The sequence below is a fragment of the Parasteatoda tepidariorum genome, chromosome 4 (assembly GCF_982258835.1).
Source record: "Parasteatoda tepidariorum strain Cologne lab strain chromosome 4, Ptep-v5.0, whole genome shotgun sequence".
Classification (NCBI taxonomy): Eukaryota; Metazoa; Arthropoda; class Arachnida; order Araneae; family Theridiidae; genus Parasteatoda; species Parasteatoda tepidariorum.
The window spans coordinates 116967780-117039868 of NC_141758.1; the positions used below are offsets into that span (position 1 = coordinate 116967780).

A 72089-nucleotide genomic window follows, 5' to 3' on the forward strand; every position below is an offset into this window, starting at 1 on the left:
CACGATACAGAAAAAAAGACGTAAAAACATATGGAATTAATCTTTAATTCATGGAAACTATGGGGAAAAAAAAAAAAAGCTGATTTAAGGCAACAATTGGTTTGCATGTAAACGATAAAAAAGTAATGTTTGGAAGTGATGCAGTACTGTTAATAAGGCATGTGGTCTCCTCGAACAGCTAAGACTGTTGCACACCTGTTTCCCATGGATGCGATGATGGTATCGATGAGAGATCGGGGAATACAGTTCCACTCCTAAAGAAGGGCAATCTCCAAGTCACGGAGAGTTAATGGAGGGCTTGGTCTCGCAGCAATGCGTCGCCCGAGCACGTCCCAAACATGCTCGATTGGATTCAGATCAGGAGAGGGTGTAGGGTATTCCATACGTTATATTGTTTCAGCTTCCAGCATGCTCTTCACAAGACGAGCTGTATGTGGTCTCGCATTATCATCTTGTAAAACAAAGGAATCACCAATGGCTGCTGCGTAGGGTATGGCATGAGGTCTCAATATCTCGTCTGCATATCTGCGGGCCGTCAAAGTACCGTTCCGAATGATATGCTGGTCCGTACGTCCACCTATGCTTATTCCACCCCACACCATCCAACCAGCTCGTCTGTAGTGTGACCTTTCACGAATGAAAGTGGGGTTATTTCGAGTTCCCCTTTCCCTCCACACCAAAACACGTCGGGTGTCACTCTCCAGACTGAATTGAGACTCGTCTGTAAACAATACATGGCTCCAATCACGTTGCTCCTAATCTTGATGTTCAGCAGCCCATCTTCTGCTAGCCGCACGGTGGCTCGAGGTCAATGGAATGCAGACCATGGGCTTACGAGCATAGAGACCTCCCTGATGGAGCCTATTCCGTATTGTTTAAGTGGAAACTCTTCGTCCTGTTGCCACGAGAAACTGTCTTTGCAGCTGAGTAGCATTGTTTGTTCTGTTACGACGAGCTGTTAACTGTATATACCGGTCATCAGCTGCAGTTGTTGCACGTGGCCGACCTTGCCCTGGCCGACAACTCACATTTCCAGTCTCCTGGAATCGATTCCATAGCCTTGCAATGACACTTCTGCTGATTCCAACAGCGTCCGCCAAGCTGCGTTGTGTTTGCCCGGATTCCAGTCTGCTGATGATGCGCCATGCAATGGATTCAGGTAAATCACGTTGTTGAGACATTTTCAAGTCACCCTTTCTCAAAAACAATAACTGAGAAATTAACTTTCTGAATTACGGCAGTGAAACAGACGTCTCTGCTACATCCCAATTTCTGCTCTTATCTTCTTTTCTGGTTTGTGACGTCATGAACTTTTATTTGCATATGAAGTTTTCTTCTTCTTTTTCCTGCTCGATCTTACATTATAAATGATTACTTTTTTGTTACTTATCGGTGTAAATATTTGCGTAATTTCACTAAAACCATGTGCTCCCCTAATTTTTTTGAGCAGTGTATAAGTGACATATTTTCTTAAAACATCCTATCATGCCTCTATAAATGTTTAAAAATTCTTTTTTTGTCCAAAGTACTCTAAGTCAAACGCCCATATCTTGTAAACGTAAAATTAGCCATTTTGGACTTTTTTTAAAAATAATTTTTTGCCGTGTATTATTTATTTAAAACAAGTTTCATAAAATACCCATTTATGTCTAGAAATATTAACAGATAATTTCAAAAATTTTCAACCTTACATTAGCATCTATCTTGTTAATGTAAGGATGGGCATTTTTTGATTTTTTTTCCTCATAATTCTTTACTCTGTGAGACTCATTTACAGCTAGTTTCATATTAGGTGGCTGTAATTTTCTTTAAATATCCATTTATGACTAGAAACAAGAATGGAATTCTTTAAAATTTTCTTATTTTGTCCAGAGTACACGAAGCCAAAAGCATATACCCTGCTAATGTAAGGATGAACATTTTGGAATATTTTTATAGTTCTTTGCTGTATGGAATTAATTTAAATTTCATTATATGGGTGTCATATTTTCAAAAATATCCATTTATGTCTAGATATATTTATAAATTTTTTTTTTAAAATTCTTATTTTTTCTAAAATATGCAAAGTCAAAAGCATATATCATGCCATGTAAGGTTGGGCATTTTGAGATTTGTTTAAATTTTTGCTGACTTAGGTAGTAATAACGTAAAGTTAGACATTATGTTGATAATTTTTGCAACATGGGACTTATTTGTTACTTACTTGTCAATATGGGAGTCATATTTTTGAAAATATCCAAATTTGGATTTTTTTTTTATATGAGTTTTTAAATATTATTAAGCCTAAAAAGCATGAGCATATGTAGCACAAATGAAACAATAATCATATTGTGATTTTTTTAATATCTTTTAGCCAAGGGTTATTTGTTTGAAACTTGTTTCATATTAAAATATTGGCTTCATATTTCTGAAAATAGATCAAGAAATTTTCATATTTTTTATCGTTAAATGCCCAAAATGGCTATAAAAGCCAGGATAGCCTGGTTTTCAGGCTGCTGGACGACTCCTTGTGTAGTAAATGGTGACGGGTGCACGTTAAATCTGTCGGATCACAAAGTCCTCCATGTTCTCATAACTTCATTGGAGATTGATCATTCTCTGGTTCATGTCAAAATTACAATTTGTGATGAAGGAATAGATGTATGAATGGGTCCACACTATAAACAGGTGTGATGTATGGGTGTGGCAGAAGTCAAATTCTTGGACATAGATGGCGCAACTGGAAAACAAGAACTCGCGACCCCTCTGCTTTAATGGTCAACAACAACAAAATGGCTACAATAAATCACGAAAGAATGAGTTTAGATAGGTGAACGCAATAACCTTATGTTACCTGACATAAAAAGTTTTGTAAAAAGTGAGAAATAATTTGTATAAATATCTATAAAAATTTTATTTTGTTTTCAAAATCACAACACTACTTTCATAAATATCATTCATGTGATAACAATAAGGGAATAGACATGTAAAAAAGATTAAAAAAAGTAATATTATAACTATAGTACACAGAATAAGTGTAACTGTATAAAAAATATTGCAACAGTAGAAATATGAATATATAGTGGGAAAGTGACATTGCAATAATTATTCAAAAATAGTTCAAACTACGAAAGAGACTAGTATATTCATACAAAGCATGATAAATATTACATTTGAATTTTGATTCAATAAATCTTTATAAAACAAATATGAAAAATATTTTCTAAAATATATATGAAATGCATTGACTAGAAAAATATTTTCTTTCAAGAATGTAATCACTGAGAAATGCATTTAAATGCCTAAAAATTGTATGACATAAAATAAGAGATAATAAAATAAATTAAGTAGATTCGAAAATACAAATATGAAACGAAAATAATACTGATTTACATTTCAATTTATAAGTATATGATCAGCCCAGAAGCTTAAATTGAAAATCGGTCTTCTACATAAAGTTAGAATAATTTATAAGTCTTATTTTTTACACAATCACTTATCAATACAAACTTTTAAACTACTATTAAAATAATGATATAAAATGAAAGCTCTTAATTTTTTAAAATACTACAGAGTTTCAGAATTCCTTTTTATTATTATACGAACAGATTCTAACATTCAAATCAATCTCTTTTTGTAAACATATTTTTTTTATAAAATTGAAATGATAAATGAAATAACGATTTCTTATAATTTTTTTTAAAGTTATGTTTAACCATGTGAAATAATGCATAATAATATAATTGAATTATGACTATTGAGCCAGACTTTTTTGTATGCTTAAGTTACAGTGGATAAAAAATGTGAAAAATGTAATCGTTTTAATTCTTCAGACAAATTATTAAAAAATTAATGCCATGGGAGATTTACTAAGTTCTAAATTGTGCTGATAAGTAAAGGGTGATGTTGATTAAGGTAAGAAAGATTGTGAAGCAGAAAATTAATTTCATTCCTGAAGGAAAAGAACAACACAAATCAACAGAAAAAAAGGCGAATTCTTGTATATTTTTAAATGGGGGTTGATGACTTTGAAGAATATCAAATTTTAAAGCATCTAAGTTATTGTATGTAGTTCCATTACATAATAAATTATGCATAAAATAAGAGAGATAGTTAAATAATTACAAATTATCAATATAATTGTGATCAGAAGAAAGACATACATAATAGTGGCGACAATCGCAGTAAAATGAAAATAAGTGGTATATATATATACATACAGGCACACAATATATCATTTATAGAATTGTATGATTGATTCCCACTAAACATTTACTAAATAGTATATAGGAATTTTGAACTGACAATTACCTTATATTACTGACATTTAACAATTAAAAAAATGATGTAGTTTAAGTTTGATACCCATATTATAAGCCTCCAACCTTTATTTATATCAAAAAATTTCAAGCACTTAATTCTATGTGCCTATTTAAGTTTTAAAATATACACATTTATCTCATTAAAACTATTTATTCAGTTAAAAAAGTTTGAATTAAATAAAACTTAGGAGCGTATGAAAATATATCAGTGGATAAAATCTCATACATAGATTCCAAGTTACATAAGTTCCTGGCAACAGAATTTAGGGCCTCAAACTACAGCACTATCTTGATAAATTCAAATTTATCTGCAACGTCAAAGACAGATTATTGTTAAAATTTAGCTTAATGTGTACAATACAGCAAAATTTGGAAACACGAGGCACTTAAAAATAATTAACAAAAACATTATGTTGTTGTAATTGATAATTCAAAAAAAGGAATAAATACCTATGCTATATGGGGAAAGTCTTTAATCCTGCTAAAAAAATAAGTCCCCCCCCCTATGCGTCAAGTCTTATGTCAATTCAGCTTTATAAATTTGATGAGAAGAAAGTTTAGAAATGCTCTAAAAGGAAGGGTAGTAATTAAAAATAAATAGCTCTGCTCAATATGAGAACAAACAGGTGCATACATTAAGTACAATAAAGAAATCAGAAGAAAAAAATATTTATAAAAAGTACGAACTTGTAGATGATAATATTGTGGGGAAAAAATCTTTTTACTTCAAAGGGAAATTTAATCTGCAGATGTTGTAATATTTTGCAATGCCCTCTGCAGTGCAGTAGGGTTTCTGCTACCAGGCACAAGTTGTTTAGCTTACTCCAAAATTTTGGAAGCTACAATTGTACATTTAATTTACAGCAAACATCTTTTTACATACAAAAACCACTGTTGATTGACCATAGTAAAAAATGCTTATTACAATAAAATTATTTAAACTTGTACCATAACAGAAAAGAGTGGAAATCAAATAACATTTTTAATATAACTGAACATTAATTAATGTGATACAACCTGACAACAAATGTTATATTCAAATAAATGCATAAATATTTTAGGACACAATAGCCATTGAAAAAAAATTTATAATGCCATTGTCTAAAGTAATTTCAATAATGCAATAATAAAAAATTGGCATGTAAGTTAATATTCAAATAATATAAGAAATAAAAATACAATGAGATTTCATAAATGAATTTTAAAATTTGGTCATTTTATTTTAACAATTGTATTGTATTTATAACAATTGTATATTTGGTCTTAGCAAAACACTTTTTAAACTTAAAATTCAGATAATACATAAAATGATGGAATATTTAAGTAATTATATAATAAAGAAATACTGGAAGTTTATATGCACACATGGAATTAATTGCTTACTACTTATTATGAATAAAAGATATACAGCACATAGTATATATAAAAGATGGTATATATATCATATAAATAAAAGATGGTATAGATAAAAGATGGTATATAGCACAATACACTTTTATACAAAGTATAAAAAAATAAGGCAATTTTTTTTTAGCTCTAAGTAGGTTTCAATGTAGATGCAACAAAAGTAGTGAAATAATGTATGGGTTAAGAAGGTTTTTTTTTAGAGGTTGAAACTTCTGGGAAAAATGATATTAAAAAATACTGTCAACAAATACATATATAATAAAAGCAACTGGTAAACATTTAAAAAAAAAAGTGTAGAGACCAATCAAGTAATGAAAGCACTTAATATATATGGGCATTTTCAAATATAGTGTCGTTATTGTATCAGTGACAACAAAAAATAATTTTTTTTCTTTAAAAAAAAAAAGACAATTTGTAAATTATAAAATTATTCATTAAAATTTATAGAATAAGTAAATTGAAATAAAAATTACATGTTTTAATTGCATAATTTTACTTCAAAAATCAAGTAAAATTACATGAAAATATAATTTTCTTGGGTCACTAACACTAAATTCTCCCTTTTGAGCCCTTACCTTTTTGTGGGACATGGCTATTTTCTTTTGAAAAAAGAAAAAAAAAACTGTGTACATATAAAACGAAGTAAAGGCTATAAATTCTGTTTAAATATCACATTGTGAAAATGGTTTTTAAAACTGAAAAAAATTCAAACTTCTCTCACTAGTTTAGGATTTTAAATGTCTGGTCCGAACTTTTGATGTGCAAGTGGAGCATTATGTCCAAGTGCTTTACTTTTTTAAAAAGTAATTATGCCTACAATTTAGAGGTAATTTTATGAGGACTGTGCATCCCCATTATGCACCTCAATCCTTTCAAAAATGTTGCATAATTTTATTTATACTTTTTGTCTGATTGAAAGAAAATTTTTTCTCTTGCATTTTTATAAAACTAAGGTGAGTTGGATAAGAAACTACAAGCCTTGTTTTCCTGTAAACTATAATTAGGAGGTCAACTTCAACAACATATACATAGCTGCCAACATGAATAGGAAAAAATCCAGCAGATTTTATAAAATAATATAAACTTCATGATAATCGTTGCATAATTTACTAAATATTTTACACGTAGGGAATTTTAGGGATTTTTAAAATCATCAAAATAGAAATACTGCAATATTTTCCAACTATAATTGACATTAAACATACTTGAAATGTTATGCATTATGTTTACTCATAATTTTGAATATTATTAGGCATTTAATTCATCAAAGATAGTTAAAAGATTTTTTTAAAATTATTTAAAAGAAAGAGATTTTACTATTAAAATAAACTGTATATTTAAAAACAACAAAAGTTTTGAACTGATTTCTATAAATGAGGTTTACTTCATTACATATTAGTAATACTTATTTAAATATTTAAGCAATAATCTGTTTAAAAATTCTATTTCAATAGGGATTTTTTAGATAACTTACTCAATTTAAGGGAATTTTCTAAAATGCACAAAAATCAGAAGAAATTCGATTAAACCAGTAGATCAGGAGAAACTGGAAAAATACAGTAGTCTACTGGGAAATCCAGTAGAGTTGGCAGCTATGCATATATCATTTTGCTTGTAGATAACATAAAAACTTGAAGACAATTAATTGACACTATTTCTAAAAATGCTCATATGATTAAAATTAAAAAAAATATATATTAAAATCAGGGGGTGAAAATCTATATTTAATTGAGGAAAAACAAGAAATTACTAAAGCTGTAATTAATCACAATATAGTAAAGGACGGATTAAAATAATTTAACACTAGTTTATTTAAAGATGAAGCTTTAAGGCTGATTTAATTCTTAATGGTTATGATGATTCCTAATGAAAAATAAGTGAAGTTTTATGATTTCATATTTTTACTAGTATTAAAAATACATATCAAAAGCAAATATTGTTAAATATAATTACATTAATATCCATAAATAAGTAGTTTTTATTGGTTTAAAATATTGTAAAAAAAATACTGTACAAGAACAAAACTAAAAATATTGTGCGAAATTAATAACTAAGTTCACCTTACTACTAATAAAAAAAATACATAAATAATGCATAGAAAGAAATGTATTTATTAAGTAGGATAAATGAATTTTTTTAAAATGAAACCCGTAACTCTCGCAACAAAATAAAAGCAATTCAAGAGGTAACTGTTCTCCCTCTGCAAGTCAAGAGCCGCAACCTGACACACATCTTCCTTTCTTTTTCTTCGGACTTGCTTTGCTGATCTCTGTAAATAGTAAGACGTTACACAAAATATAAAAAGACAGAAAGTGTTAAAACAGATGAATAATAAATTTTTGTTGCATTTGTTAAAATTTAAGACATTTCTTTTAAAATTGTCAGACATTGTGACACATTCAGATAAAAAATACTGAAGTTTAATCAATTTAAAATGAGATATGTAAGCTGCAGTCAAGCATGGCACCAGACTTTGCCAGACAGGGGATCAAGCCACCCCGATAGGGGAGCTCAAATAAATTAATTCAAAATATTTGAATTAAAATACATTTTATACTTTAGATTTTTTTTCACATACTTTTTTTCAAATGTGTTTCTAAGAAACTAAAATCACTAATTTTGATACCACAATGTGCAGATTCATTTACAACTCTATTTTAATATTTTTATTCATATATGAGCAATTACAATTGAATTTATTAATATACATACACTATTTAAGAGCAAATCAAAAAAATAAAAAGATTGACAGAACAAACTTACTCCTTCACTGCTTCTAAATAATTTAAAGACAGAATTCTTTGAGTTAAATGGTGTGACGTCTAACAAAATACTTTTTGTTACTGAATGCGGAGAAAGTGTGCATTCTCAAAAATTGTGATAAGAGGACAATGGAGTAGGACAGTCTTCTTGTCTCGCCCTATCTCTCAGGGGTGTTAAACAACTTTCCATATGGAGACAAATAAAAGACTTGTCTATCAGAATTTTCTGATGAAAAGTGAGCAGTAAGTGGTAATAAAGTGTCAGTAAAAAGATAACGCATGTTAATGTTTTTAAATTATTCTTATTCACAAAAAATATAAATAAATAAATAGCTTTTATTTTTTTTAAGAATGTAATTATATTTTTTTTCAAAACAGTAGCATTTTCCCTATAATTTTTACATTTGTCCTGATAGGGAGGCAAGCGATGTCCGACAGGAGGCAATTGACTGACGCCCTATTGGTGCCGGCCTTGCTTGCAGTTTTTCTGTTTATTAGGATGTGCAAAGGCACTTAAACTGTGGTTTTATTTATTTTCTTTGACGAAAGAGCTCCGAAAAAAACCTCTTAAATAATGTGATTTCGAAAGTTAAGCATGCACATACATAACCTTAAACCAAGTGGCAGAGTAACTACGAAAAAATAAATACATAATTAAATTCTGTAAATGTTTCTTAATGTTTGAAAATGCTGCTATGCATCTATTCAAATTATTCAAAAGCAATTTAAATAAATTATCTAAAAGAACTAAATCAATATAATAAAGAAAACAATATTTTCATATCGTAATACAGAAATCCTATAATAAATACTACTTATTACTAAAATTTTGAGATTAATTTACTAAAATTAAAATTTTTTTAAATGTTATTAATATTACTTCAGTTAATAATATAAAATCCTTCCACGATTATAGAACTGAAAAATAATGTTTCAGGAGTTGTGATGCCTATATAGGCATCACATATTTTCTAGCATTTAAAGATTTCTTTAATTTCTTAAATTAATTTTTTTTAAATCATTCTTAATCCAATTTTCATTAAATTAAACTAATTATTAGTTTTTATTACATTTTATAAAAAGCGAATATAAATATTTTATTCTTTTCCTAACAATCAATACAACGGTTAATGTTTTTTAAAATTCAAGACAAATGCATAATTCATTAAGTCATGCCACGACTTAATTGAACATCAAAATCTATTTTTAACTCTTTATTCCTTAATTTCTCTAACCACAAAAGTTAATTTAAATTACCAAGCACTCAGAAACTTCTTGTTCCTGTTTAATAAATAGTATAATTACAATTTAAAAATTCAATAGAAAAATTGATAAAATATTAATTAAACTGAGAAACACCATGATAAGAATAGAATAAGACTTACAACTGCATCTTTCTTGGTACCAACTAAAAACAGCAATGGTTTGCTAGTGCATTTTAAAGTTTCATCAAGCCACTTGGGTATGTTATATACAGGGATGAGAGTAGTCAGTAAGTAAAAAAGAGGAAATCCAAGAAAGAAAAAAAAAGAAGAAAAAAAAAAATATATATATATATATATATTTTTTATATATATTTTATATATATATATATATTATATTTTTTATATATATTTTTATATATATATTTTTTATATATATATTTTTTTATATATATATATATATATATATATATATATATATATATATATATATATATATATATATATATATATATATATATATATATATATATATATATATATATATATATATATAAACAAAAATTTGACAAAAAAAGTGCGATTTTTAAACTTGTAAACCATGTGATAATAAATCCCGATATGAGGCTTTCAAATCACGTGAATTTGAAACTCTACATCGAATTTAAAAAATGCGCAAAATACAAATCATGATGCGTATTTTTTAGATCACGATGCATAATTTTTAAATCGCGCGATATTACAACCGCAAAAACGAATCACGACATTGGATTTTAAGCTCGCGTAGCTACATAGGGTTTTAAAAGCTCGTAAATACAAATCGCGATATTGGTTTTTTTAATCTCGTAAATAACAATCGCAATGTACAATATTTAAATCGCCTGAATAAGAATCGCAACGTTCAAATTTTAAATCAGGTAAATACGAAAATCGATGTTTGATAATAAAATCGCAATTTTAAAAATACATAAATACAAAACATTATATTGGATTTTTAAATCTCGTAAATAAGAATCATAATGTACGATATTTAAATAGCGCAAATAAGAATCGCAATGCGCAATTTTTAAATCAGGTAAGTACGAAAATCGATGATTGATATTAAAATCGCGTGAATAAAAATCGAGTTATTTGCAGAGACTGGACTTGAAATTTCTAAAAAGCTTGTTTGTATTGCTTTTGTTTAGACATAATAAATAAAAATTGAATGAGCAAATAAATATTTTCACTGCAAATCCACCTATATTTTTTTTCTATTTTTTTGTTTGTTTTCACGCCAGAATACAAGAAGCAGCGACGTCTGAATTACGAAAATACGAGCTATCCCGCCGACGGATAAAAAATACGGAAAATCTTATTTTCTGTGCGTGAAATTGGAGAAAACAGCTAATATAAGTAAAAATGCGGAAGGGTTAGCAGCTAGGACGTAGTTTGAATTTTCAGTTTATCTTTGAAAATCGTAAATAAATATAATTATTTTACTTCAATGACTGAATTTTAAAAAAAAAGCGGGATATTTATTAAAAAAACGAAACTTTTAGAGAATCGGAGTTTTTGATAAAAAGGTTGAAATTCGAGAGACAAAAAGAATCTCATCCCTGTATAAAGATCAACCATATCCCAAGGAAATGATTTTTAGAGAAACTTCAGAGGGTGGAATAAAGACTTCAGTAATTTCGCTCCGTGGAAAATTAAATTCCTCATAAAATATTTTAACTTGTGCAAAAAAAAAAAAAAAATTCAGCGGAAATCAGCGGGAAAAATGGAAAAATCTGAAAAAAAGCGGAAATCCGCGAATCCGCGGAAGAATCTCATCCCTGTATATAACGATGAGAGGACACAGAAATCAAATACTAAGATCACAACTGCAATAAATACATCAAAATAAGAAAACAAAATATTGTAAAGCATGATTTTAGAATAATAAATAAATACAGCAAACTCTGCAGGGCAAATTCACTCGTAAAGTGTAATTTTCTCTAAATTGGAAAATTTCTTATAAAAGCAAATTTAGCAGCAGTAGCAGGAACATTTATTAAATACACAGAATATTCTTATTTTTACTGAATTGACAAAGGTATATGATGTAAATGAATTTAGGTGAATAAATGTAAATGAATCTAGCCAAACAGAAAAATAAAAATTTAAAATAAAAACAAGCAATGGACCTAAAATATGTTTCTCCTAGATAAATACAGGGCTTGATGTAAGATTTCAAGACATTAAAGTCGTTGCAGTAGACATTTTCTGGAATGTTCATTAGAACCTTGACGAAAGACTTTGTAATGTTCCATCGACCAACAACACCAATCAAGAACGTTATCAGACAAATTCCTAAATTTTGCTTACATTCCTGTTTTTTTTTTTGTTGCTCCCATTTGGGTGAACCCACAGTCTGTCAGCAGGGGTAGAATTATCGGTTTTCTACATCACAACACGTCCTTTTGGTCATGATTTAGAATTAGCATATATTACTCTTTCCTAGGGTCTCTTAATAATTAATAGTATTAAACATTCAGGTTATGTAAATTGAATGGCTTCATTCTATAATGAACGCTTATATATATAGGCCACGCTTTATAATGCAATATAGGATGGCGCGACTCTCCACCAAGGCCGGATTTACGTATAGGCTAAATAAGCTGTAGCCTGGGGCCCCGAGATGTTAAGGGCCCCAAGATCCTACTTTCCCCCCTCTTTTTTTAAAGTTTTATTTGGAGCTGGTTCCCTCCGAAGCCGAAAATACATTTTTTTTTCTTTTTTACATTGTCGGACATAATATAAATAAATGACTGAATAAAACAAAAAACTCCGTTGTCACTAGTAGGGTACATATCATCTTTCAAGCAATTTGAGTATTAACAAATTACTAATAAATAAACAATTTTTTAGTTTAAAAGGTAAAAAAGGTTTTTTTTTTTGCCCCATCATTCGATCATCAGACTATTTAATATCCGTTTCTTAAGATCAGAATTCCCTTTTATTTTACTTTAAAATTGTACAAATGATATATTTAATGCTTTCATGCGATATGCAGCAGTTTTAAACAGCACTTTAATATATCTAAAAAAGGACAGAAATTGTCAGTTAAAAAAATTAACTATTACTTTTGAATAGGAATTTAAATAACTGCACACGTTTGTTTTGCTATTTTATTCTATATAGCATTATTGAGAGTAGACAGTTGCGTGTGGGTGTGATGATGACGTAATAAAAGAGGCATACAAAAAAAGCAAATTTCATTTGTGTTAAAATCCTCAATATTATATTTTTAAACTCCTCGAAAATGTAGTAAAAGAGGTATATAAATTAACTGTCGCAAACGAATTAATATTAAGTAAGAACGAAGCAAAAATGATATCGAAATATGCTGAATCACTAATGAGACCGGGATGAAAGACATCGAAGTCTATTTGATTGAATAGTATAACTAGAAGGTGTTTCTAAAATTCTGAAATCTATCAGACCTTTTATTTTTTTTTCTGTCACAAACTTTATCAGTAATTAAAAATAAAAAATTCGTCAGATTTTAATATTGGTTCTGTTTTTTCGTTAATTAAATGTTAAACATTAACAGATATTTGTCTGTTAAAACATTTCATTCTATAATAAGATAATTATTCCACAATTGTAATTATCTGAAACTAATTGCTAATTGATATAAAGTTTTAGTGTGTTCCATTGATATGTTGAATGCTCGTTTTGGCTGGATGCCCGGGACTGTCACATCCTAGCCACTATACACGATCAAGAGCAGAGCTGATACTTTAAACCCGTATGACATTTATTCTCTCCGATATTTAATAGACCCTTTAATAAATCCTTAAAAATATGAGCCAAAAATATACATAAATAAAGACTATTTCTTTTCTTGCACAAAAATTTAACAAATGTACTTAGAATAATTTTAAAAAAAATAGTGAAGAAATATTTTCAATATAAACATCAATTAAATAATATCAGCTTACGAAATGTTTCTTTTATTCGTACAAACAGCATTAATATAATGGTCCTTACCTGCTCCAGGGACTGCTGGATTGGGTTCAAAATGACAAGGCTACGGAGTTGAACATTAGTAGTCGTAAACTCGAAATAGGGTCCGCTGTGCAATGACTGTTATATAATAAACTAATAAATTTGGCCAGGATAGCCTGGTTGATAGGGCGTTGGACTTGTGTTCGTGAGAATGGGAGTTTGAATCCAGCCGGCAGAAGAATACCCATGTATAAAATGGTGACTGGTGCATGTTAAATCTGTCGGAGTCACAAAGTCCTCCAAATTCTCATAACAAATAAATACCACTGGGTTCTAATCTAGCAGTTACCTTGTCTTCTGGATTGGGTTCAAAATTACAAGGCTACAGAGTTGAATATTACTAGTCGTGAACTTGAAATTGGGTCGGCTGTGCAATGACTGTTATAAAATAAACTAATAAATTTGGCCAGGATAGCCTGGTAGATAGGGCGTAAATCAAAAATTAAGTCGGTTGTTCAACGGTGGTTACAAAAAAAATAAAACTAACAATCAAATTGTATTTTCTTGTTTTCTTTTTAACTCTTCACATATTTTCTACGCACATTCAAAATTTCATGTTTCTAAGTCTTATAGATTTTGTAACGTAAAGAAAAAACAATTGAGAAAAAAATTCGTGAAAAAATCATTAAAAATTGCAAATAAAATATATTCAAAATGAATCTTAAAAAAAAACCTCTGTTAAATATATAGTGGCCCAGCACGCCAACTTTTTACTCTGTGCTTAAAATATGTTTCTTTTGTAACTTTTTCCCCTCGTTCAAAAGATATATGTGCAATAAAAGAAAGTTTCTACATAATAGTCTCATCACAATTAATATATTTAACAGTAAAGTAATAATATCAAATTTTTTAATAATATAATGTTAATACTCAACAATAAAAAATAGTGACAGTTATTTTAGGTGTATAGAAATGGAATTGAACTTATAAGGGCCCCATCATTTTCAGTAGCTTAGGGCCCCACCAAGCTTAAATCCGGCTCTGGAGAAACTCATTACTATATAATAAGTTCCAGTTAAGGGAGAAATAAAAGCATATTATGAACTATGAATATTATTAACTCAATCTAAACTGCCGCTAATCTAGCTGAATGTTTAATTTAAAATAAAGAAAGGAGTGCAAATTGTTTTAGTGTTCCCCGTAATTTCATTTTCGACTTTTTTTTTAGTAATAAAGGCTTTGCTTATTCAGCATCTTTTCCCCTTTAGATGTTTATTTATCGACTTTTAAAATTTATTAATATAATGCACATCTTAAATGTGAAAGCGCAAAATTAAAATTTTGTTTGGGAAAATCGAAAATTAAATTTCCTGACGTGAGTGCGACAAGCATTTTGTTACCAAGCATGTAAATATTCAGCGATATCGTTAAATACAGATTAATCTCCCCTCAAACTTTGAAGAAATTCTAGGAAGATGCGAATGAAGTACATCGAGGGAAATTAAATAATAAAATCTATTATATTTCATAAGACCTAAATATTATTGAATTTAATAATCTAAATTAGAATTCTAATTTAGATTAGAAATTCCAATTAGAAATTTTGACACCTATCCTTTGATTTGGTATTAATATCAGAGTTGTCATTTGAACCCAAAAATTATAAAAAATTATTACAGTGTCCACCAAATAATTCCCTTAAAACGAGCAATTAATAAAAATTCGAAAGCAATGGAGAAGAATGCCTATAAGAGAAGTCGACAATAGTATACATTAAATGTAGGCTACATATAGAAATTTTTAACCCACCTCATTTCGTATTTTGCACCATCATCGATCTTAGCGACACCTGTGCTAACTGCTATATATAGAGTGACAAGGATAAAATAACATATTTTTTTTAAATACTTTATAGATATTTCTTAGTATATTTATATATTTTTTTGAAATTTTGACACCCATCCTTTGATTTGGTATTAATATCAGAGTTGTCATTTGTATCCAAAAATTATAAAAAATTACTAAAGTGTCCACCAAACAATTCCCTTAAAACGAGCTATTAATAAAAATTCGAAAGCAATGGAGAGGAATGCCTATAAGAGAAGTCGACAATAGTATACATTAAATGTAGGCTATATATAGAAATTTTTAACCCACATCATTTCATATTTTGCACCATCATCGATTTTAGCGACACCTGTGCTAATTATTATATATAGAGTGACAAGGATAAAGTAAAATTTTTTTTAAATACTTTATAGATATTTCTTAATATATTTATGTATTTTTTAGAAATTTTGACACCTATGCTTTGATTTGGTATTAATATCAAAGTTGTCATTTGAACCCAAAAGTATTAAAAAGTTATTAAAGTGTCCACCAAATAATTCCCTTAAAACGAGCTGTTAATAATAATTCGAAAGGAATGAAGAGGAATACCTATAAGCGAAGTAGACAATAGTATACATTAAATGTAGGCTATATATAGAAATTTTTAACCCACATCATTTCATATTTTGCACCATCATCGATTTTAGCGACACCTGTGCTAATTATTATATATAGAGTGACAAGGATAAAGTAAAATTTTTTTTAAATACTTTATAGATATTTCTTAATATATTTATGTATTTTTTAGAAATTTTGACACCTATGCTTTGATTTGGTATTAATATCAAAGTTGTCATTTGAACCCAAAAGTATTAAAAAGTTATTAAAGTGTCCACCAAATAATTCCCTTAAAACGAGCTGTTAATAATAATTCGAAAGGAATGAAGAGGAATACCTATAAGCGAAGTAGACAATAGTATACATTAAATGTAGGCTATATATAGAAATTTTTAACCCACATCATTTCATATTTTGCACCATCATCGATTTTAGCGACACCTGTGCTAATTATTATATATAGAGTGACAAGGATAAAGTAAAATTTTTTTTAAATACTTTATAGATATTTCTTAATATATTTATGTATTTTTTAGAAATTTTGACACCTATGCTTTGATTTGGTATTAATATCAAAGTTGTCATTTGAACCCAAAAGTATTAAAAAGTTATTAAAGTGTCCACCAAATAATTCCCTTAAAACGAGCTGTTAATAATAATTCGAAAGGAATGAAGAGGAATACCTATAAGCGAAGTAGACAATAGTATACATTAAATGTAGGCTATATATAGAAATTTTTATCCCGCCTCATTTCGTATTTTACACCATCATAGATCTTAGCGACACCTATGCTAACTATTATATATAGAGTGATAAGGATAAACCCCCTAAATTATATAGTTTTTGAATCCCTATAAAAATTTAGCATAAAATCAAGTACTATTCCCATTAGAGCTTGTAAATTAATATTTAAATTACGTTTCATAATTGAAGGTATTATTTATAACTGTCTTTTAGCTGTTCTCTGTTTATTCGACAATTATGCAGGTTTGGGCGTCTCGTACACCCGCCTGACCCAATTGTGATTTGCAAGATCTGGATAATGTTTCTTTCTTAAATATTAAATTGAGACCCCGAATCTACTCTGGTGTGCAAAATGGTTTAAGTGCAACAAATGGTTTTTCGGCCACATCTGCCCAACAAAGTATAAGTTAGCCATGAAATTGCAGTAATATATGCAGGTAATTCAGTATAAATATTATTTGTATGCAAATTTTAGAAATAAAACGTCGTAGGTGACGTAAGTGTACGTAAACCTTGTGGGTCGGCAGGCGCAGGTCAAAGCTGCGATAAAAGGATGAAGAGCACCGTAGTTAAAGACATTCGCTGCAAGTGTAATTGATTTGTTTCGTGAAACATGTCTTCAAGAAATCATTTAGACGACTTTTTAATCGAGGAAGAATGATTAGGAAGCTTGAGGAGGGGCGTAGTGTGACCAGTGTCGCCAAAGAGTTCGGGATCAACAAAAGTGTTATTTCTCGTGCTTGGAATGCCTTTAAAACTACTGGTACAGCTGATCGGAAGGTTGGTGATGGCCGTCCAAGGAAAACAACACCAAGAGATGACCGTTACATTGCCCTCCAGGCGAAAAGAAACCGTTTTCAGTCAGCGAATGCGCTGCCACAAATAGGAAGTCAACTTTGAGCTTACCATCGAAGTGCGGATGATCATGTGACGTCTACAAATGCCAACCCTCATCTATCAAAAGGTACCTCAAGATGGAATAGAGTTAGCATGCTTTATATACTATTGAATTTACGTTTATGAATTGTAGTGGTAGTTACAAGTTCACTGAAACCCCACGTTAGTGTGAACAATAAAAACTATTCGCAATCATAAACACACAACCAGTGGTCTGAAAAACTACATTTTTGTAGTTTACAACAATTATAACTACTTTTCTACACAAATAGTTATCTACGACCTCTTTTTAAATGCAATGACTACAAACTACTTTCGAATTGTAGTGGCTACACATTTACTTTAATAAGACGAACGGGAGAACTTAATTTACACACATGTTGAAAATGATTTTGAATAAGATATTGGATTACATTAAATATAAGGGAATGTTTATTCGTGTTTACAAAAGCGAGTTTGTTATTCCGAAACACTTTAGAATTTGTTCACTTAACCTTTCTCGACAACGAATGTTTAATTTAAAAATTGCGAAATTATGAAATACTTGCAATTTTTTTTATTGTTTTATGCAATTTTATTTCGTAAAAGTAATAAAGTGCATCGAAAATAAGTCCCTTTCCTTTGAAATAATAATGTTTCACATTAGCATTTGAAAGTGTGAACAAAGTGATAATCTATTTTTCGTAATACCTAGTTTGAATATTAGTTATAAGTGACAGGCAAATTCTGTTAACGCTCAGCCACAGGGTCATTTTCATTGCATTCATGGACAGATCCGGGGAGATTTGTACCCATCAAAAAATTAATTTCGTTAGAAATTTCTAAATTAACCTAAAAAGTAGTTTCCAGGCATCACTGATTACTAAACTACAAAAAGTAGCGACTACGGTAGATTTTCACTATTGCAGTTAGGTGCAAAGCAGTTTGTTCTAAGTGTTGAATTATAGAGGGCAGCAGAAATTTGCATGGCGAACTGCAAAATCTTTGAACATTTTGAACGTCAAAAAAAATAATAATTTTAGAAAAATAAATTGATGCAGATTTTAATTTTTACAAAAGTTAAAGAATCTAAGCCTAGGTAATTGAAGTTTAATTACGGAGTAACTGAGATTTTACTCAAACAACGAATTACAAAATTCTCGCTTTATAATTTCTTAATATGTCTTATTTAAAAGTTCACTTTTAGAGAAAAGTTCAGTTATTTAAGGTTAGGAGGCGGACAAATTTTGCTTGATTTTTATTATATTATTTACCAAATATTTGCTTAAGTACGACCTTAAATCACAAGAATTTATGAAGCGATATATTAATTTAAAACTTTAATTTGTCAATTTTCCTCTGTTTAAACTAAAAGTAAACTTAAGTACTTAAAATATGATCGACTTACAGTACAAGTGACAAGTTTTTTTTATTCAAACAAATTGAAAATTTTTAAACTCATAAAAGGAAACAGTTTAGAAGTTCGTATCTCGTGGAAAAATTCGCCTAACAATGTAGCTAAAGGGCAGAGGTGAGGAACCAACACTTTGTTTGACTTTTAATTATACAAATTTACCTTTTTTTTAAAAATAAACTTAGTTATACCAATTTCGACCGAATCAGAAAAATTCATTTAAGGGAAAAATCTAAACTTTGAGACAGTTTAGAACCACATTAAACAGATAAGCTCTTTCAAAAAAAATTTGTGCTAAATCATTTAAGCTTAAGTCTCAAATCCAGAATTTCGTGTATTTCTTTATATTCATTATTAAAGTTGCCCTCGCAGCTTTTTGCCAATCAGTCTCAAGACATCTACAACATGTTACATTCATTTCAAATTGGCCCAAACTATTTTCATGTGAAAGCTGATTTTTACAGAAACCTCAAAAAATTGTATTCTTAGCGAGAGTGTTAAGTACAAAAATCCTTAATCATAAAATAAAGACAAAATCGAAAATTCATAACCAAAACAATTTTATTTATACTAAATATAAATACATAGACCAGTTAGATTTTTAAATTTGTTTTATTATATTTTAAGAATAATTGTTCCAACGCAAGATTAAATCTATAACCAAAATACATTTATTGAACATAGTATAGATAACATAGTAATATTTCTTTCAATTACAGCATTAGTTTCGAACACTAGTGTGTTACAATTATACATTATAAACATTTGTCACTAATTTGTTTCGTTAAAAAATTTAGTAAACAAAATCAGGATTTATATTTCCTTCATTAAAACATTAAGATAGATGATTAATAAATTCTAAAATTTCTGATATTAAATTTCTGACATTATTGATATCTGATATTAAATTTCTGACATTATTGATATCTGATATTAAATTTCTGACATTATTGATATCTGATATTTAAGCTAAACATTAACTTTATCTATCTTGTTAAACGGTTTGTCTATTTTAAAATCGAGCTCTACTGCATTATGTTCGTCGTATCGTTACGAAATTCTGCGATTAGAATGTTAAACTTTAAAAGTGAGTCAACTGTCATAAATTTAGAACATTTGTTATATTTAGATAGCTAATTATTTAAACTGGCATTTTTATTCAATTCTTTTAAATATTATATGCTTAACTGATTTAGATTAATTTTATAATAGCATATAATTGGAATAGTAGAGCTCTATATTAGAAGTTTTCTATTTAAAGTATGCGAGTTAAAGACAGGATGAAAGAGTTTGAAATAAAAATACAACACATCTTCCCTAATATAGCAGTTTTACAACGACATACATCAACAGCATTGACATTATGAAAAAATATATAAAAATTAATGAATCTTTTCAAGTACTCATATTTGATAGTATTAATTTCATTTTAAAGAATACGCAGAGATTATACATTTTACATTAAAGACGGATTATACATAAAAACTAAAAAACAGCAGAAAACGCTCCTAATATACAGTTCAGGTTGATGTCAATTTAACTGATACAAGATATTTAGAAAAGACTAACGTTTAGGATTTCAGTAAGCCTAAGTTGCGCCTCAGCGCAGAGCCAAAGTTGCGCATAGAAATAAAATATTATTTAATGTGAATTTAATAAAATGTACAAGTTAATGCAAGTAATAGAATTTTCCATGGGCTATAAAATTTAGGTTTTGCAAAAACCTAATTCTAAAAATATGCTGGTCCAAAAATATAAATTTAACTCAAATAAGAAATAATTTAAATATGTAGACATATTTCATAGTTACTTTAAAACATTGTAAAAATTATTAAATGCTAATTCTAAGCTATTAATCGGTCAGTAATGAAATTTGTTTTTATTAGATTTTAATAAAAGTACGAGTTAATTGTTACAGTTAATTTTCACTGAAACTTTGCAAAAATTTTAAAAATTTGCGAAAGTTTTATCATATTTATACAGATTTTAAACTTTTAGAAATCTAACAAGTATGATAGCTGTACTAGTTAAACTTTCGGCATAAAACTTTTAAATATTTGTTTAGCGATATCATCAAAATTGAGATTGTAGACTAAATCAATGATTACCTGTACACTATTCCCTGCTATCCAAAAGTTTCAACATTTTAAGCGCGTGAGATGCTACCTTTGCCCCAAAAGATCCTTCCTAAGGTCTATACAGTCTGATTACAACACTCTGCAATTAGGCTATTTTTCCAAAATTTAACTTGTCTGCTAAAGCTAGTAGCTCCTCTAACGGTTCGAATTGGCGAAGTTGGGAAAGTGTTACTCCTTTATTCACTGTTTTCCAACCTAACTACATAGAAAAACTGGTGTTTGCTAAGCGGAGAAGAATGCAAAACTAGACAAAGTTTTTAACCCAATGATGATCCTGCACTAAGTTAAAAAATAGAAGTTTGAGTAAAAAGTTCTTGATCATTTTACTTTGGAATTTCCTTATAATTAAAATTGCTATCAATTTATTGTATTTTGCAAACTAAATTACAACTCGTACCTTTATTAAAATCAAAACAGCACTGCCTGCCTATTCGAGCAGTACATAATTGCAGCTTAGCACATCAGGCACACAGATTTACACAACAGACAGGGTAGAATTTAAATAATTTAGAAAACTTGTATGAGCTGTCGACAAGTGCTGAGCACCTTAAGAAAACTCAGTTTACGTCAAATATTTATGCTTATAATTTAGACTAAAATATTTTAGTCTGAAACATTTTTAACAAAGCAAACCAGAATCTTTAAATCCAGCTTATCAACACAGATCACGTTACAGTTTGCATTGGTTCGTCCTTAGATCTTTAATTATAAAGTCATTTAAAAATATTCCACAAATTATAAATGCCTATAAATTTATCAGTATTGTTGATCATCTCATAGTCAAAACAGAAAAAAACTACCCGATAACGAATGTAGTTTGCTATAATAAACCCATGAATACTTAGTACTATGACCTGCGTACTTAAAATCTTATCTGTTAATGGATCTCTTTCTGTAGCTGAGCAACTACAAACCAATAAAAGAAAAGAGCAGATATTTCCTAAATATAACGGCATCAGAAGTTCCAAACTGCTTTTTAACTCGCTCAAATTTGTAATGATTAAAAATAAATTTTATATATCAAACTTAACATTATTTTCCCTTACTGATAACAAACACCGAAAATTTGCAAGCATTCCATATGGGACAGTCGAAAAATTTCAAATAAGGGTGAAAAGATTAGAACTAGGAGGGCAAACTGGTAGCATATAACTTTCGTCTAACAACCCTGGCAGCTAATAGACTGGTGTGGAACTTTTATTCTAGTTTAAATTTCATAAGATGCTGCCTTCTAATTGATTTATTCTGCCTCTTATATATTTTGCTTTCGCAAAAACAATTTTTAGAACTCATTAACACTTTAGTTTATTAGGAATCTACACTTTTTCCGCTTAGGAAAGGACACTAAGTTCATTAGAAAAATTAAGAGACCTGCAAAAGTAAGACTTGCATAAATATTTTGATTAATAAATGTGTTGTAGTTTCTACTCGATTGCATCATTGAACACAGCGAAAACTGGTGTATTACAGGATAACATTGCCTTGAATGGGGAAAGTGAGTTAAGAAAAGGTGCACTGACTACTATGTGGTATTGAGGATAACTGCTTGGGCTTTGTAGATATTTGGTTCACATTTTGTTTTGACTATCTCTTAAATGTTAAGATTTTATCAGTAAAATTTTTTAAAGTTATTAAGATAAAACATGATTCTAAGAATAAAGTTTTCCTTTAACTCTATTTCTAGCGCAAAACTAGCTAAAGAAACTAAGAGAAGTTTATTATAAATACTCAAAATATTTAAATTGCAAAGGTCAAGTTTGAAAGTCCCCAGGAACGGTACAAATTATAACGCTCAGCTTTCACAATAAAGTAATAAATTATTTTGTAAGATATTGAGTATTTATTTCTTTATAGAGTGATTTGTTTTACTAAAAATTCCCCGTTTCTAAAAAAAATTTAGATTTTGTAACTTTAAACTAGTAGGTAAGGTATTTGAAAAAATTCATAATGTATTCCTTAAAATAAACAGACTGTTCTACATACTATTTGACTTTCAGTAAGCCTGATGTACTGTAATGGTTAAAATTTTTCAAAAGTGATTATTAAATCTCAAAAACTAAATGCGGCTCCTATTATGAAAAATGTAATTCACCTATTTCTGAATGATTATGTTCTAAACGAAAATAAAGAGCTTATTTCACTACTGAAGCAGCAAGTTAGTGTTAAGGTAATGTTAAAGTAAGTTAAGTGATTAGTAAATTAGGTATTATTTGCTACTTCAGTTGCAAAAATAAGACTAAACTTTCTACAAACTTACGAAAATTTTTGGCAAGATTTAAAAAATTTAAATATCATCAATCTTTAATATAAAATAGCATTTAAGTACTTTGATAAAAAATTTCTTACAATTCGTAAAAATTTAAGAATCTGACAGTTTTTACTTTTAACGCGTATTTTCTAAAGTTGTTTTACATTATGTATCCCAAATTTTACATTAATCTAAAAGCAATATTTTTATTCAAATTTTATTTTTAACGTCAACTTTACCGAGTCTATATACATTGGTTTTAATATTGATATTTTAATTGCCAGTTTCTGTATGTAGAACAGTAAACATGTTTATTTAACTCCCTCTGTTTCCTGAGTATGTTTAATAGTTAGCTTTTAATCTTGTTTCGTAAACTAGATATTTTAAATCTTATATTACAAGTTTAACTATACTAATTCTGTATTTATGAATTGAAAATTTTTAATTTAAATCCTTTAAATTACTAAAACTTATTCACAATAAGTACATTATATTTGGATAAATTTACGTGATGCAAAAGTTTTTGAAAATTATATTTTAAATGGTATTTGTTTTTAAAGACAAATTAAAGATATTTCAATGGGTAATTGTTATTCAAGAGCTTTCGATAATATTTTCCTACTTTATGAAATTTGCACAACATAATTATTAAATCGGTTTATATTTATTGCTGATTTAATTATTTGATTGTAATGATATCTATCCTAAAGAACTAAAGTTAAGACTAATTCAGAAAATAACTGCATAAATTTTAGATCTTTATATTAAATCCGTTAACAATAAAATTTTCATTGGATTATATGATAAGAGATTTTAACTTAAATGTTATTAGTTTGACACATTTTAATTCCAACCTTTACTTTAAGATTTTTAAGAATATTGTGATTAGTCAAATTCCTAGGTTTAAATTTATTTGTAATAATAAAGCGGAATTTCTTTCAGCTATAGGGACTTTCAGGATTACCTTAGAGAATAATAATTTTTTTAATTACTACAATCAGGCAGATCTTTGAGAAAACCAAAGAGTATAACATTGACACATACCACTTACTTATTGACTTTAAAGCTGCCTACGACAGCATCAACCGAGGAAAATTACTTGAGGCTATGTTGGAGTTTAACATACCAAAGAAGCTAATCAGCCTCACAAGAATGACACTCAAAAGAGTTTCGTGCAGAATAAAAATCTCGTCAAGTCTCTCTGAACCATTCTTCACCGAAAAAGGCCTGAGACAGGGTGATTCCCTTTCTTGCCTGCTATTTAACATAGCTTTAGAAAAGGCCATTAGAGACTCCGGTATCAACATAAATGGAACAATCTTACAAAGAACTGTCCAACTACTCGCTTTTGCTGATGATATCGACATAGTTAGAACAAAATGCTCAGCCATTGACGCTTTTGTAGCGCTTGAGAGTGCGGCGAAGGAGATGGGACTAGTTATAAATGCTGACAAAACCAAGTTTTTGATCGCAACAAATAAAACTCTTGATCGATTTCCTCTGGAGATAATGACTTACTCTTTTGAAACTGTTAACCAGTTCAAGTACTTAGGAACCTTGATCTCTAGCCACGACAACCTGAAATTCGAAATAAATAACAGAATTTTCATGGCTGACAGAAATTTCAACGGCCTCAGAAACCAACTCAAATCCAAGTTCATCAGTGTGAAGACAAAGTTAAACATCTACAAAACTTTAATCAGGGCTATAGTTACGTATGGAAGTGAGTGCTGGACCCTAAACAAAACAGAGGAAAAACTGCTAATTTTTGAAAGAAAAACTTTGAGGAAAATCTTTGGATCTCTTCAAGAGAATAACGTAAGGAGAATTCTTTACAATCACGAAATTTACAAAAAATGACAAATTCGGTGGGACCGACAATGTGAGAACTATTAAAGCATCACGCATTAGGTGGCTGGGCCACCTCTTCAGAAATTCTGATGCCGTCCCTGCCAAAAAAGTGACTTTTTCCACAATTTAAGGGACGAGACGTAGGGGACGGCCACCTACAAGATGGATAGACGACGTTGAAAGGGACATCAAGCTATTAGGAGTCAACCGATGGCGGGCCGTCGCACCGGACAGGGCCAGATGGAGGAAAATCTGCGAGTCAACCTTGGCCTGTGAAAGACTGTTGCGCTTATGAAGAATTATGTTTAAATTCAACATATTTTAAAAACGTTCAAATAGTTTAGCCGATATTGAAGGCCGCATAAATAGGTCTATGCGGTGAAATTTAGGATTTTCTTTTCCAAAGCAGCTGGTATCACATTTTAAGAAAAAAAAGAATATTTTTATTCATTGAATATCTGTGTTTCAGTTTAAGATTTTCAAATAAGGGTAAACACTTTATTTATAATATTTTCTAACTGATTTGGCAATTTATATTTTATTTTGATTTGGTTACATTAACTGTGACTGCAGCTATTTTTTTTTATAAGTGGGCGTATCATTTTCAAGTCTTACTATGCACTTTATAGTAGTGTTTGCTAGTTCATTATTTTGCTGTACTTTTGTACTTTTCAATTCTTATGATTTTCTCTTATTTCTTTATCCATTATGGGGCCTCAGGGCACTTAACAGTTGTGGTTTTTCGCCTGACAACAGAAAGGCTCCTGTGTGTCGACAGGCAGTGCGTCGCCTGATTAAGTGCTGTTCTGCCAACACACATATGTTTTATTGCTTTTTCCTGTATTTTTTTAAATATCTAAATTAAAATATTCTGTTTAGGAAAACTGGTGTATTACAGGATAACATTGTATTGAATGGGGGAAGAGAGTTAAGAAAAGGTGCACTGTCTACGTAAACAACTTTATTGGTATTGTGGATAACTGCTGGTGATTTGTAAATATTTGGTTTACATTTTGTTTTGACTATCTCTGAAATGTTAAGAATTTATCAGAAAGTTTTTTAAAGCTACTAAGACTAAGATAAAACATGATTCTATGAATAAAGTTATCTTTTATCTCTATTTCTAGCGCAAAATTAACTAAAGAAACTAAAAGAAGTTTATTATAAATACTCAAAATATTTAAATTGCAAAGGTCAAGTTTGAAAGTCCCCAGAAACGATAAAAATTATAACACTGAACTTTCACAATAAAGTAATAAATTATTTCGTAAGATATTAAGTATTTATTTCTTTATTGAGTATGATTTGTTTTACTAAAAATTCACCGTTTCTAAAAAAAATTTGATTTTGTAACTTTAAACTATTAGGTATTTGAAGGAATTCTTAATGTATTCCTTAAAATAAACAGACTGCTCTACATACTATTTGACTTTCAATAAGCCTAGTGTATTGTTTAAAATTTTTCAAAAGTGATTATTAAATCTCAAAACTAAATACGGCTCTTATTCTGAAAAATCTAATTAACCTATTTCTGAGTGATTATGTTCTAAACGAAAATAAAGAGCTTATTTCACTACTGAAGCAGCAAGTTAGTATTAGGGTAATGTTAAGGTAAGTTAAGTGATTAGTAAATTAGGTATTATTTGCTATAGTAAATTAGGTATTATTTGCTACTCCAGTTGCAAAAATAAGACTCAACTTTCTACAAACTTACGAAAATTTTTGGCAAGATTAAAAAAATTTAATTATCATCAATCTTTAAAAATATAAAATAACATTTAAGTACTTTGATAAAAAAATTTCTCACAATTCGTAAAAATTTAAGAAACTGGCAGTTTTTACTTTTAACGCGTATTTTCTAAAGTGGTTTTAAATTATGTATCCCAAATTTTACATTAATCTAAAAGTAATATTTGTATTCAAATTTTATTTTTGACGTCAACTTTACCAAGTCTATATACATTAATTTTAATATTGATATTTTAATTGCCAGTTTCAGTATGTAGAACAATAAACATGTTTATTTATTTAACTCCCTCTGTTTCCTGAGAATGTTTAATATTTTGCTTTAAATCTTGTTTTGTAAACTAGACTTTTTAAATCCAATATTAAAGGCATAAGTATACTAATTCTGTTTTATGAATTGAAATTTCTTAATTTAAATCCATTAAATTACTAAAACTTATTTATATTAAGTAAACTATAATGTGTTTGTATCCTAGTCCAGTCTAAGCTTTTAATTTCAACCTGCAAATAATTCTGAGCTATAAATTAGTGAAACATGTAAATTGAGTATTTTTAAATGATTTTATTCAGAACGATTTCAGTGTATTAAGTCTTAGTGTGGAATTTTTTGTGTGGCAAAATTAGCATCCGTTTGGTATGACATTTCATTTGGCTCCGTATGATTTATTACGTTTAACAATCTACAACAAAGCAGTACTCAACAAATTGAAGACAAAACCAAGTAAATGTGGAAACTTTTGCACATGGAGTTTTTAACTTTTAGCTTGAAAGCCAAAAGTGTTGCAAAACCGATTGAATTAGCGCAAAAAACACATTCATAAATTATGTAATTCGAGTTTTCGCGATTACGATATTGAATTTAAAATTTGTATTTAATTGTTTTCTACGAAATAAAAACTAAAGTTTAAAATTTTAATTGTGCCAACTATTTATGCTCATTATATATAAATTTAGCAGTTTTTGAAAAACTTAGTGTTGCGATAATTCTCAAGTCCAAATTATTGTACTAAATTACAATTGTTCTACTTTATTTTAATGTTTTCTGTAATTAAAGTATTAGACACAAAAATATACTACACAGCTAGGCAGTTATCGAAACTGCTAACGTTGTCTTTGATAATTTCTCACTTGTTTATTTTTAAATAACTAATCTTTTAGTTTCATATCTTACACTTTAAAATAGGGACTACTTAAAAATAAAAGACACAAAACTAAATAGAAATTTGAGGAAAGTCGTTATGAAACTTCAGAAAAATGAGATCACTGAAAAAAAACTCGTTTTCGCTACTATAGGCCAAAATTATACGTCGCAAAAGAAAACAAAAGCTTAAATTAACAAGTCATGTTAGAATTTAAACACTTTTACATCAGAATGCACGTTAAATATTCTAAAAAATTCGGTGCATACGTTTTCTAACCAATTTTTTTTTTAATAAGCAATTGAGACCCGGATAAAATTATTTTTTGAAATCGGGGTGATATTTGTTTATAAATATAGTGATACAATTAAGTTTAACAGAGTGAATATTCTACTGTTGAGGATACTGTGTGCCTGAAGATGAAATAGATAAATGGGAGTCTTAAGAAACCAGTTAACAGAAATGTCCAAAAAATCATATTAATTTGTTCGCAATTGTGATAAATTTGAAAAGTAGATATAAAAAAAATATTTATCGAGATACCTTTTCTGAAAGTTATCTTAAGGCAAAAGCTGCTAAAATATTAAAGCCAAAATAAAACTTATATTAACTGAATATGTTACTTAGCTTAAATTTTTAAAAGTTAATTTATATTTTCAAAAACAATAGAAATTAATATCTATAATATCCGTATCAAAATTAACATCTTACAACTATAAATTTGTGAAAAGCATGGAAAATACAGGAAAACTAGTCAATAAAAATAACAAAAAGACCTGGATGGAACAGTTTCATTTGAGACAGAAGATAACTGTAGTTGGTCCTGAAGTCTTGGAAAGAACATCAAACAATCAGTGGTGGCAAACAATCAGAATTTAGAAGGAGCAGTCAGTGGTGGCAAACAATCAGAACTTAGAAGGAGCAGTCAGTGGTGGCAAACAATCAGAACTTAGAAGGAGCAGTCAGTGGTGGCAAACAATCAGAACTTAGAAGGAGCAGTCAGTGGTGGCAAACAATCAGATCTTAGAAGGAGCAATCGGTGGTGGCGGCAATTTTTAGCAACAATTCTGAAAACAAAAATATTGGTCACTTTCTAATGTATGTAAGAGAACAATGGCTAATTTAAGTGTTCAATACACCAAAAATTTTGATGTATTGCAACACCAACAATGATGGCAACTATCTCACAGATAAGTGGTGCAGTGAAACACCATACGGATGTTGGGGTTGCATTACACCAAAAATGTTCTCATACACTACTTTACGCAAAGTATTGTTCAGCATCAAAATTTATAAAGTAAAACCCCCAGAAAAGACCACCTATATGTAGCTACCTCCGTTAACGAACACTTTTGGGAGCCATTTGTTTAAAATAGTTCTATCCTTTATAACTTTATTTTTTATCTGTCTTTGAACAGCCGACCCAATTTTGGGCTTACGACTACTAATGCTCAACCCCCTAGACTTTTAATTTTGAACCCAATCCAGAAGACAAGGAAACTCCTGGATCAGTATCCCAGAGGTATTGATTTGTGATGGGAACATTGAGGACTTTGAGACTACAGATTTAACGTGCATCAGTCACCATTTACTACACGGGGAATCTTCGGCCGGCTGGGATCGAACCCACGAACTCTTAGATTAGGGCTTAGTGCCCTACCAGCCAGACTGTCCCGGCTTAATCCTTCATAATGGTAAATTTGTTTCAACACATAATTGTATCAATATGGACCATTTTTATTGATGCTAAATTTCTTCATCGATCCTGTGTTTCTGAGGCCAACACAAGTGATCTTTCCTCATCATCCCTAGCAGCAAAATGACTCTTTTGAACCAATATTCACGAATATTTGTTCAATACGGGTTCAGAGGGCAGTTATTTTTCTGATATTGGCCCGATACAGAATTGTCCGATTCAAACGATATTTTACAGCCACTTTACAGCCCATATCGGCCCTATATAGAGTTCAGATTCACCCGATATTTTACAGTCATTATATAGTGTTAAATCTAGACATTCTAATGTTGGTCCCTCAGTGCATGTTCTTATATGATTCATATTGAGCCAATTTTGAGCCCAGCTGGGGCCAAGAAAAAATTGTTACTAGGGATGAGATGACACTGACTAAAATTAAAATAGTTTTAGAAACATCATGTACTTTCAGCATTTTGAAGTCAGTGGTAACCCCTAAGAACACGCAGCACTGTGGTCGGTGCGAGCTGGGTGCGGAATTCGTATAGACCAGCTATCGCTGGAATTCGAATACAGTACACCTCATTTGAAGGCAAACGTTCTGTACTCTGAGCCATCATGACTCAAGTTTAAAATATTTTTATCTCATTGTTTAGATTTCATACGAGCGTTGTAAGACATGAAGAAAGTACTGGTTTTTATCGTACAAAACTCTTCTCAAAAACTAAATTGTTTAAGTAATACAAAGAGATTTTTGCTAACAATCTTATTAAATTTTATAAAACTTAAATTAGAGTGTTTTGAAAGCACTATTACAAGAGCCAATCTGTACATTAGCATAAAGTTTTATAGTTCTAATTGGAAAAAAAATTAAACTTATTTCAAAGTTTAAAAATAGTGCTTAAAAAGTCTGAAAAACTTTTGCAGAACATAAGCACCATAAAATTTTTTAACACATGTGTATTAGCAGGACAGTACTGCATCAGTGGAAACACTACCTGCTAACATACAAGAGCCTTTGTTAGTGGTGAAACCAAGTACTGACAGTGCCTCGAGGCCCCCCATTATGGAAAGTCAAATAAAAAGCAAACTCATATAGAATGCTTATAGAATAGCTTACAGAATATACAACGCGTTCACTTAAATATATTGGGCAAATAGGTACTGAGTTTAAATAATCGTATTAACAGTCATAGATAAGTCAAAAAGCTTTCATAAACACAATAACTCTGATATTGAAATTGTTTCTTTTCAAAAGCATTCTTTTAAAGAATATTAATATTGTTAAAAATAGTGATGATTTAAATTTAAAATTAGATTATGTGAAAACATTTTTATTTGTAAATTAAAACTTTAAACCCCCTATGCGCATAAGTAAATTAAATGAAGATAACCTAGATTCAAATAATGTGTGCATTTATAATAAATTGAACACTTGATAATCATTTTTCAATTAAATTGAGAGGATGCAGGGGTAAAAGAAAAAGATAAAAATAAATTTAATTTGGTATTTTAAAACTTTGTGTTTATTAGATGTCAATGAATTTAACATTAAAAAGATTAGGAGCTTCATTTTTAGTAATAAAATTTTGTGTTGAAATGGATGAACATTTAAAAATTGTGAAAATTTTCTACCCCCCGAGTTTAAATACATAGTATTAGATCTTATTTAATTTAAACTTGCAGTCAACAACTGATTTTTTAAATATTTCTAAAATTAAAAAATAATTTAGTTATTAATTTTATTAATTTTCTTGATAAAGATTTTGAAGGATGTTTACTACCTATGACTGTTGATAACCCTATTGTTTCCCAATTAAAGATAAGAGTTTGCTTAAGATATTGTAGGACTTTATAGAAGAGAATTTGTAGTTATTATTTCTATAGCAAAAATTTAAACGATTTAGAGAATATTTGTTTATGTAAGCTACAGCATTTTAAAGATTTTGTTAATAACAATTTTAGCACATTGTCACAGGTGACCTTAACCTAATCAGAAAAGATTTTTAATTTCTCATGGGGCTTGGGACTAAGTTTAGACCAAGGAAGAAATATCACTTAAATTGTATTCTTGCTTCAATCAGTATGGATTTAGATTGTTTTATTGCAAAATGCTCAAGAATATTTAATTAGCCTATAGAGGGATTTAGTTCATGGAAATTTTATTTTAAATGATTTTTTAAATTAAATTTTTTGAACAATATAAACTACCAGGGTTATTATTTTAATTCTGATATTAAATCTATTTAGGAATTAATATAATTGTAATATATGTGTTTTTGACATAGTTTCTAATAATTTTCGCTTTATTTGCAAAACATTTTTTATAAACATTTAATGAGTAAGGAATATGATAGTACTTTTGTCAAAATTAATCATTCTAAAAACGAATTCGATAATCGAATATTAGCCAATTCCAAGAAAATAGGTTTAAAGATAAATAGCATTAATTATCCTTATTTACTACAATTCAATTCCACAAAACACAGGTTAAATTTTGATTTGTAACTTGCAGTACTAGCTGTTCCGCTTGTGGTCAAATTTTTTAAAATTATTTAAACATTATTTAAATAAGATTATTTCAAGTGATAAGCATTGTTAATAACAAAAACGTTATTAAATATTTGAAATATAATATCTGTTCTTACATGTGATTTTATAAATCTTTTCACGAATATACCACACAATAATAATTTAAGGAATATTTGATAAATATTTGAATAATGAGGACATTAATGCGGATGACAGGATAAATTTATGTAAGAAGCACTTTTGAAAATTATTTGTTTTTACAGACAAAGTATTTCAATGGGTAATTGTTTTTCAAGTGCTTTTGCTAATATTTTCTTACATTTTTATTAACAAAAATATTTACAATAATTTATTAATTGGGTTAATATTTATTGCTGATTTAATTATTTTTTATTGTAATAATTGATTTAAAAGATATTTATCCTAAAGAACTAGATTTAATTGAGACTGATTCAAATGAAAGCTGCTCTTTTTTAGATCTTGATATCAAACTTCATCATCAGAAAAGTTTCATTTGATTCTACGATAAAAGATTTTAAGTTTAATGTTATTAGTTTAACAGATTTTGATTCTAACCTTTACTTCAAGATTTAAGAATATTTTGCGTGATCAAGTGATTAGATTTAAATTTGTAATAATAAAAGATTTTCTTTCAGCCATTGGGAATTTCAGGATTACAAAAGAGAATAATAATTTTTCTCTTAATTACTTTAACTATGGATGTTCTTATTCAAAATCCAATAATTCGGCCGATATTTAAGCCCGCATAAATAAGCCAATGCGGCAAACTTTAGGATTTTATGTTCCAGATGCCAGCACCTTTTTAAAAAATGTTTACTTATTGAATGTTTTTCAAGAAGCACTTTATTTCTAAAGTTTTCTTAATGATTTGGCAATTTATATGTTATTTTGATGTGGCTATTCTCTTATTTGTGGGCATTTCTTATGTCTTATTTTTAAGTCATTACTAAGACTTACTTTATGATTGTCATTTATTTTTGCACTTACATTTTTCTAATAGCTTTTTCTTGTTTGACTTCCCATTATGGGGTCTCTGGTCAGTTTTTGATGTCACCACCGGCAACATGCTAACACACATATCTTTAAAAATTTCATGGTTTTCTGCTGGAGTTGTTTATCTGGTTTTTTAAATTAAAATAAAACAAATTTGGATTTAGATGCTTTCAGCTCTTTTCGATTTGATTTGATTTATTGATTTACTTATTTTGTCTTTTTCTGAATTTGTAAATTAGTTTCATTCTTTGATTAAGTATTGATGAGTGTTTGAAATTAATGAGATAATACAACTGAATTTAAATTCATAAATGTTTATTGGCTCGGTAAAGAGAATTTAGAAAATAAAAAATTGTACCCAGGTTATTAAGAAATCAGATTAAGAAATTTATTAAGAAATCAGATTACCTCATAAATTAAATCAAGGTGAAACTTGATAAATCGATAAATTTTAGAGTTTTTTCCAGATGTTTCAACATTTCGACCATTAGGAAGTGCAATAAAATCACTTTAAAAATTTTTTTTGAAATGAAAATTTTAAATAACTTTTTCAAGCAGACTAAATTAAAAATGTCAAGTCAGATCTAAAACCAAAACCTTAGTATTCGAGGTCTCTAGTAAGCCATAAATTGACGGAATCTGGAAATTCTCTAGTACAAATCTATTATTTGAGAAGAATAGTTTGTCGAAAAGATTGCAAATTTAGATTGACTAAATTCCCTTTTGATTTCTCTTTGACGGTCAGAAAAATTCTCACTTTGTTTTGCTATTAAGAGTCACTAATTAGAAAGTTTATGGCAATAAAATTTAGAAATAAATTTTTGTTCAGTAGTCAGAAAATTTTAAACTTTAATTACTGTGCACGGAGTTTCATAAAAGATTTGATAGTTCTAGCTAGTCAGAAAGTGATTAAGATTCAATCCTCAAATACAATAAAAAAGCTAAATTATTTAAAACTGAGTATTAAGATATTAAGTTTTACAAGACCTGGTCTTAAAGTCATAGCACGTTAATTGAGAATTTTTCAAAAAGTATTTTCAGAGAATAGACTAGCTCTGAAACGTCAAATAACTTTTAGAAAACTTCTTTCGGTTTAATAATTTATTTTTACATTTAATTTGAGATTTAAATGCATAATTTTTTTAACCTTTTGAATTGGAAACGCAAACTAAATTTATCAGTTTACTTTAAAATATGATTGTTGGATTAATCATTTTTGTAAAATTTTAGATTTTTAGATTTTAGCAATTCTGTACGAAAAGAAAAAAACTTTAAATTTAGGCTCATATTTTTTGAATAACTTATAATTTACAAGTTTACTATTTTAGATGAGTGAAGTTTGAAGTTCAGTTTATGCAATTCTATCAAATTTAATTATATTACTTTCCTAAAACTAAGGAGACTATCTTAAAACTTACGATATAATTCAGTGGCTTCGTATTTTGAATGTCAGGGAAAATTTTTTTTACCGGAGATTAAAAGTTTAAGAAATAGCAATTATGCTTTAAATATTTGGTACGCTGTGTGTTAGATCTAAAGAAGCTAAAAAAAACTAAAATCCCAAGATGATTTCAAACAAGTAAAGCAATCAAACAAACATAGTTTTTACTCTAATCATTGACTTACTACTATCTTTTTTTTTTACGTCCAACAATTTAGCGTGGAATGAAACATTTCAACATTTTCTTAAATTAAGCATTTGAATTAGCATTTAGAATTAAACATTTGTATTACATTAGCAAATCTAATTTTACAAACTGGCAAAAATGACTTAAGAATATTACACTGGTAAGGGTTATAACAACAAGAAAAAATGCCCTACCTTTGTTTTCTTCATGTTTTTTTTTCAGATCCATCAAACGTTCCTTGTAGTCTCCTTACAAACATTCTGTTTTCACAATCCGTATTGTAGTCTTATCTCTAGTTAAAATTTCTCCCCACAAACACGCTTTTCACCATCTTCATTTCCATACAAATTCTACTTTCCACAGAAATCATTGCCATGTGAACTGAAAGAAATAATATCATAAAGAGTCTTTACTTTTAAAAAACTAAAATTGCAGATACTTAAATCATAAAATAGTATTTTGATCTGTCGAAAAGGGAGCTATGAATTTTCTAAAACTACGTAAATCTGTTTGAAATCAGAATTTTCGGTAGAGTATGAGAAAAATACAAATTAGTGCAGATAATCTTCAATATTTTTTTTAAACAAAATTACTTGTTGACGTACTTCTAAAGCTTCCACCAGAATTATTGTTAAAAAAACTGAACTTTAAATTGTTTCTTCTAGATAGTTTGGGCAATAAGTTAATACATTGATGTGAAATGTTCCCACAACGTTATTCATTTTTTAGAAAGACCAATTACCTGAACTTAATTAACATATGGCGTAAAATAAACAAATAACTTGAGACCGGAGATAAAAATAATGACAAATTAGATGTTTACTTAGAAATATGTAGCTTAAAGGTAAATTCATAAGTGCAATAAAATTAAAAAATAATTTTTAAAATTTTAGCGTGTCTTAGAAATTTTAGGATATTTGTATAGTGTATTTCTTCACATTCTGTCATTAAACGAAAAAAACTAGACTAATAAGATGTGGCATAGAATTTCACTAAAAGTAATACAGTTTTCGACCAACGACTAAATTCTAATATATTTTTACATAAACGATTGTTAGTAAAAGCATAAAGAAAAACGATCCTAACATATTTTCAGTAATAAAATTGTACCAAAAGTCCTAAAATATATTGAACGCTGGGTTTTAAGACATGTTATTAAAGTTACCTAATAATTCCTGTATTTTCTTAAATAATGAAAAACCTGGATACTCTTATAAACGTCTGCTTCCGAAGGTGACTAAAGTTTTGAAAGTTCGTATCTGCTGCGATACGGTATTAATTGTTGCTGGTCACTGACTAAGATTAGATTTAGAAAAACTCATTTTCTAACTACTGTTACAGCAAGTGCGAGAAAGCGAATGAAATTTTTTTTAAGAATAAGTTAATTTGTTTTCGTAAAGTAAAAAGCAATGAGAAAGTAAATACTAAGAAGTATTGTAAAAGTATTGTAAAAAGTAATTCACTAAGTATTGCAAAATTTTAATTAGGATCAATTTAAAAGGAGCAAAACCTAGAGTCAAAAATTAATTTTTGAACAGTTTTCCAAAAAATTATTTGTCAAAATAAATAGTTTAACCAGTCTATAAAAAAGACAAGAGCTTGAAAATAAGAAATAAGTTTGATTTATCCATTTAGAATTCGTGCAATTTTTTTGGCACAAACTACAGAACGTTATGAATATTTGACATATTTTAAACATAATTTGAACATAAATATTTGTACACCGATATCATATTTTAAATATTTTTCTCGAATCTAAAATCAAGTATTAAGTATAGCCAATTTCTTCTAATTAAATTCTGAATATGATGTACATATTAGGGTTATAAGGATAATATTAAGAGTAATTATTTAGCGTGCAGTAAAAAAAAAAAATGAGGATCATTTACTTCATGATTATAAAGTCGAAATAGCTTAAAAAGAACAAGTCTAACACTTTATGGAGGAATAAACTACTTATTTTATACTCCTTGAATACCCAAGAAAATAAACTGAAATACATTAAACTTCAAAACCAGTTTATAAGTATAATCCTGTAAAAAGTTTGAATTTGGTCCTGCTAATTTAAAAAGAAAATACTAGATATAACTTGTAATGATAGTAAACTTACCTAATACGATTAAACTTGGTAATTTTTAGTGCCCACTAACTTCAGTAGGAAGGCATATTATTAGTTAGCTTTTGCAGCACTCGTGGGCGAAGAAAAGGCGAACACATGCGTTTTTATATAGGTTTTAAAAAAATGTGCGTGAGATCATTTCCGGCTACTTGTTTTTGTTAATTAATGAAATTTTATGTGCCTAGATCCTAGTGCTGGAAGTATTGTCCTTCTGATAACGCTCGTATCACAATGGACTGATCGTAAAGACACGGTTCCCAGTAGAACACCGAGGTCAAGCATCACTTTCTGGCAGTCAGTAAGCGGGTGGGTGACCCCTTCGATCAGCCACCGTAGGGACCAAGGGTGCGCGGTATCGGTCCAGTGCTCGACTTCAAGCGCAGGTCGTCGGGCTACCAAAGCAAGGAACCAATCCTGTTTCGGCAGAGAGGAACAAAATTGCGATGACACATCCTAGGAACATCCTGAGGTATGTATCATAGCCAATAGCCCATTGTGCAGCGCTAGTGCGACGTAAATAAAATACCTACCGACCTTCTGATAACGTTGTGGGCCGTAAGCTAGATATTTCTTTGGGTTCCTTATTTAGTAATTTCTGATCACAAGAATTATCATTTTATATCGAGCACATATACAAGTTCAGTTGAATAAATAAGTGGCAACAAAATAGAGTCAATCAGCTGAACATTTTGAAGGCGTTCGATTCCTACTCTAATTCTGGATGTCATTCTTTTAATCTGATGTCTAGTGCTTTAATGGCAAATGATTGAGTACACGGACCTGTATTTATTTACTGTTATATGCTAGCTTGTATGCTCTTACGTCAGAATAACTTGGCTGGTAGGACGATGAGTTCGATTCCCACCGGTCGAAGACGGGTTAGGAGAGGGTTTTCAAAATGGTGACTGGAGCACGTTAAATCTATCCCTGTCACAAAGTATACCAAATTCCCATAACAACTAAATACGTCTGGGGGTACTGGATGGGAGATTGATGATGCTTTGCATCAGGTCTAAATTATAATCTGTGGATGGTTGGATGGGTGGTGTGTAAATGCGTCTTCCCTGTCAAACAAGACATGACGCATGAATGTTGTCTCCAGATCATCCTCAGAGATGTTTTTCATACTGTCGCCAATTGCCCATTGTGCAAATTTAGTGCGACGTAAATAAATGTACCTGTATTATCTTCAGGAAGTACGGCTTATAAGCTATTTGTTGCGAAGGTAGCTCAAGTAAGAGACTGACGTCACAAAGATACATCCAGGATTGTTTCGGAATTCGAACCCGCAACGCCGACACTGCAGAAGACTTTCCGGAATGGCGAGACTACTCAGCCTAGTTGGCCCCCTCTCAAACCCGTAAATTTATGAATAATATGTATTGATATGCTTCGCTTCAATTGCCAGGGTGGCGAGAATCAAAGAACTTGGTCATTAACAGAAAAAAGGCACGGGTTCTTTCTACGAATTACTGAATAGCATAAGCGTTTTGAAAGCACAAAAATTTTAAATCGAGATAAAAAATTAAAAAAAACAGCAACAACAATGGTGGTCTAATGATAACTAATGAAGTTACCCGTCGAAAAGTTTATCATTTAACAAGGGAATAATACACAAAAGCTTTTAACTTTAGAACTATATATTATAACTATACTTATATTTTGCCGTGATAAATTCGGTAACAACTGGTTTTTACTACTAATCGAAACTTCTTTCAAAAAAGGTAAGTAGGTACTTTACGTAGTACTAGGGCAGCACAATGGGCTATTAGCTGGCCTCATCAAAAACTCAAAATTTTGAGAATTATAACAACTGTGCTTATTTTTGTATGACAATTATGTTTAAATAAGTATTTTTTTTAAAAATTGAACTACTCTCTTGCTTGAGTAGTAAATAGTTAGAGTTTTCGTTATTTACGTAACACAAATATTTAGAAAGCAGATTTATTTAAATTGACATATTAACAAATAATATAGTAATAATATCAAAATTTTATAATAATATTTTTCTTTGTCTCTCATTCAGATTTTGTCTCTGAAACTGTTTTTTCTTCTTAGTTGCTGCTCTTTTACCTTTTTCTTCTTCGTTTTCTCTGTTTTCTGTTGATAGTCTGCATACTTAAGGGGGTTTTCTTTAATTTCTTTCCGAGATCTTCCATGATCTTTTCGTGCTATTCCTTTTCCGGAAAAAGAAAATAATGTTTGAATTGAATGAATATGGCACTAAAAGTCCGAAAATACATATTTTACAAATTGGAAATAATTATTATTAAAATGATTTAAAATTTTGATTCTTAAAAAAATTGATTGTGTTAAACTTTGTTTAATTTCAAACTCGGACTCTACAATCTTATGCTAACTTGAGACCTCCACGGAGACAGTTTTACTTTCTAACGATATTTATTTTATTTTATAACCGTTGCTGAACAGCTGACCCAATTTTGGGTTCACGACAACTAATGTTCAACTCAGTAGCCTTGTAGTTTTTGAACCAATCCAGAAGACAAGGAAACTCCTGGATCAGTATCCCCAGTGGTATGATTTGTTATGGGAACATGGAGGACTTTGTGACTCGACAGATTTAACGTGCATCAGTCACCATTTACTACACGGGGAGTCTTCAGCGGGCTGGGATCGAATCCTAGTGCCCTACCAACCAGACTATCCCGACCTTTTCTAACGATTTTCAAATTGTTGGATTTAAATTTTAATAAAAAATTAGTTTAAAGATCAAAAAATGTTTTATTGTATTAATACATGTTTGGTTCGAACTAACACATCCCGTTAACGCAGAAGAAAAGCTGAAAATTATCAAACGTTCATTTGTCTTCCAACTCTAATTGGATTTCGTACTCGTCCTACTAATAAATAAAATTTTCCTTTTAAGGAATTAATCAGAAAGTTAAAGATCGTTCCTCTCCAGTGCACCAAAGAATGCATTTCAATTAGTATATAAAAAAAAATTGATTTATTTTATATTTTCTAAGAACAAACAATAATTAAATTAAAAATTGATGGTTTTATAACTTCTAGCTCAAATAACCTTTTTCTTTCTTAAAAAAGATCTACTATAAAATTAAAGACAATAAGCTATTAAATTATATGAAATTAAAAAACAGTTTGATTTGGTGAAAAACTTCCAAACTTCAAGGTAAATTAAACCACCAAGAATATAATATAATTGGTATTGCGATTGTTATTAAATCTAACCTTAAAAATACAATGGTTAATTTGAAATGAACGGAAATCAAAAGAAGCATAGTTTTTAACTAAATTATCAGTGCTTTTTAAGTTTAGTAAAATCTAAAAGTTTTAAAGATTTCTGATAATAACATTGTAGATTAATATTGAATATTGTTCCACAGTGGACTGAATGACGATTCCCAGTAGAACACCGAAACATCACTGGCTGCGGTTAGTAAGCAGTTGGGTGACTACTTTGATCAGCCCTAAGCCGTCGCCAATAGCCCATTGTACAGTAATAAAAGTGCGACGTAAATAAAGTACCTACCAATCCTATTTGGTTTGACAGCGATTTCCATTAGGCAAACTTAAACCTAGTCAATTTGATTGGTTATCATTAAAACTTCATCTAAAAATTTGTTCTCGGAATTCTTAATTGCTGGTTATGATAAATACTTGTATAGAGTTTCTCATCCAGCGATAGAATAGAAAGTTAATTAACACTTGTGTTACTTTAATTGCATTTTGTATTCATTAACTCCACTCTCGAGGATGAATTTACGAGGTCTTTTATTCAACATTGAAATAGATTTTTGCGGGAAATTGAAATAAATCGTTGCGCACTTTTGTCATTCAAAGTACACCATATCCTGAAAAAGAATAACTTTTAGGTATTTAATAAAAATACGTAATATATTCTTACTCAGGTCAACGAGAAGAAAAAATTATTTTTAAATTACTTTTTATTAAATAATTGCAATTTTTTCTCCCATATGAAACTAAAATTGATTCAATTTAATGAATTAACAACTGTATTCACATCAAGTGTCATCATCCACTACAAGTATTTGTATTTGAATGGATGAATGAAAAGTATTTTATCGACGAATAAAAATTTGAACAAGATGTATAAATACACGAGAGTGTTGTTGTTGTTACTTTACGTCGCACTAGAACTGCACAATGGGCTATTGGCGACGGTCTGGGAAACATCCCGGAGGATGATCCGAAGACATGCCATCACAATTTTGATCCTCTGCGGAGGGGATGGCACCCCCGCTTCGGTAGCCCGACGACCTGCGCGCGAAGTCGAACACTTTACGGTAGCACAGTTTAACGAGGACCCATACCGCACACCCTCGGTCACTACGCAGACTGATCCAAGTGGTCACCCACCCGCTCACTGACCGTAGCCAGTGATGCTTGACTTCGGTGATCTGCTAGGAACCATGTCTCAACGATCAGTCCACTGCGGAACCTTTACCAAGTAGAAAGACAGATAGTACAATTTAAATAAGGACAGAACGAAGACACATCCATGGTAGGGCGGGATTCGAACCCGCTTCCTCCACACTGCAGAACTTTTGGCAGGTGATGACGCTCGGCACAGGAAGGCCCCCAAAAACGCGAGTAGCATGGATCCTCTTCATCATCAACTCAATTCGACTTTGATTGACAATAATTGCCAATCGTTATCGATATTAAGGAATATAAAATACGGGCGAGACTGGTACCAAACGAGCTCTTCGTATCTGTGCTTTGTTGTTGTGGGTTTTTTTTTTCACGAGTTTGTAGACTAGTGTATTCCGTCCAATTTTAGGTACAAAGAAGGAAATCATGCCTGTTTCTAAGTCTCAACTTATTATTATAGAACTTTACAGTAAGTCTTTTTCTAATTTGCTTTCACATACACTTAAAGTTTTTCGAGATAATTGATGGTATGCTTGAAATTGTCCAAAATTCGGGATTGGTATTAAGTATGATTAATATACCTCTTTTGTTAACTTTGTTCTCTTGTTAAATTTAAAAATGGTTCTTTTTCGAATATTTCGGTGGGATATTGACTTATTTAAAGTATTACTTTTAAATTTATCAATTTCGCTTAGTTAAAATTCTCTTTAGATTATTGAGTAAAAACGACTTGAAATAAAATTGCGATATATTGTTGACGAAGAACAGTCAAACTAAAGTTTTAATAAACAATAGTTTTAATCTTTTATATATATTTTATTTCACAGTATTTAACGTGATTATTAGTTTTTGAATACTAGACATTACACATGTTTTAAATACTATATATAACAGTCTGCTTTTAAAACTTTGCAATTTTCCCCCTCCGATATTGAATTATAAAGTTTTGTGACTGTTTCAAACTTAATAGACTTCCCACTCAATTCCAAAATATTGTATATTCAAGCTTAATTATGTAGTTTAGTGCTATAAATTTTTTTCTTCAAAATTTAGGTTGCATAAACTTTTAATTTTGTTTAACAAAATCTTTGAAGCCCGAGCTTAGTTAATTTCTACCTTAGAATACTGAACTCACTATTTACCTGATAAGATGAGTTCTAGTTTTTCACCGATAATGACTTCAGTCGAGGGAAGGAAATGTGGGTGGGGGTTTTGGGATATACCATACTGTAAAAGATTTTTAAATTTATGTATTGAAAATTGTATTTTTATATTATACTAGTTATATTATATTTAGCTTCAAAATTTTGTTTAATTTGTTTTAATTGCATAAGATGTGTGTGTAATCCATTACCTTTTATGCGTATGCAAAAATTATAGATACAGTAGTTGTTGCATTTAAAATGTTATTTCTGTAATAAAACCATTTTTAACTTTTATAATATAAAGAACAAAATTAAAGAGTTAAATTTTCCATTTTCGTAAATTTTTCTGAAGTATGTCACTATTAAGGGATTAAACTATAGTTTGTCTAAAGTAAGAGCTACTCTAGCCATTCGTCTGGACCCGTGACGGTGACTACTGTAACGAGGTATAAATATTTAAAGTTTAGGTGTGGGGTCGTTGTTTAGAACAGGATTTGTCTCTGATCGACGAGAGAGGGGCCAATCTTTTTCTTCGGTCTATTTTGTTAGCCCTAGAGCAGGGATGAGCGTTTTTTCAACAAATCTGAAAAGCTTAGTGGGCAAAGGAAAATCTTCTTCTAAAATACAAAACTATATAAAAGTTTTAAAATATTTGAGATGAATGAAATTACGATTTAATTTTTAAAAGTTACATATATTGAGTGTCGAAGTGAGGTGTACTTATTTTAAGGTACGAGGGTAAATGCTTATCTGTTAATCTACTTCTGAAGTGATTTTTTTTTTCAAAGGTTTGCTAGTTAAAAACACTTGTTCACGCATATAAAATGAAGCAAGCATAGTACTGATTTTCTGGGCATGAGAGTTTAGATTTGGGAAACCAGCGTTTGGTAATTTGTAACTGTGGCATATTTAAAAGCAACTGTTTTAGATTGTTACATTGAAACTAAATTAAAGCTGCAAATCCAACCCCACTGTTTCACAATTTAAGTTGAAAGGCAAGGTATCTAATTCTATTTTACTGGCACTGAAATCTAGAAATCTGAATATATAGCTTAGAGCTCTAGCATTGTCGTAGCATTAATCTAATATTATCGATTTATTAGTTATAAGTATACAATGTTCATCAGCGAACTTAAAGTATATTACGTTAAAGTGTATAAACATACTCCACTGCGCACGCACTAAATTTTATATTTTTAAAGACTGGTTTCCTATTTTCCTGCAGGATCCAAGAAGCTACCTGAAAATAGATGTTTGATGCTTTACACAAAGTTGCGTATTCTAGATTAAAAAGCTCTACTCCTTACAGAAGAATGTTGATCATCATTATCCGATTTAGATTGGGTAAGGAAGTTAAGATTTATTTTGACCTGATCAATGTATTGTTTGATAGAATTTTTATTCTATGAGTCTACTGTTTAACATTTCATCATTAGAACGTTGTATTCATTGGCTTTTGAAAACCTTTTAAATTTTTGATCCACCTTTTGAAATCATATTAATTTTTTCTCACTCACAAATGAAAATGAAAGTAGACTCATAAAGACGCTTGAATATTTTTAAGCTTTGAAAATTTAACCTTTTTGTCTGAATAAATTAAAAGATTAAATTTTCAATTTATTATACATTATATAAACTTTATATAAAGACATATCATTTTCTGAGAATTTCGAGTTTTTGCTCTCAGAATTTTGTTAAAATTTAAATGCATTTCCAGAACGAAGATTTCTACGCAATCACACATGATAATAGTTTACTTTAGACTTGATTGAAACTTTGCATTTAGATTTTGTATAATGTTGGCGATGAACTAAGAGCTAGGGTGCGAGTGTGAATTTATTATTTTTATCAAGCTTTAAGAATATTAAATTTTTCATTAAAAATTCAATATTAATGTGTAGTTAAGTCTCTTTTTGAAATTATAAAATAGTCAAACTCGGGTAATAACATTAATTTAGGTATTTTGAAATTTAGGAATAAGAATTTACTGTAGAGCCGTTAGCGTGGCATGAAACATGTGTAGTTTTGAACTTATTTGAACTAATAATAAGTTCAAAATTTATTATTCGTTGATACATTAAATTTATTGTTCATTAAATTTAATTTTAAAAGTCTTAAATTGCGTAAATCCTTCCACGATCAGTCTGATGGTAACGAGTTTCTAAATCATGAACGGGCTGAGGATATTTTACGTCAGAACTGTGGTCGGTTACAGCGAAGAGCAGAATTAGCATCTATCAGCCTATGCTAAGGTAGCATCATTGGAAGGCTTACGCTCGGGGGGGGGGGGTGGCACCACGGATCTTAATTGGTTTTTTAAGGCTACAGTGGACTACTCCCGAAATCGTGAAGCTCTCTAAAATCGATTTTTTAACTTTGACCATTTTATAATTAAATGATATGAAAAGCATAATAAAATCTCAAGAATTTGTTAAACATTTGACAATATTAGTGTTATTTTGCTTTTTAATAGGAAAAAATTTTTCTCAATAAAAACTTTGCATTGAACTGAAAATTGATTTAGTTCCATGCTCTATAATTTTGACTATTCCATGAAACTTTTTTGACACTCTACATCAATAAAAAAACTTGTGGCAACTTATTTTGAAATTTTCTCGCTGCAACATATTTTATAGTAATTTCAATGTTCCAAAACGATCATAAAGGGACTATTTTCATGTTTTTTCGCCGAAACTTGCTTTTTCTACTCAGTATGGAAATTTGTTGAAAATTGTCTAGATTTTCCCTACATTTTAGAAAGAAATACGGAGTTAAAATTGTCAAATCTTTGCACTAAATTTCTCTTTAAATTTTAAGATCTTATTTAAACTTAAAAATTGACACTTTTTTTTTAAAGAAATTAAAAATTTTCTTGTTATATTTAGAGAGAATATTAAAAATAATTTTATGCATAATTCATGCTATAAACAAGTTACAGCAATGTAGCAGTATTTTTTAAGTATTGAGCAGTGTAAAGTATTTGTGTTTCATTTAGTTACTTGGTTGTACGGGGGGTGTTAATTTCTGCTGATAAGAGCTCCTAATGATCAGGAGGCTAATGAAATTTGGTCATTTCACCAAACCTCCAAAATAACTCTTACGACTGTAAATTTCTTAATTCCGTGGTTATTTAAAGTTTTTGGTAATTGAAATTTCGTTTTCATTTAAACTTCGTCAGCATTTGTTAATATAGATTTCTGTGATAGATATTTGAAAAGCACGCACATAGCTCAGAGGTCCTGTGAGTAGGAATTAAATGTTCGGACTGATATGAACATCGTTACAAGTTTTTAAGAATTTTGTAAAATGATGAAATTTTTGTAAGTGACTCGGGAGGTTTACCGAGATTTGCGTAGCTAATAGTTATAAAACTTCACCCAATAATATCAAACGCTGCCTCTAACTAAGTTTTTACTAACTAACCCTATGTTAATTTGACCATAAGAATAAAGACATTTTGTTTTATGTTTAAAACTAGGCTTTGCATTGACTACTTCATCGTCATTAAGTCACCTTGGGGAGCATATTTTTTAAAGATGTCCGTTGCTGACCTAGCTACCATGAGGATCGCAGTTTGCCAAGATGTCCATTGCTGACCTAGCTACCATGAGGATCGCAGTTTGCCAAGATGTCCATTGCTGACCTAGCTACCATGAGGATCGCAGTTTGCCAAGATGTCCATTGCTGACCTAGCTACCATGAGGATCGCAGTTTGCCAAGATGTCCATTGCTGACCTAGCTACCATGAGGATCGCAGTTTGCCAAGATGTCCATTGCTGACCTAGCTACCATGAGGATCGCAGTTTGCCAAGATGTCCATTGCTGACCTAGCTACCATGAGGATCGCAGTTTGCCAAGATGTCCATTGCTGACCTAGCTACCATGAGGATCGCAGTTTGCCAAGATGTCCATTGCTGACCTAGCTACCATGAGGATCGCAGTTTGCCAAGATGTCCATTGCTGACCTAGCTACCATGAGGATCGCAGTTTGCCAAGATGTCCATTGCTGACCTAGCTACCATGAGGATCGCAGTTTGCCAAGATGTCCATTGCTGACCTAGCTACCATGAGGATCGCAGTTTGCCAAGATGTCCATTGCTGACCTAGCTACCATGAGGATCGCAGTTTGCCAAGATGTCCATTGCTGACCTAGCTACCATGAGGATCGCAGTTTGCCAAGATGTCCATTGCTGACCTAGCTACCATGAGGATCGCAGTTTGCCAAGATGTCCATTGCTGACCTAGCTACCATGAGGATCGCAGTTTGCCAAGATGTCCATTGCTGACCTAGCTACCATGAGGATCGCAGTTTGCCAAGATGTCCATTGCTGACCTAGCTACCATGAGGATCGCAGTTTGCCAAGATGTCCATTGCTGACCTAGCTACCATGAGGATCGCAGTTTGCCAAGATGTCCATTGCTGACCTAGCTACCATGAGGATCGCAGTTTGCCAAGATGTCCATTGCTGACCTAGCTACCATGAGGATCGCAGTTTGCCAAGATGTCCATTGCTGACCTAGCTACCATGAGGATCGCAGTTTGCCAAGATGTCCATTGCTGACCTAGCTACCATGAGGATCGCAGTTTGCCAAGATGTCCATTGCTGACCTAGCTACCATGAGGATCGCAGTTTGCCAAGATGTCCATTGCTGACCTAGCTACCATGAGGATCGCAGTTTGCCAAGATGTCCATTGCTGACCTAGCTACCATGAGGATCGCAGTTTGCCAAGATGTCCATTGCTGACCTAGCTACCATGAGGATCGCAGTTTGCCAAGATGTCCATTGCTGACCTAGCTACCATGAGGATCGCAGTTTGCCAAGATGTCCATTGCTGACCTAGCTACCATGAGGATCGCAGTTTGCCAAGATGTCCATTGCTGACCTAGCTACCATGAGGATCGCAGTTTGCCAAGATGTCCATTGCTGACCTAGCTACCATGAGGATCGCAGTTTGCCAAGATGTCCATTGCTGACCTAGCTACCATGAGGATCGCAGTTTGCCAAGATGTCCATTGCTGACCTAGCTACCATGAGGATCGCAGTTTGCCAAGATGTCCATTGCTGACCTAGCTACCATGAGGATCGCAGTTTGCCAAGATGTCCATTGCTGACCTAGCTACCATGAGGATCGCAGTTTGCCAAGATGTCCATTGCTGACCTAGCTACCATGAGGATCGCAGTTTGCCAAGATGTCCATTGCTGACCTAGCTACCATGAGGATCGCAGTTTGCCAAGATGTCCATTGCTGACCTAGCTACCATGAGGATCGCAGTTTGCCAAGATGTCCATTGCTGACCTAGCTACCATGAGGATCGCAGTTTGCCAAGATGTCCATTGCTGACCTAGCTACCATGAGGATCGCAGTTTGCCAAGATGTCCATTGCTGACCTAGCTACCATGAGGATCGCAGTTTGCCAAGATGTCCATTGCTGACCTAGCTACCATGAGGATCGCAGTTTGCCAAGATGTCCATTGCTGACCTAGCTACCATGAGGATCGCAGTTTGCCAAGATGTCCATTGCTGACCTAGCTACCATGAGGATCGCAGTTTGCCAAGATGTCCATTGCTGACCTAGCTACCATGAGGATCGCAGTTTGCCAAGATGTCCATTGCTGACCTAGCTACCATGAGGATCGCAGTTTGCCAAGATGTCCATTGCTGACCTAGCTACCATGAGGATCGCAGTTTGCCAAGATGTCCATTGCTGACCTAGCTACCATGAGGATCGCAGTTTGCCAAGATGTCCATTGCTGACCTAGCTACCATGAGGATCGCAGTTTGCCAAGATGTCCATTGCTGACCTAGCTACCATGAGGATCGCAGTTTGCCAAGATGTCCATTGCTGACCTAGCTACCATGAGGATCGCAGTTTGCCAAGATGTCCATTGCTGACCTAGCTACCATGAGGATCGCAGTTTGCCAAGATGTCCATTGCTGACCTAGCTACCATGAGGATCGCAGTTTGCCAAGATGTCCATTGCTGACCTAGCTACCATGAGGATCGCAGTTTGCCAAGATGTCCATTGCTGACCTAGCTACCATGAGGATCGCAGTTTGCCAAGATGTCCATTGCTGACCTAGCTACCATGAGGATCGCAGTTTGCCAAGATGTCCATTGCTGACCTAGCTACCATGAGGATCGCAGTTTGCCAAGATGTCCATTGCTGACCTAGCTACCATGAGGATCGCAGTTTGCCAAGATGTCCATTGCTGACCTAGCTACCATGAGGATCGCAGTTTGCCAAGATGTCCATTGCTGACCTAGCTACCATGAGGATCGCAGTTTGCCAAGATGTCCATTGCTGACCTAGCTACCATGAGGATCGCAGTTTGCCAAGATGTCCATTGCTGACCTAGCTACCATGAGGATCGCAGTTTGCCAAGATGTCCATTGCTGACCTAGCTACCATGAGGATCGCAGTTTGCCAAGATGTCCATTGCTGACCTAGCTACCATGAGGATCGCAGTTTGCCAAGATGTCCATTGCTGACCTAGCTACCATGAGGATCGCAGTTTGCCAAGATGTCCATTGCTGACCTAGCTACCATGAGGATCGCAGTTTGCCAAGATGTCCATTGCTGACCTAGCTACCATGAGGATCGCAGTTTGCCAAGATGTCCATTGCTGACCTAGCTACCATGAGGATCGCAGTTTGCCAAGATGTCCATTGCTGACCTAGCTACCATGAGGATCGCAGTTTGCCAAGATGTCCATTGCTGACCTAGCTACCATGAGGATCGCAGTTTGCCAAGATGTCCATTGCTGACCTAGCTACCATGAGGATCGCAGTTTGCCAAGATGTCCATTGCTGACCTAGCTACCATGAGGATCGCAGTTTGCCAAGATGTCCATTGCTGACCTAGCTACCATGAGGATCGCAGTTTGCCAAGATGTCCATTGCTGACCTAGCTACCATGAGGATCGCAGTTTGCCAAGATGTCCATTGCTGACCTAGCTACCATGAGGATCGCAGTTTGCCAAGATGTCCATTGCTGACCTAGCTACCATGAGGATCGCAGTTTGCCAAGATGTCCATTGCTGACCTAGCTACCATGAGGATCGCAGTTTGCCAAGATGTCCATTGCTGACCTAGCTACCATGAGGATCGCAGTTTGCCAAGATGTCCATTGCTGACCTAGCTACCATGAGGATCGCAGTTTGCCAAGATGTCCATTGCTGACCTAGCTACCATGAGGATCGCAGTTTGCCAAGATGTCCATTGCTGACCTAGCTACCATGAGGATCGCAGTTTGCCAAGATGTCCATTGCTGACCTAGCTACCATGAGGATCGCAGTTTGCCAAGATGTCCATTGCTGACCTAGCTACCATGAGGATCGCAGTTTGCCAAGATGACCTACTTCAGTTGCCTAGTTGTCATGACATAACAGAAACGCTGATTGTATTTCTTCAACTGAACAAGAGGTTTATTGTTATATTCTCCTTGAATAATATGAAAATTCCATTTTCAATATTTTGATTATTTAAATTTAAATTTTTCTCTCATAAGAATTAGGTTCTATAAATATTTTTAATTAAATCTAAACACATATTTATAAATTATATGAAATTTTAAATATAGATTGCTTAAAAGTTTATTTCAGAAATTTTTCTTAAACGTAAAGAATAATTAAATCTTAATTAGCTTAAATATTTCTTTTTATCATACCTAGAAGTTTTTAGTCTTAAATTATTTTGAGTCATATTTACCCATTAAATCTTAAATTAAATTTGGTCTCTAAAAATGGGATGCACCTTTAATGTCTCGGCTATCTTTAATGTCTATATGCGCATTGTCAATAGTCTTAAAATTATTAAGACAAGCTTATTGTTATCTATTGCTCATTATCAGCTATGCCATAATATTTAAGAAAAATTAAATATTAGCACAAAAGAACTAATTTTGATTTATTGTATTTCCTCGGAACTATTGTCTAGTACACTATCTGAATTGTATTATTCAAAAGAATTGTTTTGGTGTGCCAGTTTAAATTCAAATCATTAAATTCAGAGAATTGTTAAAAATCAATATTTCCATTCGATTCTCAGACGAAACGTATTTAGATGAATAAAACTTTATATCGGATTTAATTTTGGTATTACAAATATTTAAATATTCCTTTTCAATATATTTCCACCAAATATATCATGCGTTACTTTCATATTTTAGAATCTGTTGAAGTAAATGTGTGGTTGGGGGGGGGTTAGTTAAGTTAAAAATCTACTGTTAAAATACACTTAATCTGAAGTTTAAGCAAAACTTAAGTAAAAAAGATTTGAGGAAGTTGTATCTAATAGACAAAATTCGTATCTCAAATTTTGTAGGATATTATTAAAATAAACTAACTCTTAAATTTGTCTTGATCTTCAAAATAATTGATCTTTAAAAATTAATAAATTGATCTTTAATTGATCTAAATTGATCTTTAAAAAATTCCAGGGTTCAGATAAAAACCGGTATTTATTGAATCAAAATTTTAAAACTCTTTGAGGTAACGAGATGCTTAGAAACCGGAAAACTAGTACATAAAATATCACAAATTTAGTGTTACCTTAATAAAACACACGGTATGAAATTGATAGTTATCAATTAATCCCCACCTCACCAGTAAAATACTTATTAAATACCAGTTTTCGAATTTAAGTTATCCCGTACTGTTCGAAATACCAATTTTATCTTACTATTCCGGATCTGTCTGTCTGTGCACCCATCACTTAAATTATTTAAAACCATTCATGCAATAACGTCTAGCTGTCTCGTCATAGTATCGCATTTTTCAAATTTTATTTTTGTCCTAATCTTAGTTAGCTTTGATGGAAAGCAATTAATGTTGTATAGTTAAGTTGGCACTTCACACATTAGGTCTTATTTTCATTTACGTAATTGTATTAAGATAAATTTCACAAAACAAATTTAAATTTATAATTTGTCGATCATTTATATAGTGTAGGTAATAACCATTCTAGGTATTTATTCCAAATTTAAAAGAATGTGCTTTATATAAAGTTTGAGAACGAAACTATTAAATCAAAAATTTATGAAAAATCAAGACAGTCTAGTAATTAAGTTAGCGTAGTGGAACGCGTTACGTTTGCTCAAGAAATGTTCTAATTTTGCTACTCAAAAGAAAACTGGTCGCTAACACGATTTGGCGTAACAGTAATTTTTATCTGTAGATCGAACTAATTATACACATTATCGCATGCACTGAAAATGTTAGATAAGTTAGAATTTTGGTAAATAAAATATTTCAACTTACCAGTTGATTTCTTAAGATAAACTGAAATTATATTTCTAATAAGATATTTTTAATACATTAATAAATGGGTCTCTACAAAACTAGTCTTGTTTTTAATCTTATTTCTCCGCCGAGTCTATTTGCATAACGATAATCTTTAAATGGATTTGCCTCAATTTGCTTCATATCACCTCTTAAATATTTTTAGCTGTTTTGGTACATATTCAGTGTCAAAAGTATCTGTTCAAATAAAAATTTCAGCACTGAACAATATTTATTACGGATGTTTCGGCTAGTTTAGCTATTCGAAACTGGCTATGAGCATAGCACGTGATAAAAGGATATCTTAAAAATTTAAAAGAATCTGACACTATCTAGCCATAGTTTCAAAATGTAAATAAATTTAGAAAATTTTCCCTTTTTAATGTAAATATGCCTGGATGAGCAAATTTGAGGCAATTCATGTTTAAGGAATTGAGTTATGCATTCATATTTCATGTACGTTATTTTTGGCTAAATACTAACATACGACTAACATAATACTAACTATAACATGTATTTTAACCATAAGCTAACATTAATTCATTGACTCGGCGGCAAAATAAGTTTAAACAATGGGGCATAATTACGCGGTAAAAGTTATAATATTAAGAGTATACTTAAAATTTAATTTTGAAATTAAATTTTTATCAATTATAAGATAGTAATTTTTTTTTTAATTAGGGTTATGCTGTTTCGATCATTTTCAGTTATTTTTATTAAGTTTAGTGAAAATTGCATGGAAAAACTTTTAGAAATATTTTAGAAGTACTGAAATTCAGCTTTGTTCGAATCCAAATTTCTAATTCGGATAAAATAAAATTTTGTAACAGGCGCATTAAAGATACCAACAAAGTTTTAAAAACGTGCATCTATTTTAATAACTATTTGCAAAATCTGAATTTTTATTTTGAAAATAAAACAAATTCTTAACTCGAAAGACATTTTAGAACCGGTTATTTGTACTAAGACTGGATGACTTATACCAAAAAGCTAAAATTAATAAAATACAAAACACAAATTAAACTTTTTAGCTTTAATTTTGAAGATCTCTTGAGCAACATAAACAATAAATGCCCTGAAGCAGTCTAAGTTCGTGAATCTTTTTTAAATGCATAGTCGTGTAATTGTCCATCCTCTTACACATTTTTGAATTGCTTTCTTACAGTAAGGTTTTTGAAGAATAAAATATAAATGAACGTTTAAAATTTTATTATGTTTTATTAAATCTCGAATTAGTCAATATTTTATTAAAAGTGAAGTGTTAAATAATGGTCACATATGCGCAATTCAGTAAAGAATGTTAATTGGCTGTAAAATTTGATCAAAAATAAAAAATTTTAAAATGACGTATGGTTGAAAATTTTTCCCGCATTAACTCTTTTGCAAAGTTTATCTTATCACAAACCATAACATTCTCAGTGGATGCACAGCTCCAAATGTTAAATTCCCGATCCTGTCTGGTCAGGCCCTGGTTAAGTAATATTTTAGCTCTACAAAGTTACGCAAAAAATCTGAATTTAACGCGTTGGCAGAGCGTAGCAGTGCAGAATTGATTAGCGGGTATATGAAATCGTTATACGTTTAATGTATACGTTTAATGTAAACTTTCATATGTTTCTAATAAAATAAAATATGTATTTATGCGTTTTTAAAAAATAATAGGTTCAACGTATTAACGTATAAATTAAATGTTGCCAATTTAAGATTTGAAAAATCGTAAGTTTGGTGTTAAGTAAATATATAGATTTCGACTCAAATGAGTGTTTCAAAAGTTCTCTAACTCGTATTTTTAAACTGAACTATTTCTTTTAACTATACCGATCTCGTGCAAAAGTGCTACAAATATAGGTTCTTGGTCAGAGAGGGCAAAAATTTCGGATAGAAGTTTGAATCTACTATTTGAAGATACCAGAATAATCCATGAGGTAAAGTATAAACAAACTTTCTTAATGTGTTCATTTTTATATCTAACAGCAAAATTTTGAATAATTTTCAGAGTCTCATTGTAAGTTGCAATTGCGTTGAATACTTTAAGAACCAATGACGTAGATAACAATAAGCTTATTTAAGTGTTGTGTGTTTTAAACTAATATGGAAAGCAGATTTGCAAATTCTGAGAAACATGATTTACGTTGCAAATGCACAAAATTCTAAGAATTCAAATCCATATAACAACTTTCTTTAAAAAATTGCATCTTTTTAGTAAATACTAAGCCATTTAAATTTTTAATTCAAATAAATGACATGTAACTTGTTAAACCTATTAGAAATGTGCTATAGTATAATTCGTGATATAAATCAAAAATCGTCAAATAAATTCGTAATATATAAATTCGTGAAAAAAGCGCTTTCGACAAAATACTAATAGAGATCCATCGACAAAGACTATTCACTTCTGCCTAGCTTAATAGTATGAGATTGGCGCAGCTGATGCTCTCTGGTTATTTCAGTTTCCGTTTTTAAAAGCGCTATATGTCTAGCCACCTCAGCTAGATTTAGCATGTGACATTTTTAGAGGCAATCATTGGTTGATTCACCGTGTAAGAGAGATAGTAACGTAAAAAAACAAAGCAAACGTTGCCACCGGTGGAAATGAAATACAGCCAAAATTCGGGAGCCACGTAAGAAAATTATATATATTAGATGTCATAAATGATACGAAATCAGGGTCATATAATTCAAAACGTTAAACCAACTTTTGGAATCGCTAATAGTGTTTACCTATATTAAGTTAAATTGTCTGAAGTATAATTTCTAAGAAATTCTCATTATCTACTTTTAGATGTAGGTTCCACTTTTAACCGTTTGAGTGCTGAAGAGTTTTCTTATATATGCTAATAGTGCGGAATGAAATGCGTACAACACTACTAACAAACTACTACTAACAAAGTACTAACTACTACCAACCAACTACTAACCAACGGCAGCGTCTTAGCATTTTCGGTACAATAGCGCTTCTCCGCATTTTTGGCACATAACAAGCGAAGTGCGATAGCTCTTCACCTCACTCAAACGGTTAATATAGCACCGCTTAACTCAAAGCAAACAAGGAACAGTATAGTAACCAAATTCACGTGGTAATGCCATTAGAGATGCCATCATGAACATCTGATCCTTTCGGGTAAATTTTTAGACACTACATCGAAATTGCATTTGTATCATTTTATAAATGTCTAGAACGAAATTTATACTTAATAGTACGCAAATATTAAGACTTCGATTGAAACACGGCTGAATGAAGTGCAGCCAGTACTACCGCATTTATAGTCGATGATATAGCAGATCTACACAATTTGGGGATATCGATCTGCTGCATGAGTGTGCAAGTGTGAATCGGAAGCTTCGGAATGTTCTAGACTAGTGTGGATAATGACGTGGAGGTGGTAGTCGGCCGTTCTGCTTTCTCGTCATGTTTCACACTCGTCCAGCCGTTTCGGAACTTCTCGATTCAAACATGTGCGCTTCTGTAGTGGATCAGTATCCTTGTGCTTTGTAGAAATCTTTAACGGCAGTCTTTCTTTAAGAACTTGAAACTAGTTATTCTTTTTTGATATATACTCGTGCAGCTTTGACTCCAAACAGAATAAGTAGGATACAACTGACTTTTCGAATGCAGGAGTTCCCCGATTTCTTCAGACGCGTGTTTTCAATAATCAAACTTTATCTATTTTTTGCTCAAAACACTAAGTAGCTGTAAATCTTCAGGATTTTACTATACACCAGACTAAAAGTGAAAAAATTCGTTAGAAAAATTCAGCTAATCTTTTTTAAATTTGCTTTTTTAACTGTGCCTTCTGAAAGTTATAAATTAACAGTTTAAATTTTATGTAGCCTTATAACTTTAACTGAAAGTGAAATGTAGTGCCAATTCTATGTAAAATTGCAGTCTAAAATCTAATCTAATGAAAAACTCGATGCGCAAATCTGCCTTTCATATAAATTTGTTTTAAGTTAATTTCTGAAAAATTTTAAAAATTTAATTTGTCAAAATATAAGTTTCAGGTGCAATAGAGACTTAATTTTAAAATTTAAAATCTTTTTCAAAAATTTTTGGAGATTTTTTTTAGATACTGTTTAAAATGACAAAATTTGAGAATTAAATTTTAATGCATACAGGTTAATTGTTTTTGTTCTGATACATATTTTTACAAGGAGAATTTTCTATAGATTATAAATATTCATGACTCTTGCATTGTGTAATTAAATATCAAAGATATATGGTATGTATGATAGCTTATTGTATACTGTAAGAAATCCATACTAATATTTCGTTTGTGTAAATAAAGCGCAAGTTTAATGTGAAATGTTGCTAAAAAAAACATTGTAAATGTTGTTAGAGCTCCATGTAAAATAAGGAAGATATTGTTTTAAACCTAATTTGTAAATGGTAGAAAGATGTAATGCCTAGATGCAGTTTGAAATATATGTAATTAATATATTTTAATAAAATTATTTGATGGACAAATTGGTTAGTTTTATTTTTCGTTTATATAGAATTTCTTTTTCCGGACTAAAGTTCAGTTTTAAACTACCACTTTCAAGATAAATTTGTGAATATCATTAATATCTGTAGATTTTATTTGAAATTTGCATTAGGGAAATATTATGATGTTACTTGGACTAGTCTCTAAATACTTTACGAATAGTTTCCAAAGCAAATGTAGATTTTATTAGAACCGAATTTAGTTAAATCTTGAGACACTAGACAAGTATTTAGAAGAATTTTTATGCCTGTCAACATGTATACTTTTTAAAGAACTTTTCTTAGTGAAAAATTGAATTCAGAAAAGTAACATAGAGAGTAAAATTCTCCCTACTAATAAGAATATGTGCTTTTATCTGATATACTCTTGAGAATTGAGATCCAGATTATGTTCTTCGACGCACAATTTTTATTAAACAGACACTGCCGATTACTTCGCAATAATTGTTATTGATTGACAGGAAACAGTGTTTATTCTAAAGTTAAAATTATTCATTTACATGTACGTACTAAAAGTAATTCCGTTTGCTTACGCTTGTGCCTCTATTTCCATGTCAAAATATTATCTATTAGTATTATAAATATTTAGATCTATTGGTGAAACAGATGTAATCAGTTTTTAAACTAACATTTATATTGTTCAAACATTTTGTTGCTTAAACATATTTGAGTCCACGACAATTATTTAATATTTCCGCTTACCAAACGGGCGGATATGTTTAATAAATACCATTTTTGCTTAAATCACGTTGTGCATGAAGCTGATCGTTAAGTTCTAAATCATTTAAAGAATCCCTAACTGTATTTATAACAATATATTAATGTTTGAAGAAAAATCATTATAAAACTCTTAATAAGAATACACCTTTTTAATAAACTTTATTTTAAAATGTAGTCCAGAATTTCGTTATAAAAATAAAATAATTCTCGTAGTTTTAAACTCTTGAATTGGAATTAAAAGCGTAATAACAGCAGTAGAGAAAAACACATTTAAATTAGGGATACAGATATATTTATAGAAAAAAAATACCTTTTGACATTTTATGCTGATAACAATATAGAAAAACTAAATCCTACCACGTGATTTTTCCAGCCAATAAGTGCTTCGACAACAGTGGAAAACTGTGCCAAAAATTTGTTATATAGATATATTTCATACCTTTTTTAATTGTGTTAAGTTCACAACTAATGAAAATATATTAAGCATTTAAATTTTTTATTATAAAATACAGAATGAGACGGTACTTTTTGCTCCTGTAAAATTTTTAAACCGCGACTCACTTCCATTTACAAATTTGTTTCCTTTTCAGTTATTGACATCTAAGAAACAGTTATTCATTATTTAAATTTATGTAATGTACAAAATCAATTTTTTGAAATGTGACTAATTTTTTATTTGGATTTTTTATTTTAGTATCAAGTACCGATAATCTAACCGATTTCTTAGTAACTACTAAACTGTTTTTAGAATTAAAAATAACAAAATATATTTTTACTTGTAATTTAGAGAGATTGAAAAATATATTAAAGGAATACCGATGTCCCATCTGCGTCAAAGGTTAAAGATTTTTTTTCGCTGTGTATTAGTTGGCAAAAAAACTAAATTCCGTTATTTTATCTAATTCTTTTTGTTAACCGACATCTCTTTTGAACCAAGTTATCAAATTTAAAAAGTTTTTGTATTTTAAGATTAGACTAATAAAGTTTCTTAAATTTTAAAGCATGTTTAAAATTTTCAAAAACTTTAAAAAAATTTAAATTTTATGAATAGGTTAAATGGAACAAAATTTACTAAATGAAATCAACTGTTCAAATGGCTCACTTAGTTTCTACAGAATTCTAATTTTCCAAATGCTGAAGGGCTGGGAAGAGATCTTGTCGAAACCTTTATTAAATTTCAATTTTAATTTTCCATTATTACTAGAACGTAATATTTCAGTTATATAAGTTCTCCATTATGATAAGCATTCTACTGACTAAAGAGTACACACTTCCAAAAAAGTTAATGAAGTGTTCTTAACTCTTTTATTTTTCATTAAAAAGTAAAATCAAAACAAATGAAAATAAAATATTTAGCATTTTGATCATTTATGGTTATGAAATAGAGAATGGCAATTTTTTTTTTTTTTTTGCTGTAAAGGTAAAATTCTTGTAACGCTGCTCACTTCTAAATTTACACTTTTTAGAAAATTAATTACATCTAAGAAATAGTAATTCATCATTGAAGTTTCTTTAATTAACAAAATCAATTATAAATTAAAAAAATTAGAACTACTTTTTGGATTATATTTTTCAGAATAGATTTCAGATTATTTGAGATTTTTTAGTAAATTTTAGACTGATTTTATGATTTATTATACCGAAAAATATTTTTACTTGCAATTAAAGTGTCAGGAATATAAAAATGGGAAACTGTCTCATCTGCGTCAAAGGTTAAGGAATTGCGTATTTGTAGGTTAACAAACTAAGTTCCGTTATTTTATGTACTAATTCTTTTTATTCATTGAAAGATCTTTTGCACCTACTTTCCAAATTTAAAAAGTTTTTGTATTTAGACTGATTAAAGATTAGACTAATAAAGTTACTTAAAATTTAATTAAAAAACTTTCAAAATAATTTTGAGTAAAATTTTGTGACTAGGTTCAATAGAGCAAAATTTAAAGAATTAAATTAACTGCTGAAAGGGTTTCCTTAGTTATTTCAGAATTTTCCAAATGCTGAGGTGGGGGAGGAGATCTTTTTAAAACCATTATTAAACATCAATCCTAATTTTCCAATATTACAGGTAATTTATAAAATCAAATTTCTGAAATATGACTGAATATTTTGGAATAGGATTTTAGTATAAAGTACCAATTTTTCAGTAACTATTCCATTGTTTTTCGAATTCAAAATATATATTTTACTTTTAATTAGAGAGCTTGAAAATAAGGAATACCGGTGTCCGATCTGCCGCGGTTAAAGAATTTTTCTCATTGTGTACTAGCATGTTATCAAGCTAAATTCCGTTATTTTATGTAATTCTTTTTATTCATTGGAAGCTCTTTATGTACCTGGTTACCAAATTTAAGCACTTTTTGCATTTAAAAATTAGACTAAAGCTTTTCAGAGCATTTTTAAAACTTTTAAAATCCAAAAAAAAAATTTTTTTTAGTAACATTTTGAGACTAGGTTCAACAGAACAAAATTTACTGAATAAAATCAACTGTTCAATTGATTCACTTACCCCAGTATTCACCGTTGACTGTGACCTTAATGCGAAATTTGAGTGGATGGATAAAAAGTATTTTATTAAGGATTGAAAATTTGTACAAGGTATAGGAAGAGTGTGAACTAAAATAGTAGAAATTGAATAAAATAAATTACCTTACGATTACCAAGAGCTTCATATATTTAACTAAAAATATTAAAAGAAAACGATTAATCATGGTAATAATTCTTTTTGCCACAGCGAAGAACTATTTGGATGAGAGTGCTGTCCTGTTTTAAAAGAAGTCTCTCAAATGAACCAATAAAAGCTACACTCAGTGGCACGACAGCCCATAGAGGACCAAGGCCTACTGTGCCCATCTCAGTAGTCTTGACTTAGGGCTTTGGAGTGCAGGAGCAGATGTTCCGGTTTAGGTGGTCAGCCGAACGCGGAACCCCTAGTGTTTAGTTCCCAAGCATGCTTGGTACTCATTTATCGACCCACTGAAGGGATAAAAGACGAGGGACAGGACGATTCCATAATACAAACGGACTTAGAAAATTTAGAAAGAGAAAGAAAGGAGAAAATGAGCTCGACATCGGGAAAACGTTGCTGGTGAGAGCATCAGCTAAGCACAGTGTTTCCCAAACTTATGAGTTTTGTGTACCCTTTCTAAATTTTTCGTAACGCTGTGTACCACTCATAAAAAATGCATTTTTTGCTAAAAAATGCTAATGCATTTTTTACTATAAAAAAATTACGCGAAAGTTAAAAATCACAACTGACTGTTGACACCGCTAATTATTAACTGTTAACTCTGGAAAAAATAACCAATAGAAAAATACGTAATCGTAAATTTTCATGGCTAGCTTTGTTTTTAAATAAAATTTTTTGAAATTTTCGTTTGTTACAAGATATTTCGCATAAGAACGCGTACCCCCTCTAAACTGTTCTCGTACCCCAGGGGGTACGCGTACCACACTTTGGGAAACACTGCTCTACAGGGCTGTTCAAACGCAGGGTTAAAAAATGGTTCGATTTCTTTTATGGGTGATCGCAACTCTCGCCATTTTGGGTTCCCTTCCCTCTCCTCCTCTTTTCATTTGCGTCTTTTCTTTATATTTTTCGTATTTATTTGTTCAAAATAATTTTTAAAATTTCCACAACGCTTTCTTTTAAAACTATGTAGTTTTCAGTCCCATATAGTTTCCTAACTAAAAAGATTTTAATCTATTTGAAAATCCAGACAGAAACTACCATACAATGCCACACGCTATCGGGGGAAAGTGTAGAAGAGAGTTTTGCTCTGAGGATTTCGATATCCAATAAGTGGCTCATTTATAAAATTTATTTTAAATTATAAAAATTTTAATCGTGTAAATAATTAACCGTCTGTAGATTTATTCCCACTACGTCTTTAGCTGTCAAAAACGGATTTCAAGCGTGTAATACCATTATCATAGTTGTCAACTCCACTAGACTACTGGATTTCGTCGGTTTCTACTGATTTATCAAAAAAATCTTTTGGTTTTTGTACATTTTAGAAAATTCTCCAAAATTGAGTAAATTACTTAAAAAAATCCCTATTGAAATAGAATTTTTGCACAGATTATTGCTTGCTTGAACATTTAAATAAGTATTACTCATAAATAATGAAGCGAACTTCATTTACAGAAATCAGTTTAAAACTTTTTATTTCTTCAAAAATATTCAGTTTATTTTTATTCAAAACTCTCTTTTTAAATAAATTTAAAAAAAAAATCTTTTTACTACTTTTGATGAATTTAATGCCTATTACTATTCAAAAAGATGAATAAACATAATACATAACATTTCAAGTAAATTTAATATCAATGATAACTGGAAAATAAAATATTGCAGTTTCTGTATTTTGATGACTCTAAAATCTCTAACATTTCCAATATGTGAAACATTATGCGACAGTTATCATGAAATTAATATTATTTCTCAGAATCTATTGGATTTTTTTCTGTCCATATATGCCATCCTTTATGGAGAAATGTGGTATAATAAAGCTATAGACGTTTTTCTGATTAAAATCTTGCCATATAACCTGTTATGAAGAAAAAAATCACAAAAGGTGTAAGATTGAATTGTTTGGGATAGTTTCTAGGGGAGAGCTTGGGTCAAGAGCTTTTTTTGAATAACCACCTTTTCACGAGTTTGTCGTCCCGCAGTTTGCCAAGCATCACTGGCTGCGGTCAGTGTGCGGGAGGGTGACCCACTTGGATCAGACTGCGTAGGGACCGAGGGTGTGCGGTATGGGTCCTCGTTAAACTGTGCTACCGTAAAGTGCTCGACTACGCGTGCAGGTCGTTGGACTACCGAAGCGGGGGTGCCATCCCCTCTGCAGAAGATCGAAATTGTGATGGCATGTCTTTGGATCATCCTCAGGGATGTCTCCCAGACCGTCGCCAATAGCCCATTGTGCAACTCTAGTGCAACGTAAATGAACTACAACAAAATTCACGAGCTTGTCTCACCAATCGAGATGGATTTATGTACATTACATGAACAAATTATTAAATGCACTATAAAATTTCATGTTAAATCTTAATTATCAGGTGGTACTATAATACAGTTTCAGTGTTTTTACGAAACCGGTTTGCACTTGTTTACATTAGTGTATAAATGAGGCGATATATAATATAAATTGGATACATTACGACGGCCAGTTTCAGCCGCGTCAAAACAATTGTATCAATTAACATAGAATTTTATAGTGATTTGGGAAGGGAGTGTTTCTAAATAAACGTTAGAATTAAATAAAGTTTCAATTATCAGAACAATTTTCATAAATATTCTGACTAAATAATATTCTGACCGTTTGTTAACATCAAAGGACGAATTCGGATTTTTTAGTAATATTTTTTAATTGTTGTCCAAGAAAAATTAAAAACCTACAACTATTACATTATTAAAAATAAATAAAAATCATTATTGTTATTACTAATATTTAACAATGCAATCTATGATAGCTAGCAATGATGTTTGAGCACTCATGGGAGAATTTAACATAAGGTGATCTAACGGTGAAAAGACAATATAGTTTTGTTTCAGGATTTTTTGTGATTATGAAATACTACTAAAGATGTTTTAGATTCATGTTTGCAGGGCGGAGATAGCCTGGTTGCTAGGGCGTTGCGCCAAGAGGTTATGATTCTCGCCTGCTGGTGTAGTAAATGGTAACTGGTGCACTTTAAATCTGTCGGGTCACAAAGTCCTCCTAGTTCCCGTAGCAAATCAATACCTCTGGTGATATTGAATTGGAGATGGATCGTTCTCTCGTTCAGGTCAGAATCTGAAAATGAATGAGTGGATGTATGACTGGGTCCTCCTCTGAAACGGGCTGTAACGCGTCTGAAGTCGTATTTTGTGTCACAAGATGGCACCTTAGAAACTCATGAAACCCACCTTCTTCAAACTCGCTTAGTTCACCCAGCAGGATTGCTGGTAATGGCATGTGGCGTTAGAAACAACAACGGATACATATTTTTTTTTATGTCCGTCGTTGAACAGCTTACCCAATTGTTGGGTTTACGATTACTAATATTCAACTCCGTAGTCTTGTAATTTTGAACCAATCCAGAAGACAAGGAAACTCCTGGATCAGTACCCCTAGAGGTATTGATTTGTTATGGAACCATGGAGGACTTTGCGACTCGACAGATTTATCGTGCATCAGTCACCATTTACTACCGGGAGTCTTCGGCGGAGGGGAACGAGCCCGCGAACTCTTGGACATGGGCCCAATGCCCTACCAACCAGGTTATCCCGGCCTACCCACAGTTTTCTGACTCCACAAAACATAGCCACCTCATTTTGTACTATGGAAAATGCCATTTTTGCTCCTTTAAATTGCCTTGATAATTTTTATAGCCCTGGGCTCTTTTGACATTTTTTTTTTGTTGAAAATTTTATATATTCACAGAATCATCTATTTGTCGTATATTTATACGTAAATTATCTTAAACAAACAATTACCTAAATGTTCTAGAAAAATAGATGTAAGCTTTTAAGGGATCCAAGGGGGTGACTCTAGTTGACATTTACTTAGGCTATTTTGTCAAGAGACTTTTTCTGTGACAAACGTTCTAATACTCTCTGTTAAATTCCAGTTTTTAGCTCATTTAATTGCTCATTTAAATTAACTCTTCTTATTCAGAAATAAATTTTCTGTTAACTTTTATTTTGCTCAATTTTTGAAATTAAAATTTAACTTTAATTGAGACTAATTGAAATTATTTGCAACTGTCTTTTTTTTTAAACATAAATCGTGATATTCATTATTCCCATTCTTAATAAAATGTTTCTTTAGACAACAGAAAGAAAACAAAAGTAAATTTATTTCTAAGGAGGTAAGCAGATGCCTAAATGTATGAGAAGGTAACCCATTTGAGACATTTAAAACTGTGTATTTATGTTCTGTTAGAATTGTTTTATATGAATGGTCACTCAACAATTGCTTTTTTTTTAATGTTCGTATATCAAATTTCATTTATATAGTACTTTAACTCATGATTTTACTGTTTATTGTGTGCTTAGATTTTGTTCTTATTTTATATTTTTTTAAATTAAGATCTTTAAATTTTTTAAATTGAAACTTGGAATTTTTTATGCTTTTTAGCAACATTGTTTTCATTCGAAAATGAAATGCAACCTTTAATTTAATAAAAAAAAACTTATTTAATTTAATTTAAAAAACGTATTTAATTTAATAAAAAAGCTATGAACATTGTTTCGTTGAGAATAACTGAAGAAATGTCATCACTTAAGGTATTTTAGTTTAAATAAATCTCTGTTTTTCAGTCAATAAAAAATAAAGTCATTCGAAAAAATATATATTATTTCGTTGTTTTGATAATTCTTTCTACTTTTACGAGAGACTTTCTTAATGTCATTATCTATTATAATCGATTCCTTAAGGTCAGCATTATCCTTATTTTATTGAAATTAAACTAATTTAAAGTCCTTTGCTTTCATTGACAAAAAATGGTACATATTGCAGTTACATATATTTAAGAAAAAAACTGTTAATTTAAAAAGCAGGGAACTAACACGATTGGGTTGGGTAATTAATCTTTTTTTAAATTTGCAATTTTATTCTTATCTTTAAAATAACGATATATAAATCAGAGCTGAAACACTAAATCCGTTACGCATTTATTCTCTTCTATTTGAAATAAACCATATAAAATATCATTTATGCACCAACAATAATTTATATAAAAGAATACAATTCTTATTCCAATACAAAAAATTAACCTCAACTTATACTTTAAACAATTAAAATAACGAAAGAATATTTTTAATACAAAAGTTTCATTAAAAAATTCTTTAAAATTATGTTATTATCAATAATAAAAGCTGCTATAATTAGAAAAAAAAGTAACATATTCTTAAGAATAGGACAATTTGTGCCTGTAACATTCGGAGAGGGAGGGAGTGTTGAGAGCAAATTATCTAGTTTTTCTAATCAAAATCATACAGGATAATCAAAGTACTTATTTGTACTAATTAACTTTTTTAAACTCTTTTTATGAATCATATTTCTGAGTTTAAGGTATGCATTTGATGGCAGAAAAGAATTTATCTGACCATCAGAATTATAAATTATCATTTCTTCAAAATGGGAACATTTCTGTTTCTTAATTAAATAACTTTGTTTTACGTATTTAACATGATCAACAATTTAAAACCAGATAAATTAAACTTTAACAGGATGAGTAACACATTTCACATAAGATTGCTTTAATTTTATTTATCTTTCCACTTTTTTTTTACAGTTTTGAGGTTCATATTTTTTTAATCGTGAAGATGATCTTGTTTCAACCAATGTTTAAAATATTCTTTGAAATTTTTTGTTCAAAGTTATTGCATTTTTCAGCTTAGAAATCCGTAACAATTAAAATTTATTGTCGTGACAAACATTTAAAAATACAATTTTTTTAATTTGCCAAAAAGCTTTATTTTTCTCATTTTTTGTTTTTTTAAAAAACTGTTACTCTTTGACATAATTTTGTCATACATGAGTACATGGCCTCGTGAATATATATATTTATTTGATATCCTGTCTGATCAGAAGTTTCAGCAGGCCAAATATTCAAGAATGAATTCTTTTCAAAATAAAGCTATATTTTTTTAGGGCCTTGTCCATATTTTAACATTGTAAGGCAACATTGTTTTTTAATCGATGCATATAGAGAAAAAAGTTTGGATATTTTTTCAATTGTGACTTTTTAAACTGTGGGTATATGTGCAGATGAAAAAAAAGGCTATACTTTCCTTCAACGCGAATTGAAATTTTAAGATTTGAAACTAAAAAAGATTTTTCATTTTTATAATGGTTTGTCCTGAAAAGACCTTCCTAACGATATAGTAAGCGGATTTAAGAGGTTTTATTTACTAATTTTATAAGAGGGATACTTATAAAATTAGTATTTTATGATCAGCATTATATTTAGAGGACAAGGGCATAGGGACATAGGGGACAAGAGTAGACAACATGAATAGTTTTATTTTTCCTAATCAAATTTCCCCTGTGAGATGTCGCAAATTGGTAACATTAACCTACAGTGAGCAAAAGAAGAACCACCCTGAATAACTTTTGATTTAATGATCGGATCTTCACGTTCTAGGACTCCATCTTAATAGTTCGAGTGTGTGACCTCAAATAAGATAATTAATTAGGGCAGATATTTTATTTTAAGTTACGTAATCTGACATAAAAATATACTTTTTCTGAATAAACATAACTTTTGTTCAATGGATTCGATTTTCTAACCCTCGTAATATAGGGGTAGCCGTAATCTGGGAAATATTTTCCCAATAGTTTAGTCGGGTGAGCGATCCAGAGTTTGAACCCCCAAATGTTAATTTTATTTTTTTGTATTTCGCCATAGCTCGAGAGCTTTTTATGGGAATTGAAAAATTTTTGCACACAATTATAAAATTCTTTTATCCAAAGATAATTCCATGCAAAAAATTACTTTTAGCAAATATTTATTATTTTTCGTTTAATAATGGTCTGAAAAATTTTGAATTAAGGTATACAGTTTTGTGCATTCATTTTAAAGTATCTAATTCCACATGGAAAAACACAAAATTTGAGCAAAATTGGTTGAATAGCTCTTAAGAAATCGAGTTTTATCTGTGCGACATTTTTGAAACTTAATTTCTCAGGATGAACCGATTTCGCTGAAATTTTGTATTGTGAAAACTTATTTCATAATCAACTTGATATGTGAACAAGTAACTAGTTTTCATAAATATATTCACTAATGGCATGATACATAAATAGCTAAAATGACGGTTAGAGACGGAGTACAGAAAATGTTTGCCCCCGAGGACCCCAAGTTACGGGTTTGCTCGAGGCAACTCAGCATATCAAGCCACTTTCTCCTGTAATTCGAGGGGAATAGGTGTTTATACTTACTTAATATTCTGATATGGATACTTCATGTATAACTATACTTTAGAAGTAGATTTTTTACACCAACTAAAATAGCACCCAATATATTTTTTGTTTCAGCTCTGGGTGGAATGAAAAGATTTACACTTTTTAAATAACACTTTTATGTTAGGGCAGGGATGGGCAAATTGCGGCCCGCCGGAAGGTTTTATCCGGCCCGCGGATAGAATTTTAACTTGCCTATCCGTGGTGAATATAAACAAGATACATCCATTTTCTTGTCTACTATGTTTAAAGTTACTGATGACCCTTTTACTTTCCCTATTTTTGTTCTACAAAATATAAATTGATGGAAATAGTACAAGGTGAAATACGGACATCTTCAATATAAAATGTTGAAAGCAGAAGTTCTTTATAGAATAGCCCACAAGCATGCTCAGTTTTTCATTAATTCCTAAGTAAAAGTGGCCCTATATAACAATACGTATACAAGTGATCACTTTAAGGCAAAATCGGAAAAACGTAATGTAAATTTTTTAAATATGCAGTGACGAAGATTATAAAGCCTCCAAAAGATAATTTTAAACATCCCAAATTTTACTATACTGTCAGGTTCCTAATATGATCTACTTACTGGCAAATATTAGTGCTTGACTAATGCTCTAGAAATATACCTCATAAATATGATAATAAAAAGTAGAATATTTTAATTTACAGAGAAATTAAAGCCAAATATTTTTAAATTGTTCCTTCCCTATCAATTCATTTGTATGTTTAGTTTCTGGACTGAAGTTAAAAGCGAATTCTTAACTTAGAGATCCAGTTTGTGTCCAAAAGGAAAAGATGCAGGACGATTTTCCTCGGTAATAAGTACTTTCTGAAGAATGCGCATAGCACTACAAAGTAACCAAACTATTTCTCCTCACCTATTTTTTGATGAAATCGAAGCAGACCTAGCTCATGCGCATCCATGTTTTTCGATACAGTACTAGCATTCCAGATAGAGGTAAACCATCTACTTTTTTTTCTATACACATAAAATCAACTGCATGTATTAAAACCACTCTCGGCAAAAATCCATCACACGGTGTTGAACATTATATGAAATTCAAATGTTCTAAAATTTAAAAAAATCGAACTTCTAGTTTAAATTTCAAGTAATTTTTTAAAGTTAATTCAAAATGTTCCTTAGACATTTGTTGTTGCATTAAATAGAAAGATTAACGATTAAAATTAGATGAATCATAATTTTGCAGTTTTGTAACGAACTTCAGCTGAACTGAATTAACTTTTCTTCATGTTTCAATTTGCTCTCAAATTGATATTAATCTATATTTTATACAATGTATTATGAGCGTAATCAAAATTTTATGTGCTCATAACATTAAGATATTAAAATGCCAAAATTCATGAACAGACTGCATTAAAATAAGCAAAATTTTTAGTACATATTCAGCACAATAAAGTATAATATATATATTTAAATATTAGATTCGAAAACTTCCTGTAATTCTTACTAGAGGATCGTATGAATAATAAACGTTTTAAAAATTTGGAAACTTAAATCATTAGAATGCTGCTTTGAACTGACACTCGACAGATGTTTTTTGTGCAATACGGGGACATCGATCAGCAACAGGATTGTATGCAGGTGTGGATCGGAATTTTCGAAACTACTGGGGGAGTGCGGGGCATGATGTGGAGGTGGTAGACGGCCGTTCTGCTTTCTCTTCGTGTTTCACACTCTTTCAGCCGTTTCGGAACTTTTCGATTTATGCCTGCAAGTTTCTGCTGTGGAACAATGTCCCCATACTGTGTCGAAAGTTTTACGTTGAATCTCAGTGATTGTAGCATTTTTTATAGTAGAATATAAATATAAGCGTATTCATTAATGCACACTGCGCGGTAATTCAGTATAACAAAATTAAAATTATGGAAACAATCTAAATAAAGTTCGCATAAAAGTTGAATTAAATCTGGTCTATTTTTCTTATAAAACTAATTTGTGCTGGATGCAGTAAACTTCTTTTTCAAATAAAAACCTGGCTTTTGCTACTTAGATATATTAAGAACATTTTCTTTGAATGCTTAATTCAGTACTATTATTTATATAGTTTAGTTTTTCTTTTAAAGTAAATTTGTAACTGTTATATCATTTTGCACATAGCTGTACTAGAATAAAACTGTTAGTATTCCATAGTGTAACAAAATCTGTTAACTGCTATTAAGATAGAAATATGGATTCAAACATACCATGACAAAAAGTTTAATCAAAATCATTTAGTAAAAATAGGAGAGAGTTAATATTGAAGCCATGGAAGAGTTTCATACTAGTTTTTTAGCAAAAATTGCAGTTGGAAAAATTTGTATCCAGTTCTTTATTGTAAGACCAAAAAGGAGTTAACGACCATACGAGGGTTGCTATTTATATTTCTGGCATTGGCAACAGTAAGTGTTGCTAGGCGACCGCAGACGATTTTAATCGAAAGTTTGATAATTTTAAACATAAATTCAGCGGACGATTTACCATTATAGCTTCATTTGTGTTGTTGACAGTAAATTGAAAAGTTCTTCTCTTTCAAAAAATGGAATTGAATCGTGAACATTTTCGTGTCATTATTTTTCATAACTTTCGACGTGGATTGTCAAGACAAGAGTGCTACGATGAACTTAACTCTTTATTCAGCGATAAAGCGCCATCCTACAACACTGTAAAAAATTGGTGTAATGAATTTAATCGTGGTCGATGTTCGATCCAGGACGAATCCCGTGCAGGTCGTCCAAAATCCGTTGTTGTGCCAGAAAAGATCGATGCTGTGCGTGAACTGATAAAGCAAGATCGTCATGTGACATACCGTGAGATAGAGGCGTCTTTGGACATTAGTATGGCTAGCATCAATAAAATATTGCATGAACATTTGAGCGTAAAAAAATTTGCTCGCGTTGGATGCCGCATAATCTGACAAGCGCTCAAAAAAGGCTCGTGTCGATTGGTGCAAGGAAATGTTGGAAAAATACGTTCAAGGTACATCAAAGGTTGTGTTTAACATCTACACAGGTGACGAATCATGGATCTATGCATATGAGCCGGAAACAAAACAGCAATCAACTGTATGGGTCTTCCAAGACGAGGCAAAACCAACAAAAGTTGTTCGAGGAAGAAGCACATCGAAACAAATGATTGCCTGTTTCTTCGGCATTAACGGTCATGTGGCAACAGTGGCGTTAGAGCAACGCAGGACGGTCAATTCTGAATGGTACACGACCATTTGTTTGCCAGAAGTCATCGGAGAAATTCGAAAAAAGCAGATGAATAGGCGAATCATTCTTCATCATACAATGCGAGCTCTCACACATCAACTCAAACAAAGGCATTTCTGACGGAGCGAAAGATCGAACTGATGGGTCATCCGCCGTACAGCCCTGATTTGGCACCCAATGACTTCTTCTTATTCCCACACATCAAAAATAAACTACGTGAACAACGATTTTTGACCCGCGAAGAAGCGGTTGATGCATTCAAAACGCATGTTTTGGAGTTACCTCAATCGGACTGGAAAAAGGGCGTTGGAAATTGGTTCAAACGCATGCAAAAGTTGTATTGATCATCATGGAGAATATTTTGAAAAACAATAAAACCAATTTCGATCCTACATATTTGTTTTTTCATTATTAGGCCAGAAATATAAATAGCAACCCTCGCATTAGAATTATGAGTTTGCGAAAATTAAAAGAAATATAACCGCAAATTTATTAATATTTACTATTCACTTATGTCATACATAACTTAAAGGCATTTTGTAAATAAATAACAAGTAAATTTGGTTTAAAGTTACAACAAGTGGAGAATTCCTGATGTCCAGATCAGGCCCTGATAACACAATCATCAGTCATTAATTTTGAGTCGCACTTTGATAAACATTCAATATAAATACCTGTAAAATAGTGAGTGAAACAATGAATGTACAATATATAAAATAACCTGAAAAATAATCATTGCAGTATGAAATAAATGCTTAGAAATATTAATACACAATATTTGGGAATCTATGTTAAATATATCTGATGCTATAAATGCCTCTGAGAATATTAGCAAATTTTGCTATGAAATGTTTGAGAAATTTTTATATAGTGCTTAAAACTAGGTTAACTTATAAGTAATTACAGAGTACTCAGTCTTTTAAGAAATCAGCTTACGTAACAATTTGACAGATACAAATAATTTATGTACAAAAAACTGATTTATAAATAAATAAATATCAAATAGAATGAACAATAAATCTAATTTAGTTTTTCGAATTGTTAACGGTTTGCATAGTTAGGATTGAATAAGTTTAAAAAAACTGATAAAAGTATTTATAAAATATTATTACCACAGTTGTAAGTATTTAAAGAAAAATCATTTATCGGATTCAGAATTTATTCCATATAGAATCCACAAAAATAATAACAAAAACTACTAAAATTTTATTAAATACCAGATTTTAAGAGCTTTTTTTACTTGGCTTCATAGTAGAAAATTTGCTTTTGCTTTCAGTAAATAAGGTGTTGTCATGACGCTGTATAAAATTGCTTTTTATATTTTAAATTACAATATTACCACCAGATAATTAGAAAATTGAAATCAACCCTGAATGGTGATTTAAGAAAGACATAATGAAAATGAATAACGATGAACGATTTCAAGGTTTTAAAAAGAAAAGAAATCTCTCAGTTTAATGAATGAAGATTATCACCTCGAATACTCAATATCTATTAAAAGTAATATTTTTAATGAATGTAATCTTTTATGACATAAATACATACAAGTATGAACATTAAAATGTATTTTTTCGTACTTTAGCAGACGCAAATAGTCAATTGTTTTTCTGATAGAAATTATTACTTAAGAACTCTCTTGTGCCTTTGTAGATCTTAAATAGGTTTTCGTAGCTTTTACTTTGC

General features: G+C 30.7%; 1 protein-coding gene and 1 long non-coding RNA gene across 3 annotated transcripts; both read right to left on the reverse strand.

Annotated features, from left to right (window-relative positions):
• Positions 1-386: 386 nt before the first annotated feature.
• On the reverse strand, positions 387-1181 carry LOC147812625 (uncharacterized). Its single transcript, XM_087162367.1, has 2 exons — positions 950-1181; positions 387-721 (listed from the first exon to the last, which is right to left on the reverse strand). The coding sequence occupies exons 1-2, from the start codon at positions 1179-1181 to the stop codon at positions 387-389; spliced, it is 567 nt and encodes a 188-aa protein (XP_087018493.1).
• A 1693-nt stretch (positions 1182-2874) lies between these two features.
• LOC147812626 (uncharacterized) lies at positions 2875-37364 on the reverse strand. Of its 2 annotated transcripts, XR_015433327.1 has the most exons (4): positions 37230-37364; positions 35314-35500; positions 29029-29319; positions 2875-7977 (listed from the first exon to the last, which is right to left on the reverse strand). It is a non-coding gene; the product is annotated as an uncharacterized LOC147812626 (long non-coding RNA). The 2 variants fall into 2 exon arrangements; XR_015433326.1 differs by lacking the exon at positions 2875-7977 and having other exon boundaries at positions 19674-29319.
• Positions 37365-72089: the final 34725 nt, after the last annotated feature.

What these genes read in the sequence shown, in the direction of transcription:
- LOC147812625 (XM_087162367.1), bottom strand. Translation starts at nt 1,181, where the DNA reads ATGTCTCAACAACGTGATTTACCTGAATCCATTGCATGGCGCATCATC. An exon ending in TATACAGTTAACAGCTCGTC is followed by an intron (nt 722 to 949) that starts GTAACAGAACAA and finishes TATTGTTTACAG; the next exon opens with ACGAGTCTCAATTCAGTCTG.